The sequence below is a fragment of the Siniperca chuatsi genome, linkage group LG15 (assembly GCF_020085105.1).
Source record: "Siniperca chuatsi isolate FFG_IHB_CAS linkage group LG15, ASM2008510v1, whole genome shotgun sequence".
Taxonomy (NCBI): Eukaryota; Metazoa; Chordata; class Actinopteri; order Centrarchiformes; family Sinipercidae; genus Siniperca; species Siniperca chuatsi.
In genome coordinates this window covers 20,975,507-21,034,341 of record NC_058056.1, presented here as the reverse complement: position 1 = coordinate 21,034,341, position 58,835 = coordinate 20,975,507, and the positions used below count along the sequence as shown (strand labels likewise).

At 40.1% G+C, this 58,835-nt stretch overlaps 2 protein-coding genes across 3 annotated transcripts; both read left to right on the top strand.

Annotated features, from left to right (window-relative positions):
* The first annotated feature begins 303 nt into the window (after nucleotides 1–303).
* On the top strand, nucleotides 304–14,182 carry cdan1 (codanin 1). The gene is made up of 28 exons (XM_044166294.1): nucleotides 304–461; nucleotides 959–1,689; nucleotides 1,782–1,982; nucleotides 2,407–2,597; nucleotides 2,924–3,040; nucleotides 3,153–3,231; nucleotides 3,381–3,501; nucleotides 4,735–4,844; nucleotides 5,063–5,152; nucleotides 5,276–5,351; nucleotides 5,567–5,772; nucleotides 6,131–6,260; nucleotides 6,504–6,647; nucleotides 6,759–6,925; nucleotides 7,294–7,375; nucleotides 7,541–7,630; nucleotides 7,724–7,778; nucleotides 8,006–8,142; nucleotides 8,242–8,345; nucleotides 8,760–8,909; nucleotides 9,155–9,218; nucleotides 9,375–9,453; nucleotides 11,076–11,302; nucleotides 11,560–11,667; nucleotides 11,764–11,827; nucleotides 11,991–12,202; nucleotides 12,955–13,062; nucleotides 13,191–14,182. The coding sequence occupies exons 1-28, from the start codon at nucleotides 384–386 to the stop codon at nucleotides 13,311–13,313; spliced, it is 4,044 nt and encodes a 1,347-aa protein (XP_044022229.1). The 5' UTR covers nucleotides 304–383; the 3' UTR covers nucleotides 13,314–14,182.
* A 392-nt stretch (nucleotides 14,183–14,574) lies between these two features.
* stard9 (StAR-related lipid transfer (START) domain containing 9) lies at nucleotides 14,575–57,865 on the top strand. 2 transcript variants are annotated; one of them, XM_044167176.1, is made up of 32 exons: nucleotides 14,575–14,884; nucleotides 17,950–18,019; nucleotides 20,602–20,718; nucleotides 32,077–32,193; nucleotides 32,406–32,438; nucleotides 32,548–32,609; nucleotides 33,268–33,380; nucleotides 35,149–35,291; nucleotides 35,500–35,567; nucleotides 35,757–35,854; nucleotides 36,044–36,247; nucleotides 37,314–37,411; nucleotides 37,502–37,579; nucleotides 37,837–37,911; nucleotides 38,352–38,531; nucleotides 39,564–39,615; nucleotides 39,906–40,031; nucleotides 40,993–41,075; nucleotides 41,305–41,366; nucleotides 41,828–42,021; nucleotides 42,203–42,683; nucleotides 42,899–49,903; nucleotides 50,429–50,632; nucleotides 50,745–50,928; nucleotides 51,452–51,598; nucleotides 51,799–51,898; nucleotides 52,168–52,334; nucleotides 52,539–52,603; nucleotides 52,801–53,003; nucleotides 54,210–54,289; nucleotides 54,728–54,886; nucleotides 55,427–57,865. In XM_044167176.1, exons 1-32 carry the CDS (start codon nucleotides 14,838–14,840, stop codon nucleotides 55,526–55,528), a joined length of 10,917 nt encoding a protein of 3,638 aa, XP_044023111.1. In that variant the 5' UTR covers nucleotides 14,575–14,837; the 3' UTR covers nucleotides 55,529–57,865. The 2 variants fall into 2 exon arrangements, with proteins under 2 accessions (XP_044023111.1, XP_044023110.1); XM_044167175.1 differs by having other exon boundaries at nucleotides 37,834–37,911.
* Nucleotides 57,866–58,835: the final 970 nt, after the last annotated feature.

Here is a 58,835-nt window from a genome sequence, read left to right as displayed (position 1 = left end):
AACCATTCTTCAAGAATACAACCTCAGCAGCATTACTCTACTAAACATGCAAAGCAACATGACAAGTAAGAGGAAGTGGAGAGGGAAAGAAGATGTTGCTTCAGAGATAGATGGAATTTATTGCTGACAAAAAACAAGTATTATTTTTTTGTATTTTGTATTCAAGCGGTAGAACCACAGGAACCCCCGTGGGAGAGAGCAACCTGGCCAATGGAGCCCACATGTTTATGAGTTTGAGAGCCCTGCTCTAAATCTTTCAAAGCACTGTCCCCTTCTGTCATCTGCACACGTGGGTGGCATACGTCATACGCAATACGCGTCTACGTACAGGCTGACCCCGCCCCCCTCCCCTCAGTCCTTTAGCCGCGCAGCGCCTGACCAGAATGGCGGCTCTTTTGGAATCTCTTCTGTTGAAGAAAGCGGATATTAATACGGTCTTGGACTGGCTAAAGAATGTTGAGGTTGGTCCAAAATGATTAAGAGCCACATGAGTGAGACATCCTATATGCGCTTGCCCTTGTATAGCGTGTTTTACGAGATGACATAGCTCACAACTGATCGTAAACAAAACTTTTAGCTGGAGAGCTAGCGAACTAGATTAGCTGTAGCCCGGATGGGATGGACTCAGACTATGTTGTCAACTTTCCTACCAGTCCAGAGAAAATTTAGCGTTAAAACACATCATAACTTATCATAGCTGCTTGCATCTGTTATTATTAATATCTGAAGAGGGCTGAGCAGTTTAGTATATATTAGGCAGCGCATTGTTAGCTAGGTCAACTGGCTATTTTCTGCAGAAATATCCGGAAGTTGTCCAGCAAAACATTTACTGACTTAGTTACTCTCTATCTTGTGTTAATCATGGATTAAATAGCATTGATCATCTGTGCCACCAGCTTTATAAATGCTGTATTTGTCACAGTCCATTTTCCAACAGTTATGTGTCTCTCTTCAACAGGAGAGTGAGAGGCTGGCATTCAGTGAACCTGGGGTGACAGTTCACAAACAAGAATTTGTTCCATTTCTTTTAAACTTCCTGAGAGAGCACAGCAGTCAAGCACTAACCCATGGCCCTGCCACGCCGGCCAAGACCCCCAGCCACCCCAGACCTGCTGCACAGACGCAGGGCTTCACTGAGAGGAGGGGTAGTAGGTCTGCTGGTGGTGGAGCTGGTTCCAGGAGTGCCAGCCGGGTCCAGCTGTTTTCTCCTGCCTCCTCTGTGTCACCCGGAACTGAGTGGGATGCTTCTGGTCAGTCGGGGTCCCACTGTCTGAGTGGGGTCAATGCCTTCAGCAGTCCCTCCTTTACTACAGTATGGACCCCCGCCTCCCGGCCTTCAGGCTCTGAGCGCCGCTCTGGCCAGAGGATCAGTCTGGGGGACTACATCGTTTCTCCTCCTGACCTCCAGCACAGCCCCAACTTCCAGTCACAGAAGGGCCGCAGGAGAAGCGGAGGCAGCATGCCGGCGGGTGGACAGGGGAAACATGGAGGAGGGCGTGGAGGACATCAGAGTGATGAGATTGGACGGTGGGAGGGTGGGGGGAGGAGGTCAGGTAGAGGAGGAGGAGGAGGAGGAGGAGGAGGGCACAGTAGGATAAGCGAGCAGGTTTCACCTCCATCTGTGGTGCAACTCAATTTTAGCAACTTGGACGACTTCCCTCCTGTTGGGTCATCACGCACTTCACCTGTGTGAGTTCACACAACTCTCAAGTTTAGCAACAGTAAACACTGACTCCATCATTGATTTTCAGATTTGTCTAACAGTTTCCATTATCCTTCAGGGCATCCAAACCATCTAGAAGAATAAACCCAACACCAGTCGGTGCAGAGCGGCCACACTCCAAACCAAAGACCTGCTTCACCTCCACCCCATTCAGTAAACCTTCTACTCCCGCATTAGTTGTAGAGGCGCTTGAGGGGTCAGTGACAGTGGGAAGTCCTCTGAGCCTGCAGGAAGAGAGGGAGCTACTAAAAAGGGAAAAGTAAGTGCACATGCAGAATGATTCTACTTATTCTGACACAAAAATTGACCTTTTACTGTACCAGTGTGAAGAGTGGAAGAAAAGGTGACACAAATGCATTTGTTTATATTTTTGACCTTTGACATGCCTTCTACTGTTTGTTATTCTGCATTATAGGGATTTGTAGAAATGTAAACTAGACTTTGTGATTAATATTATCTACACCCATTATGATGCTAATATACTTTTACATTTTTCTGTGCATATGTCACAATATCTAATGTCTAATAAATAATATCTAATATAATAATATATAAATAATATCTAATATTTTCTCATTATTACTAATTATAGCCTCTACTGTTTTTGGCTCCACTGCAGAATCACTTGCTCTTCACCTCAGTTTATTTCTGCTGTTTCATAATCAGAAATGTCTTGTTTTTAGGACAAAGCGTGCCCAGCTGATGGGCTCTCCTTTGCCCTCTTCTCTGGACCCTTGCACCCCTACCAAGTCCGGGCTTAGGACAGGGTCTAAAGTTACACCAGATCTGCAGACACCCTGTCCTGAACCATCCAAAGTCACCTTCTCTTTGGAATTGGATCTCCTGGCAGAGCTGTACTGTACCTGCATTTCTGGTAAGTGATCACATGGTGGTGTTAATGTGCTGAAGTGAAGTGCAGAAACTGTGGAGGAAAAAAATGTAATGTATTTTTATATATCACTTCTTAAGATAATTAGTCATTTACAGAGCGTAAAACAGAAATAAATAAAGTAAAACAACTAATCAAGAAGTCAGACATGAAAATAAATCATTTTGGAGTTAACATGCTTTAGGAATAAATATGCAAATGTATTAAAAAAAATGAGATTATGAAAATACCTGCTAACAAAATCATTTCAAGAAGTGATTTTGAAGATGATTTAAAGAAAATGAGTTTGTTTGTGTTATCATGTCTTCCAGAAAACCTTGTGCCAAACATTTTCCTGGAGCTTTTCTTTGTGATGCAGTTGCTAACATCTCTGTCTCCTCACACTCATGATGACAATGAACAGGAAAGTTTGTGTGCAGTGAATTCAGGTGTGTAATTAGTTTTTATGTCCTTAAGTCCTATAACATCAAAATATTAAGATTTTTCAACTTTTTATTTGAATTGAACTTGAGTTTGAGCCCCTTTTTTTCACATTTTCAGATGTTCTGGAGAGATGTTACCTGAGACAAGTACACAATTGTGTGTATTTTGCGGTGAAAGTTCTGGAGAATCAGTTTCAGTGAGTTGTTTTATATCTTGTGTCACGGTTTTCCCAAGTTTTCTCCTTCTTCACTGACAGGAATATATCAGCATACAGCTTTTTCCTAATTAAGTGACACTGCTCCTCCAGGCTCTCTGAGTTGATTGCTAACCATGTATTCTTGTCAGGTTGATAGCTCATTTGGACAAGTGTACCTTGCGTCTGCTGGCAGAGAACGAAAGGGTGGCATCTTTCTCTCCGGATCTCAGGGACCGTCTGACTCAGGCCCAGGACAGAAGCACAGCTAAGGTAACACACTTGTACTGCATTGTACAGCTATAAGTCCTTATTATCCCCTGAGTGTTATTGAATATAATTAGATATTGGTCCCAATATATCATGTTGTTTTTAAGACGGTACCTACTCTAAAATATTTATATCTTTATTGGATTGTGTTATTAATGTTTAGGGCTGCAACGATTGACATTAAATTCCTCTGCAAATATTTTTAAGCAAAAATACCAAACATTTGACTGTTCCAGCTTCTCAAATGGGAGAATTGTACGACGGCATACAGAGGCCATTGTGGGTAAAAAAATATTTTTTTACAGAGCTGGGGGAGGGGGGTAATATTCCCAGAATTTCTGAGATTAAAGTGGTACATTTACAAGAAAAAACTTTAATATTCTGATATTATAAAGTCATAAATTTGAGAGAAAAAACTCAGAAATTCAAGCCGACAACCTATTTGAGTGAGTTTTCATTTGGCAGTGACCATAAAGATGGAAGTGTTTAGAAAATCAATTAGGTTTGAATGAGTTAGTTTGCATGCATGCATGTGTGAGATGTAGACTTTGACTGTTTACCCCTTAGGGAGGACCTGTGCACGCTTCTCATTTCTGATCTCACTCAATTAGTGTTGGTGATGTTATGACTGGCTGACTAGCACACACATACACACACATACTGGATTAGAAGACAGCAGTTTTGATAGTAACTTGCATGTCTTTTCAAAGTCCAGTTCTCTTTATAATCTCAGAGAATATCCAAGGTTTTTTTTTTTCTCGTAAAATTACGACTTTTTAAAATTCTGAGTTTTTTCTTGGAATATTACCTCCCTCCCCCAGCTCCGTAATTGTTTTTTTTTTTTTTTTTTTTTTTTTTTTTTTTACCTACAATGGCCCTAATATGCCATACTATAATTGGCTACTGTTCCTTGAGTTACATTATAGTTAGTTGGATATCTTTTGGGTTTTGGACTGCTGGTAGGACAAAACAAGACATTTAATTATGTCACCTTGAGCGCTACAAAATCTTTCACAAGCAATTTTTTTTGCAGTACATACATATAATACATTAATACATTAAGATGATAAAATAATCTTTAATTGCAGCCTTATTAACTTCCTTTAATTCTTTGAATCCTTGTTTTAATTAATCTCTAACAATTTTCATAAGCTGTCTATAATTTTCAGAGAATTTAAAACTGTTCTGCACTACTTGTTTAATTGATAGGTTTTTATTCCTCCTCATCTGTTTCAGCTTTCTCCTTCAGTTTCCACTTTCATCCACTCAGTCTCATTCCAGCCTGCTACAGACAACCGGTCCAACTTTGGTAGTGACAAGGCCTTCCATACCTTTAAAAAACAGAGGTATGTCACAATTGTCCCTTGCACTTTTTTAAAGCTGCCCTCTCGCTTTGGGTCCAGTAAAAACTACCTGTATAGCAGTTGAAGTTTGTAGCAGATCAGGTAAAACTTCTAGTCTTGGAGAGTTCATGATTACAAATTACAATTGCTTTAAAAAACTGCTGAATTGTAATTTATCATCAGTTACACTTTTGAATTTTATGTTTTTGTCCTTTTCTCAGAGATATTTTTTATGAGGTGTTACGAGAATGGGAGGACTTTCACAAGGAACCTGGGTGGCACTTTGACGCTGCTCTTGGGAGTAGGATAAGGCAAGTCCAATTAACTTTTTTTATTTTAGCTTATGGACCAGGTGTAATTTAAAAATTCAAAATTTTTTTCTATCTGATCTACTTTTCCTGTATGCATTTCATTGTTCCATCTTCTTTTTTTAGAGGAATGATGAGTCAACTGACCTCTGCAGGAAACCATTCCCATTTTGCCCGTTTGTTCCTGAAGCAGCTTGTTCAGGTAGACTGGCACCTCATTCACACTTACACTATAGATCTGACACAAATACTTATTATTTATGTCAAATGGACTGTTATTTACAGTGATAACATTTTGAGACAAAGACCTCAGCAAATTCCTGATTTTGTCTTCCTCTCCACAAGAAATTTGTCCTTTAAACAGAAGTGCGGCATATTGCACACAGTTGGCACAATAAATCTGCCAATTTTCTTTAGATGTGTAAAGGCCCCCGTGTGAACAGCTCTCCTGGGGATACTCCCGATGCTGACCTGCTTGGCATGCTGGGAGCCGACAGCCTGGGGCGTCTGAAGCGTCTTGAGGAGCGTCTCATTCAGCCTCATGGAGTCATTGGCCCCTGTCCTCCTCCATCCTTCCCTGGTCACCAGGAGTTCTTCAGGGACTTCCTGCAGGCAGCTAGCTGGTAAGACAATACGTGCAAGAAAATACCACCAATTACACTAAAATTGACACCTAGTATTAAAATATTTTAATTTATTTCAGAACTATGTAACCTGACAAGCCAGTTAGGGTCAAATCTCAGGTTTCATGAAAGGTTTGGCTATGTGTAAGATGTTTTGTATCCCCTAATTATCAATAATCCAAAATTGCATTCATAATAACTCATTATGTCTCTTTCCTAACAGTTGTTTTTCATTTGGCAAATGTCCCTTTTGTACCAAATTAAACATTTTCCTTGACAACTTGGCAAAATCTTTTAATGTTTATACAGTGTCTGTTGTCATTCTGTGATCTAACATGTCTTATATATTGTGTACCAGCTGCCAGCTGAACCAGCACTTGCAGGATAGCCTGTGTCAGCAGCTCCTCCAGCTGGATGAGGTGTCTATCCAGAGCCCTGCTTCCATCGGGGAGGCAGAGGAGGAGGGAGATGGGGACATGGAACAGCAGGTATATTATCAGAGTCAGATTATCAAAGTGATATTATTGAAATGTCAGTGTCACTGTTTTTTGCTTCAAGTGCCCTGTCAGTTTGGATCAAGCTAGTTTTACAACCATTTTTGTTTTTCAAACTGATTTCAGCATGGATAGTCTGTAAAATTACAAACATGCCAGATTCAGAAAAGACTAATCTGACCGACATGGTGTTGATTATATAAACCTTTTGTCTCTCCATTCCATCCACCTCATCAGGATGAGAAGCAGAGGTTCACCTCAGTGCTTCTCCTCGCTCGTCTTCTGGCTAAGTTTCTGGGATTCATTTGCTTTCTCCCTTACCAAACATCTGAGAGACCATCCAGGGAGATACAGGAGACTGCTATTGCCATGCGCAGCAAGGTGAGGGGGAATTTTTTTTTCCTCTTTTTAGTCCAGACCAGCAGTGGTACAGATATAAATGCATATTTCAAGCATTTATTATCCTAAAAAAAACAACTCTTGGTCCCTCAGTGTGTTCCAGTGCTGGATGTGTGTGCTGTGCTGAGTAACAGTATTAAAAAGAGGCGTACCATCCTGACTGTACCCTGGCTGGTGGAGTTCCTCTCCATGCTGGACTGTATTGGTCCTCTGCTGCTCTGCTATAGAACCGCACTGGGCACACTGCTCCTCCTGTACAGGTCTGTCTCCATTTCTGCACAAATATTCTATAAACATTTGTTATAGAAGGGACGGCCATTGTAAAATGTCAAATAAACATACTTTTGGTGGTATAACAATTAATTCTGATCCACTGATACTGTTCTTCGCTTTACTAGTATTTTGCCATAATCTTATAAGTTCTAGTTAAACAGCTGAGATTGTTTTTTAAAATATAAAAATATATATTAGAACTTTGACTTGCACACACTTGCACACTGAAAATAACTAACCTGAAAAACATTTCTAAAACTAATAAAAGTCAGAAACATGTCTATAGAACCTCATACCAACAAACACGTTTTTCTTTCTTTTTAAATAATATATGTTACATTTTGTATGCTTGTAGGAGAATGCTGCTGGGCAGATGTGGAGAAATGTGCTACCTGAACAAGCTACTAATGGTGTCTGTGTTGGGTTGGCTTTTCCAGGTGAGACACGACTTGTGGTTATTATGCGTTCTTATATATAGTTGTATATAGTGAGTAGTAGAGCAAAAAACCTACAGAGCTCACTTTTTGTGTTTTTCTGAAAGTCATATACATTTTTACATAACAGTTTTATGTAATTAAACTCAGTGTATTTAACTTGTGTAGATCCCAGTGATTCCTGAGGACATTTTCTTCACCAATGAGTTCACTGAGGTGGCCAAGCTGGAGGACAGCAGCACGACTGCTGCAGGGCTTGTAAGTGAAATATTCATTCAAGTAGCTTTTTGTCCATAAAATAACCACTGCTGGTTTTTCATTTATACTGCGGCTTTTCTTGTTATTTTGTAGGACTGCATTCCCCTGGTGGATCAGCAGCTTCTCTATACATGTTGTCCATTTCTTGGTGAGTTTAACGTGGAATAAGGGCACATTTTTGAATTTTTTTACTTGTATATTTTGTAGTAGTATAGTTACAGTCTTCTCTATGGAAGAGGTAAAAGGCTAATCAGGAGCCGGATAGCTTAGATCACGTTTGGTGTAAACTGTATATGTTCACCACAAATGGGTCACAAAGTAACATGCACTTGTTAAGCTGTGGATCGATGTTCTGCCTTGTTTTTATCGGTTCAGGTGAGTTCCGTAAGCTCCTAGCTGCTTTTGTGTCTGGAAGCACAGCCAAGAGTGGAGGAATTATCCGCAAGATCACTCCCACTTCTGCTGAGCTCAGGGATACGCCGACTGCCAACAGGTCGCAGCAGAAACTACAGGTGAGTCAACAGGAGAGGTAGTGAAGGGAAATGTGGAATGACATCACTGAATTTCCTGTGTGCCTTTGAGTATTTATACCAATCACTTAAATCTGACAGGTGGACCTTGAGCAAGCGTTCTTTCACAACCAGCCTCCGTCGCTGCGTCGCACTGTGGAGTTTGTAGCTGAGAGAGTTGGATCCAATGCTGTCAAGCATATGAAGTTAGTATCACAGAGCTGGGGAGTGGTTGGGTCTTAGAACTGCACATAAGCAGTCATGGATGTCTGCATTTCCAAGTCACAAATTTCTAAATCAACTATATCTTTCACATTTCTTTATTTGACTTTCACAAGCCCTCCACCAAATTACGTTTTAGAATTGAAAAGGACCTTCAGAATAGCAGTCAATCAGCCTGCAACTTTGGTTGGTTGCTTGCCTGCCTGCCTGCCTAAGAGGCTAGTGAATGTTCAACAGTCCAAATTTACAAACACTTAGGTGGTGGCTGTGTAGATGTTTTTTATTGATGTGTGTATTGAAGCTCTATTTTTAACATAATCAAAACTGAACTGTACTTTTATGTATGTGATTTTTGTTCGATGTTTGTGTGTTCACATCTCTTTGGGGATCCTCAAAAGGGCCACATTAGTGAGTGAGTTAGTGGAGCAAGGTGAGAAGATGCTGAGAGATGGACTGGAGTCGCCAAACTCAAATCCTTCAAAACTGAATGACTCCATCTGTGCTCAGCTGTGTGTCGCAGGATTGGAGGCCCTGGCAAGAGCCAATAGGTACAGCAGCTTTTTTTTTTTACAAGGAGCCAACAAAACTGTCTTCCTCTAAGTCCATAGATTTAACAGGATCTTGGTAATAGGTTCCTTTTTCAACAGCCGATATGCATGAGTGAATGGCTATTTCATTGCTTTATTTTGTGTTAAAAGAAACTTCCCCTTCTGCGTTCCTCATTACTCCATTAGCAGTTCACTTCTGTGTGGTAATGTCTTTCTGGTAATCTCTGTTTTATGTGGTTTTGTAGATTTTGCTGTGAGAAGAGTCCTGAGGCCATACGAATTCTGCTCCCTGATGAGACCTCCCCGGCTGTAAGTCCTGTAAAAACCATGCAAAAATGATGACATGATGTCATGTCAAAAATTATTCCCAAAGCACTTCTAACAAAGTTTGTCTGTGACTCTGTGTGTGGGTGTGGGTGTGTGTGTGTGTTGTTCTCATGTTATGTACTCGCTCTCTCTTTGCAGGTCCTGGCCACATCTGAAAATATCACCATACGTCTTGCAACAGAAAAAGCATGCAGCTGGCTCTCCGCCAACATCACAGGTAGCTAGTTAATGCACCATTCTTGTCTTTTTGCATGTTTCTACAGTGTTAAATACAAATCACGTACACTTTAAATTGATTTTTTCCATTTTCCAATGCAGGGCACAGTCTTTTCTATGTGTTTTTCTTACCTTAAGACGGTGTAGTCCCTCATTCGTCCAGGAATGTTCCATCGTAGAAAAGGTTTCAGTCGTAGTCATCTGGACACTGTTTTCAGAATCAAGACTTTGATTTCAAGTTTCGGCTCCCATCCGGAAGTCATTCTCAATTGTGAAAAATGGTCTGAGAACTCAGAAATTTAAGATAATCTGTGTTACTTAAGCCCTGCCCTCAGGAAGGAGTCTTCCTGAGTTTCTGCTGTTTAACCAGCCTAGTTTCACCTGAAACTGCCCTTCTTTTGTTTCCATGATGGCCCAGTAATCAGTAATCAGGCCTATTGTTTTCTGACTGCAATAGGCCTGATTACTGATTACTGGGCCATCAGGAAGGAGTCTTCCTGAGGGCAGGGCTTAAGTAACACAGATTAGTTTAAATTTCTGAGTTCTCAGACCATTTTTCACAATTGAGAATGACTTCCGGATGGGAGCCGAAATGTCTTGATTCTGAAAACAGCGTCCAGATGACTACGATTGAAACCTTTTCTACGATTTTTCTTACCTTCTACTTCTATTTAGCCATTTTCCTAATCCCTTTCAGTGTGATATAAAAAAAATGAAACTTGCTTGAGATGTGCAACCAATGAGACATTGTCCATGTTGTGTGTTATTTGTATTCTAATTATTTCCGCAAAAATACAGCGTATATTTGATATACTTGAATGATTTATTGCGATGAATTATGTCAAGCAACGTTAATGTAGGGAGGCACTGATCCACTGATTCTGATACGTCAACACAGAATATCTACATATCTATATACCAAGTAGTGATCTGATACCAGTGCTCCACTTTTCACAAATTTAATCTGAACTAATTTAGATGACAACATGAGGCCAGAGGTTGCTGTGATGCTAAAAATTTAGTTAGTGGCCCCCAGAAACACAGCATTTTATGACAACATTGTGAAAAACCCAACTGTATTTAATGTGAATCGGTTATTTCTTGGCTGATAGCAGATCTTAATAAGGTTGGTATTTGGTATTTGGGCCAATAACTATCTGGTGTATCAGATCAGATCCTTATTTTAATTGCTGCAAGTTGTTTTTCATGCCACAATGAATGGTAGCTTATGGCTTCCATGAAGGCAGGAAAAAGCATTCAGTTATCTAAAGTAAAACAATGTTACATGCCTCTGTACCAACATGAAATTTACCAATATTAATTTTTGTTGAGACTGTAGTTTTTATTTTTGCAGGCCTATTGTACTTGACTGATTCAATTGTGCAAGGACTTATATTTTTCTGCTTAATAAAACTATGTAGGAGACATGATTCTGTATGTAGTGAACATAATAAAACATGCAAAAACACTAGTATGATCCTTTTTAAAGGACTGAAGCTTAAAGCTCATGTTCGTGTTACAGAACATCATTGCCACTGTAGATGAAAAGAAAAAAGAAAGCAGTGCTGTGATTTAAGGTTCCCTGAGGACATCCATCTTTTCTTTGTGTTTCCTCACCATCAGCCCTGATAAGACGAGAGTGGAAGAGCAGGTATGATCGTGTGATGAAAGCTGTAGGTAGCCCAGTGGCTCCAGACTCTGGGGATGTGGAGGGGGCTGTGGTTGAGCTGGTCACCCAGGAGCAGTCGACCACTCCCAAGAGGAAACAAGGAAGTGAGAGAGTGACATCCTGCCCTCCACACTGCAACCACAGTGCTTCACAGCCCTCTGACATCCTCATTGAGATGAAGGTATGCCTGCATGAGAGGAAATGTAGCTACTACAAATACATGTAGGGGAATTGCACAGAACTTCACTGTTAAGTTGTTCCGCAAAAATAGCCCTTTTGGTAAAATTTATGAATTTTGGGGTTGAATTTTCCTTTATCTTGACATTGTGGAAAGGAAATTTAAGAATGATAACATTCGTCTTTAAAGATGAAACCTTACTGAAGTAAAAGTGAAAGATGTCTGTCTGAACTTCTACTTGAATTTAACATTTAACGCAGGAGTTGCTGAGCATTGCAGTGGGCCCCAGGACTGACGAGGAGCTGCTGACTGGCTCTCAGATCAAAACGCTGCTGCAGAGAGTGGGAGACACAGTGGCCTGCAGAAAGGTGAGACAAAAAAGTGCAACAAAACAACACCTGTGGTGAATGTTCTGAATTTTGCCACTATTCATCACACTCTGTACTTCTTATCTTTTCACTTAGTTCTCAACTGTGGTGTCAGAGCAGATGCTACTGAACTCTACTGTCCTACTGGCCTGCAAACTGGGTAAGAGAGTCCAGGCTGAGAATTATAGAAACTATGTCATTATGACATGCAGTGTGTTTAACTGTAAACTGGTTAATTCCCATAAGTGCCACTGCTTCATAAATTGCCCTGTGCTGCTGAAATAGACCTGATCGCTTGTTTGTGTATCTGTGTATCTGCTCAGTGTCTGCAGAGCTGCCAGTCCTGTCTCTGCCAGGGTGCAGTAAAGGTGATGGGGTTGTTGTGGGTCCTGGTTCAGGGTCAGAACCTCCTGTCAGAGCGCTGCTGGAACAGCTTGCTGAGCTGTGGGAAGGGGACTGCTGTTCCTCCGCCCCCCTCCACCTGCTCTTCACCCCACTCACCGTCACTGCTGTGCTGAAGGCCAGCGACACTGAGGTATGTCTACTCCTGCTGCTATGACACTTACATGATTCAGAAGTATTAATGATGCTGCTACAGCTACTTCTACCGTTTTATATGTTTAGAGGATATTCCCCTCAAAAACTTCACCACTGTATGGAGAGCCATGCACGATACTGTATGTGCATGCCTCTCCATAGACCCTGTAAGCATTATAGATCAAGGATTTAAAGCAATGTAGAAACTTGAATGCTTTTACACAGATATTTGGCACAGTTTAAAAAAGTGATCTGACATAGTTATGGCATGTTTGGATTTAATTTATAGGGGGAGGTTTTCTCCTGAAACTATATAGGTACCTGTCTGTTTTTTGTTGATTTATGATTATGATTGAAGTGTTTTTCTGTAGATCATCAGATGGCGCTCAAAATAAGCTTTTTGGTCACTTTTTGATTGTTGAGATGAGTTATTTCCTCTTTTCTTTTATATTTTTAGTTTATTTCCAACTGCAGATATTTTACATTCTTTATAATGAAAACAAAAAAAACAACAACAACATTTTTAGCATTTTTTGCCTCAATTGGACAGCAGATAGTATAGAGACAGACAGGAAAGGAGAAATGAAAGGGAGGAGTAGGACCTGCAACAAATCTCCCTGGCCTGAATTGAACCATTTGGCCACCAGCATGCTCCAATATTTCACATTATTTTTTGTTTTTATAACATTTTTTATTAATTTCTTTAAAAGTTTTTTGACTCTTTTGTAATGCATTTCTTTGTCTTTTTAGCGGAACAACTACCTGTTCTTGGTTAGAAAGGTGGTTGACAGAGGACTCTTGAGTGAGGAAGAGGTCCTATCTCATTGGAAGAAGCTAACAAACTTGGCCTTGCCAGCGGTGAGGGTTTACTACGTTCTTGTCATCATGTATTCCTTGGGATTTATTTCTTTTTATAGTGATTTGACCTATTTTGACTCCTCTCTCTTTCTTGCTCACTTTGTTTTCTTATTTCTGTGTCATTTCAGGAGCTGATAGAGAATTTTCTGCTGCAGACTCAAAGTATTAAACCCCCTTTGCCTCTTGCTCAGTTGCAAAGCCGCATGGACATGGTGCAGGTCTCACAACAGACAGTAGAGGGCGCTACATGACAACAATAATACCACCCAGTATCCCACATTATCTTTTGGGGATTACCACTGTTTTATATCACATCTGTCAGTGTGTTGTTCAAGAAAGACACATTTCTGGGTGTCTTCATGTTGTTGACCATTTTTCGAGGTGCCACTGCACAGCCCATCAAAGCTGTTCCACAGTCAGCCTCTGCACGGGCTTTGCAAGCTTTAGACTTTTGTTCTCCACCTGTGAAGTGACAGCAGCCTTTCATGAATCCCTCTGCTCTTTTGCTAAGGCGCCGGTGAGAACCAGAAAGCCCTGCCAGTCAGAAGTAGCAAGGGACCACATCATCTCACACCTGTTGAACCTTCCTGCAAGCTAACCTGATAGATGATTGTGTCCGAAGGGAAATACTAGTAGATCAAGCATTTCAAACAGTCAAGACCATAGCAAAGAATTAGTAAAGACAGAAGAAGGGTCAGCATCAAAATGGGCATTCATATGTTTTTTTGTAGCCGAGGACTCAAACTGAGTAACTTTAATGTCACCCTAAAGGCTCATTAAAACATATAATTATGGTCCCAATTTTTGAATTCATCAGACAAGCCATGGTTTGTCAAGAAACATTTGTTCAGACAGCTATTAAAAATGGACTGAAAATTAGATTTTGTTGTTGGTTTTTAGACCCATCAGAGAAAATAAATGTCTTAATTTTAATATAGCACTTTCACACACTGCCTTTGACCGCCGCTAGTGTTTATTTCATGAATGCGAGACTGTATTTGTGATTGCTTTTGTTCATGTTGAACGAGCGCTGTATTCCCTGCTGCTTTTAAACTGAAATATTTTTTTATGTCTCCACAAAGTTAAAATTACAAATCAATAAAGATGTATTCTGATTTAAGTGTTGTATTGTGTGCTGGTCATCATTGTTATAGAGCTTTTACAGTTTCATATTATCACATCGGCCTGTTGGAATCAAGGTATGACAAAGCCCAGGATTTCATGTGATTTATCACAAAAACAATCCAAGAATCACATTATTTTCAATTCAAAGGGCTTTATTGGCATGAAAGTTTCAAGAACAATGTTGCCAAAGCATCAAAATATAATTTGGACAGCACACAATAATATGAACATTAACAGCATTTATTAACATCAACATATCATCATAATAATGTAAGTATAATCCCCAGTTTAACACCATAAACAGTGGAGGGATTTAAATAATAACAGACATGCAAAAAATATTTGAATATGGTGTAGTAGGAGGAGTATCCAGGAGCATCTCCCCGCCCTCCCCGCCCCTCCCGTCCAGCAGGAAGTTTCAGTTGGGAGTTTGGGAGAGACGCAGCGGGCGGTTGAACCCGCGACCAGCAGGTAGAGATGACTTGAAGCAGCTGATGGCAGGACCGTTTACTCCCGTTTTATCGATAAGTTTTATCGGACTGAAATGCAAGAAGACTCAACATGCTCACACACGGGAAACGTTATTTTACACCAGCTCCGAGTTGGTCAACTGCTGAGCTGAGTTGTGTGTAAAATCTTCACAAGGCGTCATGGCAAACGTTAAAGTTGCCATTCGAGTCCGTCCTCTCAACACAAGGTAAGTTCGAATGTTAGCTTAGCGTTAATTGCCTCTGCTAGCTAATATATCGCTAATTAAACGACTTAATAAGTGGACATTATTAGAGCTACTTTATTGCAGTTGCCTCCGTGTCAAACTTCATGTTACAACTGTTGTTGCCAATGTTGCCAGCCGTGAGAGAGTTTGGCTGCTGCTTGATACTAGTAACATTCAAAACATTATGCTTCTCATGTTTCCGTTTGTATTAGCACTATTGTTCATTTTGCTTTATGACACGACCGAAGTCATAACAGAAACAAACGTTTTCTTAGCTAGCTAGTTAGCTAGCTAAGAAAACTTTGTGCAGTGGTGCACATGGTGAATAATGACAACTGTGGCTGTCAGTACTGTTGTCTGACAAAGCATCTTGTGTGCAGTACAAATATGTGTGTGTGTGTGTGTGTGTGTTACCGAGTAATGTACAAGAAAGTGGAGCTTGGTTTAAAGTATCTACCTGCAGTCAGTTATCTTTACACAAAGGCTAATGGGGCTATGTAATAAGAATTAAATTGTGATGTATTCAAAACACCTTTCCCGTCTCTTTATGTATGACTGCCCCTAGGGTGAACAAGTATTACATTAGTTACCAGAGCCTAAAGTTTTATCTCAAGATTTCAAGAAACCCAAAGTATTCGCCCTTTAACAATTTTCTTCTTGTGTTTTCCCATCAACGTTAAGGTTGAAAAAATAATTAGAGCTAACATGATTAGTTGATTAATCAATGTGTCAGTCAGCAGATAATTGATCAACCACAATTTTGATAGGCGATAAATTGCTTGAGTCATTTTTCAGGCATCAGTGTTAAACCTTTGTTGATGCCTTCTTATGATCTGTTGCTTTTCTTGCCTTATATGATAGTAAGCTGAATATCTTTGGGTGTTGTATGGTTTGTGTGACAAAACAAGCCATTTGACACCTCTGGACAAAATGTTAATCAATATTAAAAAAAATGTTAGTTGCAGCCCTACAATTGTCTTATTCCACATTGTCTTACAATGTCATATGCAGTATATTCTGTATCAGCTTGTTCCAGCTCTTCATTGAAGCTATACAATGTTTACACTCAGTAAAACATTCAACCCAAGGCTCCATGTTTTTTATGGCTGCACCTTTCTATTAAATGAAAATACTCTAGATGTCTTGTGCATCATTTTATACACATTTCTCCAAAATTAAACATGACATTGGTATCTTTGTTTTCCTGTACATAATAAGTTTGTAATGACTACAACTGGTGTTACACTGGTGTAACAGTGGGGTTTAAGAGGTTAATTTCATAACATGAAACAAAAGAAAGTCAATTAATGTTTTTTTAGGCCTTTAAGTACATGATATTTATTTCTGTTGTTTAAATAATCAACTTTTGTCAGCCCTATTTCTAAGTCAAAAAAAGTTTAATATACAGAACAGACTTAATTCTCATTTGCTCATTTTACTTTAAGCTATTTCCTTCGTTTAGTGAGAAGCATTTATGGAAAAAAGTTTTCCCCTTGTTTTACAGTGCTGTGAAATCATCTGTTGAAGTAGCAAAGTAACACAGGAAGGTTGTAAAGTTGCTTTGCTGCACTGGCTCACCCCTTTATATTAACAGGCAACATGCTAAATAACAGGTCTTCAGGGTCTGGGGATATAGTACTTATAAATTCTATAGTAGTACGTCGAATTACATAGGAGTCCTGCAGGATGTTTTGCAGGGGTGCTCAATCTGAAGGCCACTACAGTACCATAACAAAGGATTATTCAGGCTATGAAGGGCTGGACAATGATTCTTTCAGCCAGTCTTCCTGATATTTTGCATAACAAAAGATTTCTTATACATAAAGTTCACTGTCATGCAAATCTGTGCTTCCTGATTTCTGGTTCTGACAGTCTTTCTGTCTACCCTTTTTTCAATTTCTTTTAAGTGAAGGATGTATTTACTCATATATTTCAATAAAGTCCTGCTGTGTGACAGAGATAACATTAACACCAGCCTGGTCAGCTGCATTCCTCATTCGGCCGGGCATAGAAGTGTGTTGCGCTTTGTTTTTGTTAACCAATAGGATTCAATTGGCCCCCCTTAGATTGCAAGCAGCCTTTGACATGTGCAAAAAACATGTCAGCCCAATTGTGAAATTACTCGTCTTAGGTTTGTATCAAAACACATTTTTATGAGGTTTACTATTTTCCACCCCCAACCTCCTCTCCTTGGTGCTAGTTAGAGCCTGACATTGAAGGTTGGTGGTTTTGGGTTGGGCCACTGATGGGCTTTGCAAAATGAGTCCCACGTGGTGAAGCACAGGGAGAGCTGACGATTACAACAGCCTCCTCGTCTGCCCCTAACCCACCACAGAGTTTGCACTACAGGCAGCACTCGCCGTCATTATCGCTCCTGGAGATCGAAATTCTCTCAGCTCCATGTTGTGATTGCCTCCAGTTTCGCATGCGTTGCATCAGATGTGCTCGGTCCAGCTGCTGAAGCACACATGGCCGAGTTGACCTTGTTCTACACACATGCGAGGACACACACTGGTCTCGATTATACACACACAACACTTGTGCATGCTCTCAACTTTGTGGAAACAGCCCAAGCTGCCTCATCAGAGGAAGTCTCTGGAGTGTGTGAGGGTCTGTTTTCATTTGAATCTGAAACTGGTGGCAATTTCATGGATCTCTCTCACACACACACACACACACAGATTCATTGTGTTAACTGTCATGTGATGGCCTCAAGTCAAGTGGAACTAGCTTAAATTTATCTGGACACCCTCTCAATTATATCTGCATCAGCAAAAAGAGGATTTTAAACCTATTTAAATCTGTCCGTTGGGTGTTGAATCCAAAGTGAAACCTTTGTTAAACCTGTGCCCGGTTTGCATTTGGAGAGGGAGATACTGATCAATACTGATAGCGTCCCTTAGATCTTCTCTTCTCTTTTGGAAGTATGTGTTAATGTTTTTCACGATCTGATCTCTCTCCCTTCTCATAAACATTCATCCCATTTCTTTACACTTCCAAATATGAATGTTTACAGACTGAAGCAATCGTTCTCCGTTTGCTCACAGGGAGAGTGCGGATGGAGGAAGGCTAGCAGTTCAGGTGGAGGACAAGTTTGTGAAGATCCGAAATGTAAAGGTGAGTATTTTGGTGTGAAAACATCCCAACTGCTGCACAATTATATCCAGCATTGAGTCTAAACCCCCCCCCCCCAAAAAAAGACTGTGCAATGTTGTTTTATACTGTATGTTGAAGGCTAATTTTTGGACATTAGGAAATAATTATTATGCGAGCTTCACATTCTTAAGTAAGCTGATACTTTTTTAAGTAAGCTGATACTTTCACTAAGTTACCAATCTGCTGTGTCAGATGACTGAGCAGACTTGTCTGATTGGTTGAGCTGCATTGCCTGCAGACAGCCTGGTGCTGTTTCAACTGTGGAACATATTACACTATGATTTTCATTGTGAATGTTTGCATTAGCTATTATTGAGATTAAACTTTGTGTATTTGAAGGGTATAGCTTGTAGATGCAAAAGCCTTGTTGAGGATCATATACCAAAATTTTCATTTCCAATGTGTACAAATGATACAAACATACAAAAAGATTCGGCTAGAACTAATTTTAAAACTCACATTTAGCTACAACCTAGTCACACGTATACAAAGACCTTTGTTGATCAAATTGGTAGTTACAGAATTGCTTCTTTTGTGTACATTTGGACTTTTAAATGTTGAAGTATAGAGAGAAGTTGGGTGGGGGAGGAGAGAATCTGTTACAAATGATGTGACGGAGAGAAACCACATATGGCCTCCCTCTGCCATGAAAAAGGATCAAGACTCCAAGGCTCTTGCGGGTCTCATGGGAATAATTATTTATGGAAAGTGGGACAGTTTTGGAGGATCTGTGACAGAAAGAAAAAGGAGTGGATTTTAATAAATGTATGACTTACTAACAAACAGCAGGCAATACAAGCTATAAAGACCTACTGAACAAAAAGTGTCAAATAAGAAAAAGATGCATAATGTTTTACAACCCGTCAGTTTTCCCTAACTTGATTAGTTATAAAACATGAGCCTTCATCAGAGGTTGGAGCTCTGTTGGCCAGGGGAGTTGCTTGTGGTCAATGTTGCTCTTGGCTAATCCCTTACACTACAAGGCCATTGTTGAATTACTTAAATTTGCTGAGGGGTTAAACAGTCATGCTTTCAGGCAAGCCAATTGCGGTGAACAAAATTGATACTCAGAGCTTAGTGTTGCCTAATGCTGCAGTTAGAGAAAGCAAAGGCTATTTGCATAGATGTTTGAGTGGATTCATCTTTTGGATAATGATTTGGATAATTGACTGCTTGGTCTGAAGTACAACAGTGACTAAAGGACCTTTTTCCCAACGCTCTCCTTGGCATGGCTCTACCACTGAAGTGTCCTTGAGCAAGACATTTAACCCTCACCACCTCCATCGATGCTGTTTTTTGCAACTGAACCTGAACTCACCAAATGTAAACATGATACACTAATGTCACCTGAAAAATTTTCCAGTGCAATTACAATGGAGTCTGAAATCTCATATGCCAAAAATCAATGGTAATTGTGAGTTTTTGGTGTCAGTCTTCAGGATTAAAGAGGGAGGGCTTAAGAGTAACTTAGGGGCACTATTAAACAAGAACTGATAATGATATAGAACATACACAGGTTAATCTAAATAAGTGGTGCACACAGATAATCATTTTTGATGTTTACCAATTTTCATTGAAAAAAAAAAAAATTAAAAGGAGCACATCATTACTTTAATTAAAATTAAAACTGTGTAACCTGGTTAAAACAGCCAAATAAATACAGAAAGTTGTAAATGCAGGTGCCACTCACATTTACCTAAATTGACCAAGATTCATTGCAGCGAAAATACATGTTGTGTTTAGAGTAAGGTGTTTCGCCACAATCATGCACATGTCCCAGTGCTCACAAACTTATTGTCTACCTAGAATGATTTCCTATATATGCAAATAGATGGAGTAAGTTTTAGGTAAAGTGGGTACACCTCAAGAGATTTACAACTCTGTATAAAAAACATTCCTGGAATACATTGAACGTCACAAATTGAAGCGTAACTATCAGAGGGCATGTTTGTCCTCAGTCAGTTGCTCTCAGTGAGAACAATATGGTTCTCCAGGTTGAATGCAGTGATTTTAGAAGAAATGTTTACATGCTGTGCTGTGTTTTCCAGTGCAACTGTTAAGTCCAAATGCTGCTGTGCTGTCTTTCCTCAGTTCAGGATTCACTCACAGTAAGCAGAAAGGTGTTTAGTGTTGATGCAGTGAGGCGATTAAAGAACTGGAGGAGGAGTGAATGCTTCGCTAATGAATGGAAACAGCTTGCTTGCAGTTCCACAAACAAAAGCTATAGTACCTGGCTTTTATCACTGAGAATTTTTTATATAGCTCCCATTTATTTTTGCTCAACTTTTTATGTTATTAAATGTAAGCACGTGTTGTCTTCATACTTTAAATTTCAGCATGCAATGTAATACTATATTTATTGTTAATAAAGTACTGTAAGATGAATTCCTGTTTGTTTATTTATTGTACTTACCAAATTAAGTAATTATACTGTACTTCTTGCCTTATCATTATATGATGTTGATTGTTATTGGTTCATATCAAATTAAAAAAGGGAGTGTAAAAAATCATCCTTATGTGCTCTTCTGTTTTCCTCCCTGAAGCTGGATGGACGTACAGATGGTGCTGTAGATTCGAGGGAGAAGCTTCTGGAGTTTTGTTTTGATTACTGCTACTGGTCGGTGGACCCTGCAGACCCTCACTGCGCCTCGCAGGAGGAGGTAACTGACTTTGTTTGTATTAACTGAAATGTCCAGCTGTTGTCCTTACTCTAAATAAGGCATTATTCCAATGTTAGGTTTTAAAATGGGTTGCTAACTGAACTATTACAATATTCCCATCATTTTCCCATTTTCATGTTATTTCGGCATATCGCGAATTATGACTGAAGAGGCCCCTCCACAGTACGTTACAACATCAGAGTTTACATCCAGTAATCAGCCTCAAACCCAATTTTTCTCTGATGTTGTTACTGTGGTTCATCCTTGTGTTATCTTAGTGGAAATATTGCAAAATAAACAGTGCTTTGACAGATTCTCTTACAGATGTACACAATAGTAGATTCTGAACATAGAACCAGCACAAAGAGGGAAGAAAATCACTATATTTTTGTTATGTTTCAATGGCAATTTCTTAATCCGTGTGTAGCCATGTAACCATTTGTGCAGCACTACCTGAAATTTTTCTTGTTTTCATGCCATGTTATATGCCCTCTTGTGGGTGGAGACCAAGTGCGTGCCGATCCAGACTTTAGCCACAAGTTGACACTGGGCAAACACAAGCTCTGTACCAAGAAAGGAGCCCAGAGGAAACGGTGTCCGTGTAGACAAACCACAACAAGAGGGGTGTGTATGTTGTGTTGTATGTCTTTACACAGATGGCCACTCTGGGGATATGATATCAGCTCCATCTGTTACCCAGAAGTCTCTTTGCCTCAGAGATGGCATGGCTAGAGTCGGCTTGCTTTTCATGTCCTGGCTTTGATTGGGCGATTAGATATCTTTGTTTTGCTTTGATTGGAGGGTGTTGCTGGAACCTGACATGGGATCCAGATCATGAGGAGGTGGTGCCTAATTCCATTACAGGAAATCTCTCCAAAACCTATTCATATATTTTTTTTTTTTTTTTTTTTTTTTTTTAAGATGTCATGTTATTAATTTGTATTTCCATCCATTCCAAGTTTTCATTGTTCAGCACAATAGATGCACCCTTAGTTTTACAGTCACTTTTTTCTAGCCTTTTTCGACGTGGGTTTTCTCCTCTGCCACTCCCTCACTGCTTGTCTCTCCTCTTGTCAGAGCTGCCTTTGTATGTGTTTGAGAAAGACAAGGCTGTGATGACGGCCTACACACTACGCAGAGCAACAGACAACACAGTACTTCTTCCCCTCTCCTTTTTTGTTCCTCTCTCTGGCTCTGGCTTTGGCTGCCGCTATCCTCAGCAGAATTGTGTCCAGTCACAGTGGCCTGGTTGCCACAAGACATTCCTCTGTTGACCCGGGTGGGTGAAAGGACACCAGTGAAGGACGGAGCCACTGGATTTAAATCTGACCTCTTTTCCTGCACCAGAGTCCAGAGAATTGTCTCTTTAACAAAGAATATCATAGATGACCATGTCAGCCGTTTACTGATCACATCACAGTTGAAATTATTTTAATTGGGCTTTTTTCTGTCGGATCTAAAGATATAGTGCCTTACGTAAAAAGCAGAAAATAGTGTGTGTTGTAGGGCAGCAAGCCAAATTAATGGAGCACAGTGGCAGGTGGACTCTATAATGGAAGAGCCACTCTAACTATTTTACCAGACAAATTGCTTTTTAGAAGAGTGAAGAGCCTGTCTAAGTGGCCGGATGAGTAGGCAGATTTGTTATCCACAACCAAAATTTTACAACAATGTTGGGACTGTTGTGTCGCCTCATTTCACTTAGTGGCATTACATTTAGGTAATTGCTCTCAAGTGAGGGTATGTATTCAGTTTCTCTCTTCTCTGGCATCCAGCCACATATATTTTTGACACATTGAGTTGATGCTGTTTTTGCCAGCACTTGATTTTCTCATGGTTTCTCTTCAAAATATATTTTGGCATGCTTTTCTTTTTTCAGAGCAGGAAGAGGGACTTGCTCTGAATTTGTCTTGCACTGTAGTTCCCATGAGACTGAGACAGGCTGAGCCTGTGGTGGAATGAGACAAGGGGAAAGTGGATCTAAACTCCTGCTTTTCCAGTCCAGCACTATCCCACCACACCCAGGGCCCCTCAGAGACTGGCCGCCCATCTACAGTACATGTCCATGCATCACTGATAGTTTACACCAGATACTTGTGAGGGTTTCTGTCCTCATACACTGTTACAGCGGAGAGAGTAGACAGATATGTGGCATCTTAAACTACATGTAGGGGTGCAGACGTGGTTGCATTCTTGTCCCTGAGGGCTGTCCACAAGAAAAAAGCTTGTCTTTCAAGTTGTATCTTTGGGCGAAAAAGTTTCTACAAGAAGGTTTAACAGAGAGGAGTGAGTAGGGCTCTGCCAGGTGAGAAGAAGCAGGTTTTTGAAACAGAACCATAATCCATAATGGGAGCCAGCTGTTGAGTTAATGCAGGAGAGAACTGGGACTATTTGTCTAAATGCTGCCTTTGTTTTAGGCCTAGATATTGAGCTAATAAATAGCTTTTTCCACTATTTAATAACACAAACCCCTCAGCTTGTTTATTGCTTCTGATAGTAAGAAATATGGGAGAGGAAAGTGAAAAAGAAGCAGAGGATTGTGACAGGGAACTGATTAGAGACGAAGAGTAAGTCGGAATGTGAATTCCTCGGGTAGAGGAGGAGCAGTAGGAGGGGAGGACAGGAGGGGAAATGGGCAGGGGGTCCACTGTGCCTCTGCAGCCCCCAGCTCTCGCCTGCCAAACTCACAGCTGCCTCACTAAGTAATTTTTCACAGTTAAATTTCAGGGCAAAGACGTCACTGCTGAGGATTCGTCTCAGAGCACAATGCTGTTTTTTATTGCCAAAAGGAGTCGGCTTGCTGAGGTTTTTCCCTCTCCTCCTCTTCTTCTCTCTCTGTGCCTCTGTCGATGCAGTTTGTGATTTGATTATGCTCGCAGTGTTTCTAGGTCTGTGTGTCAGTGGTGCTGCAGACTGGGGAAAGAATAGCTTCTCTGTGTATGAGAAGAACCCTCTACACACATGAGCATTTACTCCCCCTCAACACAGTCCAGTCCAGTTCAGCCTGGTTTGAATTAACCACAAACAGGACACCAAATAAACCACATGCTGTCAACAAAGAAACATGACATCTACGCCATATGTATACAGGAACAGCACCTTTTGATTTATGTGTAGACTTACTGCTTTCTGTCAGTGAAGGCAGAAGATAAGAGGAGTTGTAACAAGACTAAAAGTGGTTAGATAGATGTAGGCTTACATCAAAGGTGCAGCTAACTCTTAGAAAGAAGAGTAGAGCTTGCACATTATAACTCTAACTGCACACTCTCAATTGGCAATCTGGGTGCCAAAGTTGGATCTTTTGTTAACTGACTGATGAAGATCCAATTATCTAGGTAGAAAGGTTTCTTCCTAGATTAGTCGATTATATAGAGATATGGTGTGTTATTGGAGTCAGTGCTTGTGCTCGTAAAGTAGTCAGGTGTGCTGTAGTTTACAGTAGCGTATGAGTATCCAGTGCACAAATCAAACCTTGGTTGAACGATATAAGCAAATCATTCTTAGTCTTTTCTTTAAATTTTCATTGTATGATTGTAAAATGTATTTCCACAATGAACACCTTGCTAGGGCTGCAACTAACAATTGTTTTCATTATAGATTTCATTATCTGCCAATTATTTCCTCAATTAAATAATTTTGTCTGTGTCAGAAAAAAGTGAGTCATCAGTGATAAGAAACCACCTTTCTGTGATGTCCAATTTGTGTTTTGTTCCTATATTTTTATTTTAATACAGCATGTAATACAATACAGGTGTTGCCCATGACTTATCTCTACACTAAAAGATGACTTTTAGAGGTGAATTGACTCTGTGTCAAAAATGGGCTAGGCTATAGGCTAACCAATGCTAATGATCATGCCTGGACCTTTTTGTTTTTTCATTTTTTACCTCCACCAAGAATGTTGTGTTTTTGGCCCTGTTTGTTTGTCTTTTAGTTAGCATAATATCTAAAAAACTTGCTTTTGCTGCAGATCTGGAATCAGCTATATATCCTGGAATTTTTTTCAAGGATTTCTAATCATTGGGGCATTTTTAAACACTTTAAACATTTTATTTTTTCCCTCATAGCTGCACATACTTCTGGTATGTGTATCTCATCATTATCCATTTGATGCACATGCAGAAGCAATATTCTTTTTTTTTTTATTGTTAAAATAACTAATTTAAAGGATTTTGCAGGTGCTCTCTGAGTTGTGCCATCATCTGGCAATGGAAGTAGAAACGTGTGTCAATAACGCAAAATTGAAACACAGAATATGTGTTCACAATTGGAGCCCTATAGGACAGAAATGAACAGTTGGCTAAGACATTGTTTAATCACATCTGATATAATCATTGCAATATCAAGCATGTGTATTAAACATCACATGTTTTATCCATATCATTCAGCCCTAGTTTTAATATTTATGTACTAACAAATGGGTGTGGCTTCTCAAATGATATCAAATAGTGTAACAATAGAATTTATTCCCAAGTGAAGGAGCCTATACTCTACCACTGTATCTTAAGAATATCACACAAGGCTCCTATCAGTGTGAAGGCTGTCATTTCCAGCCTGCCATTAAGAGTGTGACATGCAGCTCCATTCTACAGTGTTGTGCTTTGGCCCCTTTAACAGGGATTGGGGGAGGAGCAGCAAATTCAAGCTTTCCAGATATGGTTTTATTTATTTGTTTTAAGTCTGGCCTTGGTCCTAGTGTCAGTTGCAACAAGAGATGTATACCGAAAAATGGAATGCACCACCAAAGTGCCTGCCTACCCTGCCTTCATTTTTTTCCCTTGCTTGTCCTCTTTTTTTTTTTCCCCCACTGTCCTTCATTCCCATGTGTAGGGAGGCCTGAGTAATGAAGTGCAGCCTATCTGCTTGGCCTGCACATCTCTGTCTCTCCCTCCTCCCTCTCTGCCCTTCCATACTAATTTGGCCTACAAATTCTGTCCAAGTGTGACAAACGAGAGTGTTGTTGAACTCCGGCCAAACAGCTTCCTCTGTCTCTTCTTGCTGTGTGTGATTTTGTCTCCCTGTCCTTGTCCTCCCTCCCTCCCTCCCTCTCTTACTGTGGTCCTCTCTTCACATTTCTCCCTATTTCACCTCTGATTCTCTAACTCATATTCCAAGCAGGAAGTCAGGAAAAGGATCAACAGTGACGTGTTTTTTCCTGTGTCTAAACAAAAGCATTTAGCTTTTGCTCAGGGCCCAGCTGTTGTGTTTGAGAAACCCAGTTGGAAAGCGTGGGACAGGAACTGAGGGACCCTCATCTCCTCCACAGCTATCCAGTCCTGGACATGGAGAGTTTGGGAGAAAGTTGCATATCCTTTTGCACTTAGTTTTTCGCTTTCAGTCTCATGTCTTTGCATTGAGCCCAGAGACGTCCTCCCAGTGCGAGTGGTTGTGGAGGGAAAATTAATCTTGGTCCTCTTGGTTGCGTCAAACCTGGCAAAAGCAATGAGAAGCTCAAGTTTTTAAATGTGGCAAAGTACTTCATTTTGCTTGTCTGGCCTTTTGCCATCACCCTTGACGACATCTTACACACATTTACACAAACACACATATGCACGCTACACATAAATACTTCTCCAGGGTCTAGTGTAGAGCAGGCCACATAAATCCAGACCAGCAATTGGCATTTTCCACAGCCAGTGATTATAGGACTTAGCTCATTACAGAGGCATTACACCAATACGTTTTCACTCTTGTCAGCCTGTCTTTATCACTCTGTCATTCTCTTTCTCAACATTTCTCACCCACTTCGCTGTCTTCCTCCACTTTTTTTCTGTTACCAGGCCACAAACTAGGCTGCCTCTTTGGAAAAAAAAGTGTTTCCCATGTTTTAAAACCAACATGAAACAGTTTTTTATTCATGGTGCAGATCTCTGGCATGAAACCCAGCTGGTTTTTCAGGAGACCTAATTTTCCTCAGAGAGGTCTGGTCCAACTTTAGTTAGATACACGTGACATTTCAACTTTCCTTTTGAGATCTGTTGCCAAAATTGGATTTTACAAGATAACATCTCTCTGTACGTCACCACTTGAAAGTGGTCGTCATGCATATCATGTAGTGGTATTTATTTAAAGCTGTGTGTACGCTAACCTGCTCTCTTTTTCCATCTCCCGGCTTTGCAGCGCTTTAAATTTGAATCTTAGTGTGAGCTTGGTAAGGCATTTTATTTGGAGATAGTGGTGTGCTGTGATTGTGGTGTTTGCAGATGAGAGTATTGTGCTGCCAAATACATCAGCATAACTGGATGATAAAAAATTTAATTTAAAGATACTGTAAATATAGCAGTAGCCTGTAATATGCAATAAAGTGACACCTCTTTTTTTTCTCTGAAGGCTGTTTTTCTACCTTTTCTACTTAATTATATAATTTGTAAGGAGATAGGCAAAGATGGGATTAAGTGGGTGACGATGTTTTGGATTATGACCTGCAATTCACAGCAGTATATGTAATTCATCTTAGCCTAAGCAGACCCTCCTTTTCTTTGCCTTCTGATATATCTGGAGCTCTTTTGCCACCTTTTCTAACCCCAAAGCCTTGTTTTATTCTTCCTTCCTAACTCTCTGTTTTGACCTGATGAATTTGGCCTGCATTTTCTATACAAGAATGAAATCTATATTTTGCTTTTCCTCTTTCATTGTTAGATTGTTTGTACATTTTTTTTTCTCAGAGAGGGAAGCATACTCTGACTGGTTTAGAGGAAACTGCATCTACAACAAGGACAAAAGCCTCAGAGAGACACACACATGCACATACACACATGCATGTACAGCGGCCTGCTGATGACAACCGCCTTCCTCTTAATGGAGGTGTTTAGTCTGTCCCCTGTGTGTTTTGAGGTGACCAACCAGCCTGAATGCTTACTGTGGATCTGGCCCAGTCACTTTATCTCCAGGCTGTTTTGCTCCTGTTTCATTTGATCCTGGAGTACATTTCCATTCCCACAATGCAACCTGCCTCTTACCTCAACTACTTTGTTTGGCCAGAAATACCTCCCAATGCTGCAGGGTGCTGCAAACTGGGAAAGTAGGTTGTGGCAGAGGGCCATTATGCCTATTTAAACAGCCAGAGTACAATGGCACAACAATCATACTGACTTAATTTGGGTTGACAGTAATGACAAACAACAGGATTGTTTTAATGTTGCCTACCATGGCCGGTCTAGACAAACTCATATACAATGTTCTAATTCTCTCAAGAGGTTGAAATAAGTTTATGCTTCCTCTTGTGGTTTTGTTCAGAGGTCATTTAAAGTATTATGCAGACTTTTAATAAAAACAGTTCAGAGATGAAGCGCACAGTTGAAGTGAAGTTTCTGCTCTTTGCGCCAAGCCTGGAGGGACCCTCAGCCTTGTCTTAGCCCCCATAGAGTGAATTTAATAGGGTCAACTTTAACAAGGGCTGTATTGATTCTCTGTGTTGAGGGAGGAGAGGGTGTCTGTGTCTGTTTTTGAATAGGTGGATGAGGACAAGACAGGGGTGGCGCTGTTTTTTGTCTTCATGTGTAAAACTCCATTCAGCTAAGAGGCAGGGGGCAACACTTGGTGGTCTGGACTCAAGGGTTCTGCATGCTTTGACATTTGTTGTCATGTTTCTATTTATTTGGCAACAGTTACATAAGGAACTCACAGTTTCAATTTTCTTTTTAACATAAAATAAAAAAAATAGATTCTACTAATAAAATAATAAAATTCAGGTGTTTTTTTTTCTCGGTTCAGGTTTATGTACAGTATATTGCTTAAATTTCTGTCACAAATGCTGCTTTTTTAGCAAGGTCCTTGGCAATTTTTAAGGCTTAGATCTCTAAGCAGTTAGTCTATTGATCAATTAGTCGATTTACAGAAAATTTATTGGCAACTATTTTGATTTCATTTTTCAAGAAAATAGACGAAACATTCTCTGTTTGCATGTTCTGAAATTTGAGGATTTTATGCTTTTCTTTGTCATGCATGATAATAAACTGAATATCTTTGGGTTTTGAACTGTTGGTCTGATAAAATAAGTCATTTGACATTGTTTTAAACAATTAACCGATATAATCAATAAAATAATCTGCATATTAATCCATATAACCCTTATAATTGTTAGTTGCAGCCCTAGTTCGACTCACAAGTGTTAAATAGATTCCTCTGCATAGGAATAATGATGTTAGATGTCTCTACCACAGTGCCTGTTGGGTGATTTATAAGGTCAATGAGTAAGACAGCTGTTGTGGCAGCACTTTTACTAGTTGCACATGGCTGTTGGCTGCACATGGTTGGCTAAATTACAGAGTAATACTTTAAAATGAAAAATGGTGTTTGTGGGGTTTAGGCCTGAAGCTAACAGTTTTTTCTTTATTGATTAATCTGTATAGGTCTTTTTTGATACTAAGTTTAGTCTGAAAGTTTCCAGAGCCCAAACTGCATCTTCACGTCTTGTTTTATCTAGCCAACAGTCCAAAAGACAGACATTCAATTTACAATGATATAAAACAGAGACAAGCTGAAAATCCTCACATTTGAGAAGCTGGAACCACATAATGTTTTGTATTTTTACATGATATATGACTTAAATCCTAAATCTACTATCAAAATTCTTGTTAATTTTCTATTAACTGAATCATGGGCTTTTCAGCACTAGTAAGCTTGTGAAGGAACAGATGAAATGTAAAATAATTCCAGTAATCTGAATGCAAAAAATGTAACTAATACTTTGCATCTCAGTTAAAAGAAGGGTTACATAGTTGTACTTTTATGGTCTGTAAATGGACTAGAGCTGAAAGAATTAGTTGATAATTCAATTGACAGAAAATTAATCAGTAAAGATTTTAATAATCACTGGTTCAAAAATCACCAAGAAAATCACTGGTTCCAGCTTGTAAATTGTGAATATTCACTGATTATCTTAGTCTTCTGTGATAGTAAATTGAATATCTTTGGGTTTTGGACTGTTGGCCGGACAAAATTGTTGTGGACATTTTTCAGTATTCTGACATTTTTATAGATTAAACAACAAATCGATAAATCGAAAACATTATCTGCAGATTAATCAATAGTTAAAATGATAGTTGTAGCCCTAAAATAGACAAACTGTTGTTTCAACTGCATATTCTGTTGCTCTTGAAAGCAAAGTAACTGAAAACTATCATCTTTACTAAATTCCAGTGACTTATGGTGCTGATTAACATTTCAAGCGGGTAATCAGTATTCTATATTACATTTTAAAACATCTCTGTCTTAACCTTGGATGTTGGTTTACTCACTGGTTTGTGCTTTATCAGTTGGTCACTGTGGTTAGATAAGACGTTGGTCACTGTGTGAGCTTCACTCCACCATATCAGTGTTGTACATTTTACTTTTCTCAGAGAAAACTCAAGGCTGTTGAATATTAACACACAGGGATTCACACACCCCTAAGAACAACCAGATGACCATTGAATCCTTTCAGGGTGCTTTTACAAGGCCTAGGCCTTTCTCAAGCGCTTTCAACCAAGTCCAACCTAAACCTATTCGCACCCTTTTGTAAGCCTAGAGTATACATAGGCTTAGCTCAAGGTTCTCGCTTTGTGGTTGGTAGTCTCACACACGCACGCACGCAAACACGCGCACCAAACACGCGCGCACACACACGCACACACGGGAGGAATGTTGAAATGATTCCTGTGTTTGATCCTTGGAGATCGAGGTAGCTTTGAGAGCATTGCTCCTCTCTCCTCTGTGTACTTACCCACCAGTCCAGGGCTGAGCCCAGGGGCCAGGGGAGGGGACCCCTCACTGATCTCCAGGGTGTGTTATGGTTCTGGGGGGGAATGTGCTGTGTCTCAGGTCTGGTCTAGATCAGGTTGCTAAACCCCCCCCCCAAGGCATGTGTTGCCTTTGGACTGAGCTTTTGGATTGCCGATGAGGCCACATCGAACTCCATCTGATAAAGTTTCCTTTTGCTTTAGTAATGAACAAAGGAAAGATAACAATAGAGAAGACTGATCATTTGTCCATTTGCCCTACCTCTAACCGGTAACACTTGCACACACAGAGTACTATAGGCGCTGCTAACCTATAATAAATGATATTAAATGGAAAACACCCACATTGCTCACCATTCACAATGTGTCGTGTGCAGCAAGGTGTTAAATTAATTATCCGTTCTTATCACAATGCAAGATATTTGACTTTGACACCCATACAAAGATAAGTATCTGCAAATTCTATGCCTCTGTGATGCCATGGAAAAGCAGGTTTGCTGCCACTTTTACACAAGGAATTTAATTTGCTGCTGGCCGTTTGTCAGCTCTGAAAGTGAATAAGGTCTATATTTCTCCACTGGCACAAGTTTTTCCCTCCAGTGTAAGTGGACTATGATTGGTTCTTAGATGTGGTATACTGTTTGACGCTGGTGCCACATAGCTGAAATGATTAGTCGATTAATTGATTGAAAGAAAAATAATAATAATCCTGATAATGTTTACATTTTAAAGATATACATATGCTGTATTGCATTATATTGAGAATTGTTTTCTAATATTCTGTCCACCTGTTCATTCTTAAGCTATTGCAGTTATTATGACAACCTTCAGGAGTGCTCACAACAACCATGCCTGTATTAAAGGTGATGGGTTGATTTGCTGTAATTACTTATTTGTTACTGAAAACATAAAACATATGCACACAAATTTCATGCACTGTCCAGAATGTGTTTCGTAGTAGTTAAACTTCTCATATAAAAATAAGTGGTTGTGATTTAACCTCGTGCTAATAATCTCCAGACTCTCAGATGCAGACACAGAGAGAAGGAAAACAAGAGGCCTAAGTTGATTGTTTTGAGTGGGACTCTCCCGTCTCACCACCGCGCTTTTAGGCAAGGTTTATTTTTCTGATCCAGTCACTTTTCAAAGTCTTTTTACCCTCACATTTGTTTCTCTCACATACACATTTTAAAAGGTTGTTTACCCAGAGTATTAGCTGACCTCCCTGCTTCTTACCCAAACACCTCAGCAGGAAGCAACATTACCTCCCCACCACTGACTCGGTGCCACAGCATTGTGATTGTGAAACCATGGTGTAAATCTACACTCATGTAAAAACATAATGCGATTAAGATCAAGGACATCAGCTTACACTGTAAACACCTCATCAGCCCACAAGAGCACCTACTTTTTTTTAATAAAACATGCTTTCAGATGTGTTTGCTTCCATCGTTAACTTGTATATTTGAACTGATTTTCTTCCTGAATCAGCACCCTTCTTAATTATATAGACATTTTGAAGAAATACGGAGGGAAATCCATGTGTCTGACTCCACCCAGTTATTTATAGACATCTCTTAGTCAGTCTTTCTTTGTGTATTTGTGATTTAGAGTGTGTGTGTGTGTTAATGTTCCTCAGGTGTTCCAGGACCTGGGTGTGTCGGTGCTGTCCGGAGCTTCTGAAGGCTACAATGTGTGTCTGTTTGCTTACGGGCAAACAGGATCTGGGAAGACGTACACCATGATGGGGACACCGGTGAGGAGGACACTGAAATCACTGTGTGGCATTATATACATTTCTGATCTCACCCAGTACATTGGAGGCAATGCAGCTGTTACAAAGTATAAACCCAAACCATGCTGCAATTTGGTCTAAAAAAACATTTTGTTGTGACCCAATTCCTCATGGCAACTGTCAAAATAATGCTACTGTATCCTCACTCTCTGTTTTCTTCTGTGTGATGTCAGGACTCAATTGGCTTGACCCCTCGGATCTGTCAGGTACATCAGTGGATTGTAAATTTCATAGAAGGGAGCACACTGATAATTCAGCCACTTGAGTATCCGGTGTTGTGGTGTAAAGTAAATAGCAGCTCTCCTTTTTTTGCAGGGTCTCTTCAGGTCTGAAGACACTTTTCCTGATGGGCAAAACTCAAGCAGAGTGGAGATCAGGTACTGTTATTGTCTGACTCTGTGTGATTGTCTTTCCCTTTTTAAACAAATTTGCAATTAGGCCTTATCCTTTGAAATTCAAATTAGGTGAACTGTACTTATGGAACAAATATGCTGCAAAGCTGCAGGCAATACAATGCAAATCACAATCTGGATTTTCTTGTCTGTGTTGGAGGCATCCTCAACGTCCACAACTTGTTGAAGGTGATGTTAATTTAACAAAGAAGATGTGGAAAAATGTAGTGTTTTTACGATTCGAAGAATATAATTTGCATAGTGTAGACTGTGTTTCTGGGTCGTTTGGTTGTACCAGCAGTCTGAATCACAGACTATGTAACCATGACTACGACCCGGGTTCAAATAAGCCATTGCCACATGTCATCCCCCTCCTTTGTCTTGCTGTACTGTCAACTTTCCAATAAAGGCAAAATGCCAGAAAGGTAAACTTGGTTGATGAAGATTGGTTATTTCTCACATATTGAGGTAAATGCAGATGATGAACTCACATAAAACAACTCACATGTGTAATAGCACTGTATGTAGGCCTGTGGTATGCATCTCAGTGATGGTATGGATAAAACATAAGACATTAAAGATCTAGTTCTGACATTATCTCAAGTGTGCGTCTTCATAGCAGGATGTTGTCTTATCCGTGCAGCTTCCTGGAGATCTATAACGAGCGTGTGCGAGACCTGCTGAGAGGAGGGGAGCAGAAGAAGAGAGCCTCCCTGAGAGTTAGAGAACACCCTGAGAAAGGACCCTATGTACAAGGTGAGTGTTTGGGCAGCTGCATCTATACTTTGTAAAGAAGTAGACAGCAAAGACATATACTGTATAGTACCTAAGGCTAAACTCAGTTTCAATTTGAAAAGCACCCTTGCTTTGCCATTTCAGTGAGAATCTGTTACATAGGATGCCAATTCTCAACTCTTGGATTTTGCTGCATTTAACACCAAGTGATGTTTTATGTATTTTTATTTACTTTATTAGTTTGCAGTGTAAAAGCGAGACAATTATATATAAAAGCGAGACAATTATATATATATATATATATATATATATATATATATATATATATATATATATATACACACACACATACATGTTCAACAACGTATACGCACATAGACATAATAACCTGTGCAGAAAATCCTAAAATGCAATATTCAAACATGACCCCACAGTTCCAGGTGTAATTTCATGTGTAGATCATTTCTTCTTTTTGTCTTTTTCTGTCTGTTTTACTGATTAAATACTTAACTAGAGGTCTAGAGTCTGCAAATTCTCTAATATTAAAATCTTTGCACAGAAAAAACATTCTTTTAAAAATCTTTCAGCAACCTGATGTTTATTGCATATTTAAATTGTATGGTCTTATGATTAGGTGCTTTCACAGGCTTTAAGCTCTAAGAAAAGTCCAGTGACTATTTCTAAGATGTATACAAACACTCAGCAGTGGATGATATACTAAAAGAATCTGTCTGAAACACTTTGTATTAAGAGAGTGAAGATGAGAGTGGATACCAACGGTTAAATCTTCTGCCTCTACACTCTTGTGCACACTCAGACACATAATTGTGTCAAATTATGGACTTGGATGTGTAACATGGTCTGCAGTATTTTGAGAAATGCTCGTGTCTTGTAAGTTTATTTTATAAGTCACTGTGGTCAGTGGTGGAATTTTATTCCGTTGTGAAGCTTTTGATCTGGTCCGTCCTGGCTCTAATCCAGACTCCTCTTCTAGCTTGTTTTATCTCTCTCTCTCTCTCTCTCTCTCTCTCTCTCTCTCTCTCTCTCTCCTTCTCCTTGTCCTTTCCGCCTCTTTCTTTCTCTCCCTCTCATCCGCCCGCCTCTCTGTGTTTAAAGCCCCACATCCACTCATTGTCTGTATCAGGAGAAATCCCAGTTGACCAGAGGAAGTGAAGTCATTTCCTCGTGGTTCCAAGTAAAACGCTTCACCACACACACAGAGTACATTTAGTACTCCCAGCTTTTACTTCTTCTCCATCAACACGTGTCCATCAAAAAGTGTTTCACTGTCACTCTTATTCTTTTATATATACAATATTTGTATTAAATGTTCATATTAAAACAAGGAATAAGTAACCACATGTTACCATGATGCTCTGTGGAGTCATTTTGGTTGCTAAATGCTGTAGGAAAATGTTACGGATCAAACGTGTTTGATGAGTATTGATGAGACATTTCCTGTTTGTGTCTTCTTCAGATCTCTATCCCTCTGCTTGTTTTCCTCACACAACCCTAACCTTAAAATGCGAATCTATATCCTTCTTACTTTTGATCTCATTCATTTACATGTGTTTTTTGGAGTATTCTATAAAATTAAGTATGTTTTTTCATTTCCAATCAATCATAAAATGTGGATCTTGATACCCAACAATAGACTGCACCACAGCTGCTTCACATGAATTACTTTCCTCTCTCCACAATTAATAAACATTTTGAGGTTCATGTAAAACTTACACTCTCTGTGTATTTGCTCAGCATTTAGTTTCTCTGTTTGTTTCTCTCTAATCAGACCTGTCACAGCATGTGGTCTCAGACTGCAAGCAGGCCATCGACCTTTTGGAGGAAGGAATTGCCAACCGAATCACAGCAGCAACCCACAACCATGATGCCAGCAGCAGATCCCACGCCATCTTCACCATCCAGTACACACAGGTCATCATTTCAGCCTTCCAACCAGCTTATATACAGCTACACTCATCTGTTAATGAGTCAATCTGCTAATAATCATCTTTCAAATTTTTGCCAATTATTGCTCCTTGGATTCTAATGTGCAGTTAATGTTAGTAGTATCTATTTTCAGGTGGAACGTTTATCATTATTTGCAGATTCCAGTCTAATTACTCTTGTCTTTTCTCCACAGGCAATCCTAGAAAATAACCTTCCTTCAGAAACTGTCAGCAAGATTAACCTGGTGGACTTGGCTGGGAGGTAACTTCTGTTGTGTGTTTTCTCAACATATTTTGAGTCAAAGTCGTTGACAGAACTGCCCCCTAGTGGATATTAGTTACTGCCCTGAGAATTTCTAAATTCTCTATTCCACATTTTTTATTGGATAATCTGTGTCTTTTAATCATTGTGAATGACATGAACCTCATGTGTTTATGTTGTGTGTGACAGTGAGCGGGCAGACCCCCACTACTGCAGGGATAGATTGACAGAGGGCTCTAACATCAACAAGTCGCTGGTCACTTTGGGCATCGTCATATCTGCTCTTGGTAAATGTAGATGATTCAATTTGAAGTTCAAGTGATGATGAAGTTATTTTAAATTATATCTAGCATGTACTGCAAATTCCTGTTTTTCCTTCCACAATTCCTCTATCCTTACAGTATTCCCTACTGACTGTAACACTCTCTCCATAGCTCCCTCAACCTTTGTACCTCTTCTTCCCACTGCCTCCACAGCCCAGAACTCCCAGATGTCCAGCAGCTGTCAGAGTATCAACAGCATGGCCTCTGAGGGCGACGGCAGCACGGTGGGTAGCCACAGCAGCTCCCTATCTGGAGGAGGTGGGAGGAGGCACTGCTTCATCCCCTATAGAGACTCCGTTCTAACCTGGCTGCTGAAAGACAGCCTGGGCGGCAACTCTAAGACCATCATGATTGCAAGTAAGTGTAAGAGATGGCAGTATTGTGAAAGGATCAAACTGCTTATATAAACTTTAACCAACAGTTTTGAGTTGGTTGCTGAATGGCATTGCAGTCATGAGCTGTTTTATATCAACATCAAACCCTAAAGGCAAACATGGGAAAAGAATGAGAGAAGAATGAAAGGAATAATTGATAGTAAAAAATAAAAATTTTGGTAGGTTTTTTTTTGTTTTGTTTGTTTTTGATTTGGCCAGAATTTTAATTTATAACATTAAATGAACTAACCTTATCAACAGAATGTGAAGAAGTAACAGTTCTGACGTCAATTTAAAGACGGCTATGTATTGTGTTGCAGAGATATCTACTGAAATTAGCATGCTAATCATCTAGTCTCGGCCCCTCCTGTGTTGTAATATCAATAATCATATGTGATATGTGACATGCTGCCCCCTATTTATTTGGAGTATGAATTCGACAGGTGTAGAGTAGTCTCATTTCTTACATATTGTCCCTTTGTTAGGTCTCTGTAAATAATATAAAGAATACAGTCTAGACCTGCTCTATAGGAAAAGTGCAATGAGATAACATCTGTTATGAATTGGCTCTATCTAAATAAAATTTAATTGAAATGAATTAATGGCAGCCAGCTCTCAAGTTTCTGTTGTTAGTTTCTTGCAAGCATTTGAACTCACCAGTATTGAAGACTTTTCAAAACAGACTGCTCATCTTAGCTGCTGCGTTGTCATAACAAGATAATGTAACTTTGATTAAAAAATAAATATATGTACATTGGTTTCTGAATGTTTGAGAATACCCACTTTATCCCAAGCAAGTCTAGTTAGTTAGTTTTGTTTTTTTGGGTTTTTTTTTGTAATGTACTAAAACGAACCTAATGGCTGGTTGGAAGGTTGGAAAATACATTTAAAAAATAATGGTTCTGCTTTGGAAAATGGTGTGCAGTAATGTGACCACACTGGCAAAACCACTGGTAAGTCTCACTCTTATAATGTACATACTTTTTTCTTGTGATTTGAGTGCTAACATGTGTCGTTGCTTGTGTGTTTTTTGTGTGTTTGTGTTGCAGCGGTCTCACCCTCCGCTAACAGTTACAACGAGACCCTCAGCACCCTGCGCTATGCTGCCCATGCCAGAAATATTGTCAACAAGCCTCGGGTTAATGAGGTCAGTGGCTGTTTTAGAGTTTAGTGACAAGATTTAATGTTTGATCTAAATGTTTTTAGTAGGTTAATGTGTGCTTTGATTTCTGTGCAGGATGCCAATGTTCGGCTGATCAGGGAACTGAGAGAGGAGATTGACAGGCTGAAGAGCATGCTGCTCAGCTTTGAAATGGTATGGTGACCTTTTATCGTTAGAACATGGCGCTATCTCTCCACCCTGCTGAGTTTACCCCCTCTTAGTACTGGAAGGCTTTGAATAAAAGAAATTCCCACATTACACGTTTTTGTAGCAAAGGCTTAATACAGGGCTTTGTGTTTTTTGGTGACAATTTTTATCTGCTGGGTGGTAAAGATTGAATTGCATTGTAATAATTTTCCTTTTGCACAGTATGTTGACTGATCATTTTTTACCCTCTTGACTGACAGCAGCGTAATCCCAGTCCATCCCTGAGCGATGAGAGGGATGGAAATCTTTCTGACATCGTGCTACAGAACGAACTAAAGGTAACACAGGGTCAACACAGATGGTTACATCTGCCTGACAGATACAGTAGTCCTTGGCACATCAAGCCAGTGTGCTTGAATGTTTTTTCCAATGTTTTTCATAAGTTTGACAAAAATTTCACTATTAAGAAATACATGACAACATATAATCAGAAGGCTGGAGACTTTGCGCCCCATAAAGCCTCACAAAAACTTCTCCCTTTAACATCTTTAACCTCACTGATCTATTGATGGATCCATCATCACAAATGTGTGTTGTCCGGCCAAGCATTATTCAAACTGACAGGTCTTGCATTTTAAACTCTAGTGAAGTCACAAGGTTTTAGAATAGGTAGAAAGATAGTGGCAGCTATTGGTATCATCATTATCTCCCTGAACACAGATATTTACCACTCTGGTTTCAACCATCTGTCTTAATTACCTTCCTTCGTCATCTTCAGGTGGAGCAGCTGACGAAGGACTGGTCGGAGAGCTGGAGAGACAAGAAGGAGCTTCTGGAGCAGTACAGTGTGGACATCAACAGGGACCGGGCCGGATTCCTCATCAACTCGGTCCAACCACACCTGGTTACTCTCGATAGAGATGTTCTCAGCACCGGGGTCATCTTCTATCACCTCCGGGTATGATGATAAAAAGGCAAATGGAAGTGTTGTGTCCATAAACAGTGATGATGTTGCATTTTGGAATTATTTAATTGTCCTCCTTGATAAGGTCTTTTTTTTATGAATTTTGTGTAGTGTAAATATTAGAATACATGTTAGTTAGGTATCAGAATTACTAGTATAAGTGTAGGAGTTAATATTAATAATAATAATACATGCTAGTTGTATTGGATGGTATTAAGTGTGTACTTTCACTCTGTCTCTTACGTTTCTTTTGATCCCCAGACACATCACTCATGTGTACACATGCTGTTTCACTAAAAATATACATTTCCATGAACAACATGATGCAAATTCCCACAAACTGATATTCTCTGCATGTGCTCCACTTTTTCCAAATTCTCAAGTTACTGATTTGTCAGCTGTCTTGACTGAAACCATCTCTTTTTTTCTAGTAGATTCTTCCCCCTCCTCTTCCTACTTTTTCTCTCTGTTCTGCTAGAAAAACTCTTGAGAAAAGGTGCGTTTCTACTGTCTTTATTTTTCACGCTACCCTCCAACCGTCCTGTCGATCTCCCACCTTTGTGTGTGTGTGTGTGTGTGTGTGTGTGTGTGTGTCTTCCGCAATGCATAAAGCTCGGTTGGATAAGAGGCTCTTAGTTCTGAAGCTAGGACTCAGGGGACCTTAAGCTGTCCTGATTCTGACAATGGCAGGCATACCCTTAGGCCTGACAATTACACTGTTTCCTGCATGTGAAGAGCTGGGGCCACCTGGGAGCACATGTGGTCTTGACACCATATAAGAAAGCCTTTAATCCCATTAGATAAGACTTCAAAGTAAACAAATTATATTTTTTCTGTCAGCTAAGTGGAAGATTAAAAGTGAAAGGACAATAGTTCTCAGATCATTGTGTTCAATTCTTATATCTACTATTGCTTGTGTTTTTAGCACAACCAGCTAATGTCAAGTATGCACAATAGTTGTTTTGATGCTTTTGTTTATGTAGATTTTGAATATAGCTGCCATTACATAATGTTTTTTTCACACAGGAAGGAGTTACCCGCATTGGACCTCAGGAACAGTTTGAAGAACCACAAATAGGTATTATTTATTCATTTGGTTTCCTCATCCAGCTGCGAGAGCTTACAAGAGTGGAAATCCTCTGGCAGCTTTATACAAAACATGGAGCATAAAACATGGAACATGGCAGAAGATATACAAATAAACAGTACTATTACATGAGAATATATAGTAAAACATATCCTAAAATGGACTGTTCTCGCTTCTCATTAAATTCTGCATTGAGTGCTGAATATATTTAGCAGTACAGTAGCTGCATCAGCACAGCTTTCTAAATCAGTATGTGCGATTGTGTTTCTGCGTGTGTCTAGTTCTGCAGGGCAGTGCCAGCTGTGAGATTGAAAACCGCAGAGGTATGGTAACGCTCAGACCGCTGCCAGGCTGCGTCTGCCTGCTCAACGACAGAGAGGTCACTGAGCCCTGCAGACTGGCTCAAGGTCAGTTCCTGTCCTCAACAAAACAGTTTGTTCACGCTATCTTGTTCCCACTGCATTTTTTTTTTTTTTGCAACAGCCAAAAGAAAGTTGTAGCATGTTTTTAATATCTGATCCGAGCCTCATGGATATGCAAGCACTTAATGTCACTTTTATTTGACTAATAATAAATACTAATTCTTATTTTAATATCCTGAGGCAGCTATTGTCACTTTCATGAATTCAGAAGCTTAACTTAGGTACGACACTTGTGAGAGAGTAGAAAGAGAAAGTTATGATCCATAAGATTTGAGTTCTGGTTGATTTGGCAACACTTATTGTTTATTATTACTTGTTATTGTATTGTTAAGACACTAAGAACATCTTAATAATACAAGTCCAAGAGTTTTGTTCAAAATTACACGTTTATCAGTCACTTTGCGGCAATGGCGGACTCTGCCACTATTATATAGAGAGGTAACTAATGAGTGTAAATTAATTTGTTGCCTATAGCAGAATAAATACTATACATAAGTAGTATCAAAACTGCATACTGTAAACAGTTTGTGTTGTAAAAACACAGAAGAATAGATAAAAATGGCTGATGCTGTCAGAATAGAAATTAATAATAAACATTCAGTGATACATAAAATCAGACCTGAGCAGCACTTGACACTGAGCATTAAGGCCTGTCATATGATTGTTGCACTATGCTGGATATCACATATAGGCTAATGTACCATTATATACACATACACAAACTCACTTAAAGATGCACAGATAAGATTTGATAATGTTAACGTACAATTATATATGCACGCACAGATAGATTCTTGCCAAGGATAAACATATAGAAACACACTCACATACACCCTTCCCCACTCAAACACTGCAGCACATACACCTACTGTCTTCAGCTTACATCAACACAAAAGCTACAGGATGAGCACAGCTTGTGATGAAGGATATGTCTCTCTGTCCCCAGGGACGGTGATCACCTTGGGAGGAGTGCATAAGTTCCGCTTCAACCACCCAGCAGAGGCAGCTGTCCTCCGGGAACGCAGACGGGTGGGTGCTGCTCAGCTGAAAATGAAAATTAAGCTGTTGGTTATGATGGCAGTCATGATAATATTAATGATCAGCAGATGACTGGGATGCTGTAATGCTAGTGATACACAAAGTCATTTCTGATTATCATTTTCTACAGTATATCTGTTCTGAGAATAGTGATAGTTGTGATTGTTTATTTTTTTATTCTGGTAAATAGTAAAGTTGATCTTTTCTTTAATGTTCTCAGGCCAGTGAAGGTGGCATGACCTGCACCTACATTGACCTTTGTCCCTTGATGCCTGACCACAGGTAAATACTGCCTAAAAATAAATTCACAGAACAACATAATATTCATCACTCACTGTACAGAGAGCTTATTCTGCCAACTCACAGCATACATATTTGATAAGAGGTACATGTGTTGTACCAGTGTTCATGCTGTAGAAATAGGGCAATGCTTCATGCGTGTTTCATTTCAGTTGGTGGAGATGACGTGTTTCATCAGCCCCCACCCTTCTGAACAATCCCAGTTAGCTGTTTACAGGAAAGGCTTAGCTGTTGCTTGGTTACTGCTGAGACGCAGAACTAAAAACCAACAACAGTAGCTTTTACTTTAAACCTGCCACCACCGAACTACTAAATTCTAGACATGAAATTGTATCTAGGTAAGGTAAAGTGATTTATTTTACTTTTTCTGGTTGTCTCTTTGCTTTTTTTTCCATCACAGTTTCTCTGTTTTTTATCCCGGATCTATGTGTCTGTTTTTATAGTGTCGAAGAAGTGAAGCTCCAAGGGCAGCTGGGTGCCTGTCTCTCCCCCAGTGAGGAGCCTACTGCTAGGCAGCGTGTGGAGGTGCAGCAGCGCTACGTGGAGAGTTTGCGACAGGAGATTCAGGCTGAACAGAGACGGGCTGAGAGAGAGCTGGAGAGGGAGCAGGCCCACCTCCGACAGCAGCACAGTGAGAGTAGGTAGTCTTCCCACACACTCACATCGAGGGGGGAAAAAAAGTTTTTCCTCATGCAGATACCTGTCAATATTCAAAATCCTTTTATAGCAAAATGGATAACATCAAATATTGATAATTGTTGTGCAGGTGTAAGATATCCATCCCTTATGATTCCCTTCTGTAAATCTTTACCCAACAGTCCAGCAGTGGATTTTGCAGGAGAAACAGCGCCTAACAACTGTAGAGCAGAGAATCACCCAAGAGTCCGGAATTCAAACTGACCTTATCCCTGCACCCCTCCTGGAGCGTCTGACAAGTCAGGTGTCTGAGGATGAGGAAGGACAGACAGTGGATCGTCCGTCCCAGGTGGTAAGGGCCAGGAAGAAGGCGGTGCAGGAGGAGCTACTAAAGCATCACTCCCTTTGCCGTGCTGAGAGCCGCATCCATCGGAAGAGGTTGCACTACCAGCTGGAGAGAATCTCCCGCAAGCGGCATTTGTTGGAAGCTAAGAGGGAATTGCAGCGGCTAGAAAGGGCCCTGCCTCCAGGGGCAGACAGCCCCGAGTCTCCTGAGCTGGGGTCCAACTCAAAGCTCAGGGGAAGACCATTTGTTTCTCGTAGACACTCATTTTCGGCAGATCTTCTGTCCCGACTCTACCCACAGCACACCCCTATCTTCAGGTAAGCGCATAGAGTAGTAAAACCTGCAGAGTTAATTGCATGGAGGGCAGGAAGCAAACTTCTTTGCTTAACTAACAGGGCCTTTTACGGTCCAAAATCTTTCAGTGGTTTTACTTTTTTATTTGGCTGTTTTGTGGTTGCTTGTACCTCCTTTTATATAAATATTTTCCTAAATTTAGAACTTAAATTAGTCCTTCTTTTTCTCTCCTCAACAGACACTTTCTCAAGCGAAACAGATCCATAGAACTGACATCAAATTCCTCCACAACCTCTGATTCCATTGGGAGCAGGAAGTGGGTTTCGGATGAGTGTCTTCCTCGGGAAAGAACCCAGAGTTGTTCCGGTACGCTCTTCTCAGGACAAAGTCAGCACTGCCGGAGTAGAGCGAGAGTAAGCTCCTCTGAAAACATCAGACAAACTGCCAAAGAGGAGCCCCAAGCTCACCCCTGCCAGGAACGACCAGAAAGAAAACCTCTGCTGCCAAACCGAGACCTGTCTTTTAAGAACAGATCGGATCAGAACTCAACGGTTACTCTGAGGTCACCACTTGGAACTAATTGGCAGCCAGTCAGCAAAGAAAATATACAAGGACCCACAACACACAAACTCAGTTCTCAGATTGTTCCTTGCATGAATGAGATAACTCCACCCCACCCAGGTAACAACAGACTAGAAACCATCAGGAAGACGTTTTCTCGTTCTGTGGGGCCCAGGTTAAAAACAGCTCTGTCCAAAGTGTTAAAGAAGCCACCATCAGGTGCGAATGGAGGTCGAGGCCCCAAACCTCTGGGGAGGATAGCAAGCAAATTTCACTGGAGACAAAGAAGAGACAGGAGCATTAAAGATACTAAGATGAGCCAAAGCAAATGTGCTGTTAAAACAGCCGTCTCATGTGAGGAGCTTGACCAAAGGACTCTGTTTGAGGACATTAGACAGAGGCGGTGGCATAGTACTGAGGCTCTGGTGAACAAGACCAGCACATGGGTTGAGAGACAGCAGGGATTGATCGGATGGGATGAAGAGCAAGAAGACAGGGATGAAGGAACGTCAGACTGTGAGAGCCTTTTCTCTCTTGATTCCCTGTCCTCTGCTTATGCTACAGCCCTAGCAGAGCAGCTGAGAAACGAGGAAGCAGCTCAGAGTGACGCAGAGAGCGAAGACAGTCAGATGTCTAAAGATTCATTGGCTGTGGAGAGCAGTGGAAAATACTCAACAATGGAGAGGCTTAGTCAAACAGTGGTACCAACTTGCTCATTGGTGACAGATTGCTCCCATTCATTCATGCGTCACAGTAGAACAGGAGAAATCAGTTTAGACTGGGACAGCTATCAGAAACCCCAGGTAATTCCAGCAGAGGCATATTGGAGCCAGCAGGGCCCCCCAAAATCAAGACACAGTGGTGCAACAAGGAAGCCTCCTTCCCACAACACATTAGTAGCAGATTCCAGCAGCAGAGACACTGTACACAAATTGATTGAGGACTTTGGGAACATGCAAACCACTTCGACCAGCAGCCCACGCTCCCTGAGCAGCTGCAGTGTGAGGGAGCCAGAAAACATGCTGGCGCTCACCGATGCCTGGTCCTCCACCGAGGCAGCAGACAGTCCCAGGATTTACAGGGATTCTCTGCCTTTCCAAAGAAAAATTATGTTCAGAGGTGTAGAGAGCAGAAGCAGCAGCAGCAGTCCCAGTCCAAACAGTATGAACCTTTCAGGCTCTCAGAGCAGATCTAGAAGCTGTAGCTCAGTGTCCACCAGCACTGAAGGTGTAAATGTGACAGTGCAGGAACACAGTGTTGACATTTCAAGGGGCACATCAGAAACATTATATTTTCAAGACTCTCAGATTCTAACAACACCAGAAGAAGCCCTGAAGGATGTAGGATTTTGTCTAGAGCGACAAATAGAGAATGCAGGGAAGGCAGTTATAGATACTTCAGACTACAGCAGCAACAAAAGTCCAGCATCCTTACCAACCTTAGATCAAACCGCTTGTGAGTCACCCACTGAGATCCACCACACTGAACAACAAGCATCACAAGTAAAATTGCTTCAGGTGTTCACAGATGTACCTGTCATGGTGGCCGCTGACGTTACGATGTCTTCTGCCACTGAAATGTGTACATCAGGTTGTCAGTCAGTAATGCATTTCTCTACAAGTTCTACTAACCAAGGTCAAGTATTGAATCAGATGTCTGACGCTGCAAGTGCCTTCAAACCGTCCGAAGATGAAGTACTATGCGATCTAGATGGTTCAACAGAAAAGTTGAAAAATATACAGAAATATGAGTTTGGGAATACCAAATCTTTTACAAGGGACAAAACATCAGAAGAGGTTGAAACCAAAGGCACTGAGCAGTACATTGCACTACAGCAGGAGCTTGTTAAATCAGCTTGTAAAAATTCCAGGAAGAGAAACAAAGACCAACAGGATGCTTTCATGGGCAGCCTGAAAATTCTAAAAAGGAGTAACAGCAGAGAGTTGGTAACTTTGTGCTCTGTACCAGTTGGCAGCCAGGAAGATATTTGGCCAGATGACAATAATAACACTAGTGACTCAAAAGGGGAACAGTCCTCTGTGGAAGCTGACAGCCCCGGGTTTGATTCTGTTTGTGTTGATGGCAGCATTACACAAGACACAGTGGCTTCAGTGGCATTGCCAGTTTCTGATCCCATGAGCAGGAAACTTGGACAGAGTTGTCAGATCTTTGAGGACTCTGAATGTGGTGACAGTGGTTCTCAGAGTGGTACCTCTGTGGGAGAGAGGAAAGTAGTTGAAAAGGGAGATGTAACAATAAAGAAACTAGCTACAGAAACAAAAGTGAGGGAATCCCAAATTGATAACCCCAGGAAACATCAAGAAAGTAGAAAACACATATGCAAGTCAGATGCTATTTGTAGCGCCATTGACCTGAGAATCTCAGAAGTGGTGAAAGAGCACATGAGATTGTCATTGATTGGCAGCGATGATGACAGGAAGAGCAGGAGTCAAAGCCTGAATGTCTTGTCATCATCTGCATGTCATTTTGGCTGTTATAGTGATGACAATAGATGGACTGAAAGAGAGCTGAGAGGTGAAATGAGTGATCAGGTGAAAGAAGGAGCAATCTTGGGTGAACACATTTCACTGGAAAGGATAACAAGTGAAAACACAGTGGACAAAAGTGAGCACCTGGCATTAGATATGCCAGCTGAATTGAGGACTAGCCATGAGAGCAACATGCTTAAATCTACTGAAGTAACACAGAAGATTGACCATGCTCATAACTTTTCTGATGTGACATCAAACAAGTCAGTAATTGATCATTGTGAGTTCCAAAACTCCTCTGCCAAAAACAACAACATCCAATCAAATCAGACACTTAACAGCCATGGGGAGTCTGAGCACTTTGGCAGACTGACTTTGCAACCGATTAGTTTGTCCTCAGTGAGTGATTCCTCTTCAGCAAGAAAGTGTATTGAGTCTCAAGGAAACCCTGTGGAGAAAGATGCTTTATTTCAAGAAATGCATGATTCAGGTAAACAAATAGTAACATCTCATCTTAATCCTATCATGAGTGATGCATGCTTGAATGAAGTGGACACACGGAGCTGTTTGGATGCCCCAGCTGTGAATCCCGATTTCCCAGAATTTCCCCAAATACCCCATGAAACACCTTCCACCATGGGTGATGCAAAAGAAAACTGTGGCTGTAATCGCGTAAAGGATGTCAGTATGGAAGCCACATCCAGTGTTGAAGGTAAAGGCGGTTATTTGTGCTTGCAACAAAGCTCGCCAAGGACGCTTCAACAACATTTCCAAGATAGTCCTGACACATCTGGAGCATTAAAATTAGTATCTGATGGAGGATGTATTCAATTCGAACTGCACGGACATCACAGCAACCAGAACACACCCACTGATGAGAATGCCTCTATGAAAGGGTTTGCTGTTACTCCTGGCTGTGATGGAAATGGTGAAACAGACAAAACAGGAGATAAACCTTGTATCTCAGCACAGGACCAGTTCAGCTGTCCACAGACTAATTCAAATAACGTGCCTCAGACTTGTGTGGTCAATATGAATTACTACAACAAATGTCAGAATGTATCAAATTCACTGTGTAAATTTGATAAAGATACTCAAATTGCCAGCAAACAAGACTGTGTAATGAAAAATGACAAAGGGACAATGACCCACCAATCTGAAGCGCACGTTTCAAAGTCAAAATATGGAGCAAGTATTTCTAGTTCTATGCAGCCACAACACGAAATAATACATGGAAATGCCATCAGAAATACAAGTTGCTATGGATCTGGGATGTCCAAACAGGGTGAGCTAAACACATCTGGTGATAAAGAGGATAATTCTGCTGTTATGTCTAAAAAGGCCAAGTCTAAGAGGTTCAGAAGGTCTGAGATCCAGACTCATCCTACCTCTACCTCTGAGTCCTCTCTTAAGTCATCAGATGAGGATGAGGAGGATGACAAAACTACTAGAGTGCATCACACCCAGCTCTCTTCTAAATGGGTAAAGCGTAGCACTCAGAGTAATGACAAACAAGAAGTCAGACAGGCTAGAAGTAACAATGCAGATATTTCTACCCCAGCAAGCAAATCTAAAATGAAGACTTGTTCTGCTGGAACTCCAGGTAAAAGTGAAGTTAAAGTTAGTAGAGATTACACCCAAAAAAGACACTCTTTACCCCCTCTAGCAATGTCGCAAAAGACAAATGTAGAAAAAATCAGCCCATATGACAAGAAAAGTGGACCTAAACATACACTGAAGTCTGAAGACTCTCCTATGCATTTTTCCTCAAGTGACATCAACCCTTTTGTTCACCAGTGGCAAGGCGATGACTCAAACCAACACTGTTATAAGAACCCAGCATTTGGAAGTGCTGCTGACCTGTCTTGTAAATCCCCACTTTTGAACAGCGTTGAGAAACGTATAATAAGATGCTGTAGTGTTGACAATGGTTTGAACAGGCAGAACTTGCCTTTCAGTTCCCATCTGAGTACTTATGCCACTAACAAGGGGCTCTCCAGTACGCTAAGTAGTATGGAGGATTATAAAGAACAAGTGAACAAAACATCTCAGCTTACGCCCTGTCAACAGGCATCTGTTGATATTCACAATAATTTTGCCAATCTGACAGTGACCGGCAGTTCTTCAAGTAACGATGTTCCTGGTGGTTTTGATAACAACTCTAGTCAGGTAGATGAAATTATGTTTGTGTACTCATCTGAGCAAGAGTCCCAGGCAAGCAAAACACGGGCCCAAAGAAGGAGGACATGTGAACATGGCACTCAAACTGAGCGTGGCCTTCAGACAGTAAATATTGGTAACAGCAGTAGTGCTCCAAAGAGGAAAGAGCGCCACAAAAGGAGTAACACTGATGTACCTGCAATGCAGAAAACCAAAGTGGACATTAAAGAATCTCCAACGTGGGCCAGTATGGAAAGCATGTCGGCTCACCTCTCAAAGCTGATCGACAGCACCTCAGATCTGCTGGGGGATGTCCAGGGAATGAGAGCAGGCGAAGCCCTAAAGTCCAGTCCGAGGAGGAGTGTCAACTTGTCAAATATCAACATCTCTTATAGTGAGTCTAATGACTGCATCAAGAGAGACTGCTCAACTCAAACAGCAGTAGATGTTGGGATCCAGACAGAAAGGCCTTCAACACCAGCAAAGAAGGAAGTCATTGTGCCCAGTGAAAGGTCCAAATCTCATGAAGTCAATGTGATAGTCAAAGTGATTGGATCTGAGGTTGTCAGTGTGTCTCAAGACAAGACTATGCACTGTGTGGTGAAGAGTAAAGCTAACACAGATGAAAAGATGCAGAGCATGCCTGACCTGAGGTTTAACACCTCTGCTGCAGCACAAAGGTCTGCCTCACAATCAGAGAATAGCCCTCTAAAAACATCCCCTTTAAAGACTGCAGATGAATGTCAAAGAAGTGTAAGATCTGCTTTTTCTAGAGGCTCAAAGCAAAGTACGCCCGAGGCACTGTGCCACAAAAGTGTTGCAAAATCTGAAATCACCTGCAGATCATCAAAAAATAGCTACCAAGAAAATCTCAGTCCCTCTTTAAGAAATGACCTGTCACTTTCTTTAAAAAAACAAGCTACATACACAGACCGTGCATCATCACCCATACTAACTGTGGGAGCAAGATTACGTATGAAGCAGAAAGGAAACAAATCAACATTATGTCCTCCAAAATATCAGGATAGAAATAAAGATCATAATTCTGAGAAAGACAGCCTTACTGCGCCTTCTAGCAAACAATCGGCATGCATAACTGTCTCAGAGGATGATCACATGCCCAGACAGGATTGTGATGTTTCCTCTTGTAATTCAGAATCCGTGTCACTTGAGAAGGTGAGTGAAATGAGTTGCTCAACCCCTAAAGGCTCTGATAAGTGCTCTATAAGCCTTAGTTCATCACTGAAAAGATATACAGACACTGACAGGAGAGATGTTCCCTGTAAAGACAAGGGTCCCAAATGGCAGGTGACCTCTCAGCAGTGGAGGACTTCAACAGAAGGTTTAACTATCCAGAACCACGTCTCTCCCATATTAAGACCGACTGATGTGCACAAACAGCAGGCTAAAGCTAGACATGAAAAAGCATCAAGCTACATAAGACCTGCAGTTGATTCAGTAGATTTTTGCGTTGATTCCTACAATCCATCCCCAGTCAGCAACGGGACTGTTCAACTTCAAGAGGACGACATGGTGTCACTGGCACCCAGTGAGTGCAACACAGACATCCTTGTGAACATTAAACCTGTCACCAGCGTGTCCCTGTGTCAAGACCACCATATAGTCCCAGAGGACCTGCCCATGCACAACAAGTTCACCAACTGGTCGGGCATCAGCCATCAGCAATCAAAATGCTCAAACAAACCGGCCACATTTCTTACCAAAGACCACGACAAGAGCAGAAACTGTGTTGAGTGGGGCGAGATGGAGAGTTACGGCTCAAACGTCGAGTCCACAGCGCAGAGCGACAGAAGGGCGAGAGAGATCGAGAGGCTGCGACAGGAGAGAGAGCAGGTGATGGCGACGGTCAACCTCAAAATGAACCCGACACCGCTGACTGTGGAGCTGACAGAGGCCAAGCTACATTACGGCCTTGGAGAGACGGATACACTGTTAAAGATGCTGTCCCCGAGGTCCAGAGAAGAGCTGGAGCCACCGACCCCTGTGCCTACCAAACTGCAGCTGTATGATAGGTAAGGATACAAATTACCCAAATACTCTTTATTTTGATATACAATAGTCTTGAACTGATTTAGGGCTAGGTTTAGTTTTAAAAATGCCAGTATAATACTTGAGTTTTTTCAAGAACTTTGTTTGAGAAATATGAATATGAAGTTTCTACAAACAATTTTTCTCAATGCATCAGTGTTTAATATTGTCTTAATACAAGCAGTTACACAAGAACTTTACCAATTTTATACTGCATTTTTTTGCAAGTTTCCTAATTTGGATCAGGTAATTATTTGATCAGACTAAGTTAACAAGACAAAAAATCTGACCACACATGATGCCAGACAGTTTTTGATAGTTGATAGTTACAACAGGTACTTTTGGGTTGTAAGTTTTAAAAAGTGAGGTCCATTGCTAAGCCCTGAAACTGATAACATGAGGTAACCTGACCTAAATTACCCAAATGTATTACAAAATTTCCTAACATCCTCTTTTTTGACCTTATTCGTGTTCTTGTATTTTTTATTTCTGTGAATCTTTCCTCTCAGACACCGCAGGAGTATTGAGGGTTTGAGGCAGGAGAGGGAGCAACGTCTCCAGACTTACCGGAGAGCTCGTAGTCTGAGTCCCAGCAAACATCCTCGCTCCTCTCCACAAGAGGCTGTTTCCTCCTCCAAAGTATCTGCCGCCATGCCCAGTCGGCGTAAGGAGTACCTACAACAGCTCAGCCAAGAGATGATAGACAGCACCAGGTAAGACACTACTGGTTCTCTCAAAAGAGCAAAACAAAATGCATTCTTGTCTTGAATTTAATACATAAATGTTTTCAGGTTTAGTGTTCTCACTGAATTATCTAAATGACAGAATACCAGAACCCCCACGAGGAGAGGGCCAGTATCCGTCTGACATTGAACAGCTGTTGCGTGACTACGGTCGAGCCCGGGAGGAGGCCAGGTCAGAGATTGCGAAGGCACGAGAACGACTGCGAGAAAGGACTGAGCAAGAGAAGAGGAGGCTTCAGCAGCAGGCCCTGTCTCAGGAAGTCAAGGTCAGTTTTTGTGGTATTGCAGCATCATAACAAATTTCCTTAAAGTATCACAACATGAAGTTTTAGATCAGGCCTGTGTCAGAAAGAACAAATAGTAACTCTCTGTGCTTATGTCAATTCGCTTAAAGCACCCGATAAGGGCTGCAACTAATGATTGTTTTCATTAATTGTTTGGTCTAAAAAATATCCGAAAATAGTGAAAAATGTCCATTGCAAGTTCCCAGAGCCCAGGGAGATTTTGTGAAATTGATTGTTTTGTCTGACCAACATTTAAAAACCCAGAGATTCAACTTAGTCATATGAAAGTGAGCAGAACAGCAAATTCTCGAACCAAATATTTGTAATTTTTACTTGATAAATGACTTAAAACGATTACTTAATTATCAAAATTAAGATTCCAACTCATTTGCCAATAAACAGGGTTAAAATAAATAAATATGTTTAATACATGATGTTATAAGTTGTTTTTAGGGACTCCACAGAATTGCAAATAATTTCACTCTCATCTTCCTGTGTGGGCCAGGATGACCTGAGGCATCGGACAAGAATCAGTAACAGCACCTTGTGCACAGGATCCAGCCTGAGCCTTTCTTCTGGACCAACGTCAGGGTACAACAGCGGCAACACTGCCCAGCTACAGCATGGCAACAGACCACTTCTGACTGGACAGGTTTGTACGCAAATGTTACACATTACAGTAGATTTGAATAACTGAGATTTAAGAAGTTATAGCTGAAAATCCAAGAATGTAAATAGGATGTTTTGGATTATTTTTATACTGCAAATAGCTAATCTTTATGTATTTGTTGTAATTTATCTTTTTGAATGTGCAACACAGAGGGTAATTGTATCATTACTGTTTTTGTTCAGATCGCAGGGTTCGAGGATGACGGGCTGAAGGTCAGGACACGTCCTCCTATATGTGGTCCTCAAAGTGTGAAGACACAGAGAGCCTGGCTGTCTGCCCATGGTAAGAACTGGACTGTAATTCACAAAACATAAACAGACATGGGCAAAGCAGTCGTCAAAAGTATGCTCAAATTTTCTTTGCTAAAAAACGTTCAAATACACAGAATCATTGACATCATTTTAAATTTACAAACTAATATACAGTATATGATTCCCAATAATAGTAGTTTACAAAGTAGTTTTGCTCATGTCTGTCACTGGTGTGGCACTTCACCCCCCTCTACATTCTCTGTATTGTAATTTCACATTAACATCCATGTGTTTTGCTAGATGTCCGCCTTGAGCCTCCTGTCACCGGGTTTGAGCCCCTGATGACTTCATCTCCATCACCCCCAACTTGTACACGTCAACGCACCGCCTCCTTTGGCTCCTCCTCATCCATATCCACAACCTATCAGGATATCACATCTAGTCTCCTCGGCCGAGCTCTGGCTGAGGTAACAACAGATCTGACTTTAGAGCTGGTTTAAAGAAAAACCTGAAAATTCCTTTGCTGCACAGTCTGCTTTTGTATTTCAGTAAAAAACATCCAGCCATTAAATGCCACTGTTATTGACTAAACATTATAACGATTGTCCCCGTTTTAATCTACTATTTTAGACATTTGTATCACGTTGAATTGTAAATTTCTTTCTCTACAGGTGCGACTAGCTTCTTCTGCAGATTTGAGCAACCTGCTGATCGGCAAGGCCACAGCTGGCTGGAGGTGAGCTCAGTCATTCTCTTTAATAAACTCATCCAAAAATCATCTACCTTCAAGTCAATCCCCTAGTATGGTCAGGACTTTTCTCTCTGTCTGCTCTTAGATTAGATCAATCAGGGGCAAACTGAAGGCTTAACTTCAGTCCCTCAAAATCGCAAATGTCATTAATTTGCTAATGTATTAAGTCTGTGTTTATTTAGGTACCAGGGAGAAGAACGAGGTATCCAGTCTTACTGCAAGCCCTCCTCCAGCCCATCTGTCCATGGTTTCCTGGGGGCTGGGGAGCTGGAAAGACCCCTGGACAGTCTGTGGAACATAATCAGCCAGCTGTCCAAGAGCCACATGTATAATCAGTCGGTCCGTTCTGTCTGGACCCGACCACTAGATGACAGCACTCAGCTGGGTGAGCTAACATGTCTGCTTAGTGTATATCCACACATGGTTTCTATACATTATATTACCAGTGGTGGAATGCAACAAAGTAAATTTAGTCAAGAGCTATGCTTAAGTGCTAATTTTAGGTAGAAGTAGTTTACTTAAGTATTTCTATTTTATGCCACTTTATACTTCTACTCCACTACAATTCAGTAATTCAGACTGTTAAAGTTACTTTCTAAATTAAGATTTTACGTAATAAATATAATGGATATTAATTCATATTAATTAATCAGTAATAATTCACAATATAATATATATAACAGTTTTCTGCGTTGTGCACTTTTACTGACTCAAGTACATTTTGCTGATTATACTTAGTTACTTTTTTACCTATGTAAAATTTAGCATGCAGTACCTTTACTTGTATTTTTACATTGTGGTATTACTACTTTTACTTAATAAAAGGATCTGAATACTTTCTGCACAACTGGTTAATACAGGGTTTCTCGAATTTGAGATGTTAAAAATTTTGTAAGCAAATTTTCTGAGATCCCAGTTGAGTATAGTATAGTCAGCTAACAGTTGACCTGAAACATTAAGATAAGATACTCATCAAGGGAAAGTAGCAGTTTATAAGATGCTGATAAATACTTGTTACTACTAGTAGTTCAGCATGAGCTTCATGTGATGAAAGAGTTTACCTTGCAAATAATATTTGTATTTTTGCAAGAATATAAATATAGAAAAATCTTTTGTCTTTGCTGCAAAACTATTTATATTTTTGCAAGGCATTTATGGATCCTGCAAATGTATTCGCTTCAAGTGATGCGTCTGCATCCATTAGCTATGTATAGTACAGTACAGTGCAGTCTCATTTATCACTGACTAGCTCATTGCATGACCAACTCCATTCTCACACCTGCAGTATGTTTCATTTAATACCTTTGTAACATCATTGGGCCTCTTACTTCATCTGCTCTGATCAAAAGTTTTATTTTGTCCTTTTGTGTCTACACACTGATGTAGAGTTTATTATAATAGATCATCATATCTTAATATAAACATGTTAAAGTTGTTTTTTTTTTTCCTGAAGGTTGGAAAATATATTGCTTTCCAACCTTGTTTTAAAGTTCTGTTCCATTGCCTTGTTTCTTTGATATTTTCTTCTATTTCCAGGTTTTCATTAACAATTTTTTCCTATCTAACATTTTATCTCTGTATTTCTGTTTAGTTTACATTCTAACAGATCCATCCACCTGCCACCTCAGCCAGCCGCGGGACTTCTGCTGCATTAGCACTGAGTCCAAACAGGTAAGCACAGCTGCAAAATCATCCAGCCGGTCCTGATGATTACTGCTAGTCGCCCTTGTATAAGGTCCACTGAGCACTTGCAGCATAGTTGTACACAAAATCACGCTTTAGTTTGAAGGAGAAAATTCCATTTGCTGTCATATTAGTGTGGCAGGAAACCACGATCGGACAGTGCTGTCTTTTGTAATTAAGACCAATTTATGATAAACGCCGTGGAGTTTTTCATCCACAAAATGTAGAATGTGCTATTTAGACACTACTCATGCTCACAGAAACAACACTGAGCGTAAACAACACTGACCCAGAGGCAGTGGGTGTGGAAGACACTGTGTCAGCTGTTGGTTATCACTGTCAGTGTACAGTTGCCTCTTGGTTAATCAAAAGGATGCACTGCCTGTTTTTTGATGATTTGTGTTTACTTTTTGCTCTCTGCCTCAGGCTGGCCTGTGCGTGCTGGCAATGCAGTCTGTGTTCGAGGAGTCTCTGCCTCGTCCCAGTGTGGATGCCGTCCGAGGGGAGATGATGCCCAGTTGCTGGGTCCTGCAGCCAGTTAGACGTAATGGACAGGAAGTCACCAGGGTCATCTACCTGCTACAGGTGAGATCTGGTTGCTATAAACTAATCCGCCGTCTGACATATGTATTGTCACTAGCAGCACCACCACATTTGAACTGCCAGTAAAAACATGAATGTTTAGTTTTATCACAGATGGCACTTGTTCCCTCTGACAGATAAAGGTAATCTGTGTCAATGTCTCAAAACACTTGTGTGAAACTGCTTCTGCACAGAGGCTTTCTCTTATTTTTTCCAAAGTTGAAGATAATTGTTGGAACAGCTCATAACAGCACAACCCAGCAGTTTGTGATTTGCAGGTTCAAGATGCAGTATTTTAGTTTCTTAGATTATAGTCTTTATTTTAATGGCATTTTCATGACTCTATTTTCAACATGTAACACGTTTTAAAGGATCTTCTGGATAAATGTTTTGTCAAAAGCGGTTCAAAATTAAAATCTTTTACATACATCACATTGTTACTGCGCAGGCTCACAAGTGAGATACCACCACAGTAATGGGGGTTTCTTTAATTCTGCCTTCAACATGGATTCGTCCATACAAATCCATTTTGTTCTTCTCCAGGTGGACCTAGGAACTCCATCCTTTCCTCACAGACTGTTGAACACTGTTGCCAGAAGACAGGCAGCTGTCATCGCTGACCTTGACGTTTTCCTCGCTTCGTAAATCCACAGGATGAAGACGCATTAGCAGTGAGCACTTACATTAAACTGTCTCCAGCACGGAGTTAGTCTGTCTTTTGAATTTGCACCTGAAATGTATTTACTTGACTTTTTTTTTATTCTAAGAGCACTGTTATATTGATTCCCTGTTACAAAGTTGAAGCAGCTTTTTTATGAAGGTATTTTTTTTATAAAATATATTGATACTGTATTTTTATATTTGTAATGTCCATGAATGCTTAAAACAATCATAATCCTATTTTACCAAAGATTGAGTAGAAATCTAAGGGAGAGACTTGTCATGACACATTTAGTGTATTGCATTTAGGTTTAGACAACTTGATAATTAATTATCCAAGGCAGCAAAACTACAAAGTTTTCCCACATAATCGATTCATTCATTTGATGAAGTAGGTTAATTATCCCGTTATAACCTGATAAGTATCAGCCATTTAGTTCCCTTAATGCCTGTTAGCAATATAGTGTCTATTGATTTCTACCATTTTATAATGTGAACAGCCAAATATGTTAAAGTTAACAACGTCAACGTCATAGCTAGAGAACCTTTTAAATTGCAACTTAAGAGTCGGTCAACAGATTATCCAAGGTGACACTGATCTGATGTCTATTTACTGCACAAGTGTGTTTTAACCAGTGTTTACTTTCTATCTCTCTATGATAGATAGATGCAGCCAGCTTTGTAGTTACAAAGAAATGTCGGTACACCTGAGATTAAGACCATATACAGAAGGCAGCATCACTTTGTGAAGCAGTTTTTGCAAATAATTATCTTTTAGCCTACTTAGGTAGATGATGAGGGGGCTCCAGGCTGGAACACTGATCGATATTGGCAAATCCGAATTTGTTACAGTACATACTGTATACATGTACTTATTTCCTCAGGCACTGCGTATTTTAACCACTCAAATACCTTGATTCTGCAGAAAATGAACTTCCAACGTCCTTCAACAGTTTTTCAGCAAAAAGGGGAAATGTAAATATATGTAAGGGACCGTATGATAATTATTTGGGGGGGGGTTCAGAAAAGGGGCAGGGTATTGTAATTTGGATTTTGGCTGAAGGTAGGCTAGGCTATGGGAGGGTCTTTTATTTTATTTTCTTGTCCTAAATTAATATTTTGTTTCAGCCTTCTTTTGCAATATAGTTAATAGTTACATAAATAGTTAAAATAAAAAGACAACTTTTTAAAGGTTTAAAGAAAATATTACTAACCCTGGGGAAAGCCTTGCTTTATTTACCAAGTGAAATATAAGTTTCAGCAATCCCCCACTCCCCCAATCATTTTCGTACAGTCCCTAAGCAATGTGTTGGATAGTAAGGTGTGGTATTGAAGGAATGCTAAGAATTATTTAGTTACTCTTTAGCCGTTATTTGTAATGTATGCGTTTGTCTGTGTAGGCACTGCAAATTTGAAACCACTCAGCAGCAAATTGTCCAAAAAGAGTTTTGTAGCAGAACTTTTTGGATATAACAAGTCAGAGGGCAAGTAGGCAGATACATTTTCAACCAAAGCTCTCCAGTTCAAACCTGTGTCAGCAAACATCTGGCCTGCTGAAGTGTCTTCGAGTAAAATACTGACGAACCCACCAGCTCCAGGGATGATCCTCTGCAGCTGACCCTGACCTCTGACCTCCCTTTATTTCATTTTTAAAGCAGCAGTAAGACATAGACACAAAATGGTACCCCGGTTTTAAGGCCTTTTGTTCACCTGTTTCTGAAGTCTGTTGTATTTATTTTGTTCCTGTTGCCTCCTGTTCGAAATGCTGTTGAATGTGTTTTATAGTTGTGATGAGTTTTTGTTTTTATGAGCAGAGCATGGTGCTGTGTTTACAGCGGCTTGCACAAAACTGTTAATGCATTTTAATGTCTCATATTAAAAAGTGATTTTTTTGTTTTGTTTGTACAGTGTTGAAACTATGCAGAAGCTGATCAAAGACTGTTCTCAGTCAAAGCTGCTTCAGCTGTATCCAGATATGAAGCCATATTATTTACAGTAGTTGAAGGTTCAGGACTGTTGTGGCGCTGCAGCGCTCAGTTTGTGACGTAAGATGTTCCCACGGGAACCAAAGAGAAAAAGACAAAAATACTGAAGACACAGAGTGAAGGAACATAGTGACACGCTTTTAAATTGATTTCTTTTTTATGTGTATCTATATATTTTTAAGTGCTCATTTCATTGTGTAAAAAGCATTGTTATTTATGTTTTGATATGTTGTAAATGTATTTTATTATAAACATCCTGCTTCCTGTTGCTAATAAGATGTTATTTGGTCTGTGTGTTTGGCCATTTTTTATGAATACAATACATATTTTAAGTGAATTGTTTCCATTTTTTTTATCATCTGTTCCCAAAATTATCCTGAAGTGTCAACAGTGAAGTGTCAATCAGAATCTTAAGTTCTGTTAAATCCATAATTTAATCATTTACCAGAGTTGTATCTGTGATTGAAATGTGTATGTAGCTCAGAGTGTCAAACAAGTACCAAAAGCTGACATTGAATGCTTTACCTATTTTAATGCTTTTGTTTTCCATATTTGAGAAGTTTTGTCTTCTTTTGTTAAATGGAAAAAAAACATGTTTATTTTCCTCACTGTGAAGTATAGAAAAAGTATCTTTTTACATTTTGGTATCAAAAATCAGGTATTGTATCAGCACTATTATCAGAAAATCTCAAACGATACCCCTTCCTTAGTCTAATTGGTCTACACCTTTAGAAAATATAAAATATAACCCCAACATGTTACTTTTTTTAATTCTAAAACTGTCTGTTTTGAAAACATACAGATTAAATAGATTCAGTCATTCTGCAAAGCATCTAGAAAACTCAAATGATAGAGAAATGTAACTGTTTCTTATCTTTTGCACTGCATTTGAATCAATGTAGTGCCTAATATTTAAAACAAAAAGACAATACAATGAATTTTAGTTGTTTCTAATCCAAATCATGTTTGATCATTTCTTTGAGACAGTCATTTAGTGATACCAGTGAAGTGACCTGCTTTAATTTGTCTTGTCCTATTGACACTTGTTTCTCAAACAAGTTGAAATAGTCTGTTTACAGTGTGGTCACATTATCTGACAGGCAGTGGTGGAAGAAGTACTCAGATCCTTTACTTAAGTAAAAGTATCAGTACAATTATGTAAAAATACTCAATTACAAGTAAAAGTAAGGCTTAAAAACTCCTATATAATACAGAAGTATTACTTTGCCTTTTTTGCGAAATATTGGATAATTTTAGCTCTTTGGGCCTGAACAATTATTTAAATTAAACCATCTGATGGGAAATCA

Coding starts and splice junctions, on each gene's coding strand:
- cdan1 (XM_044166294.1), top strand. CDS start 384: ATGGCGGCTCTTTTGGAATCTCTTCTGTTGAAGAAAGCGGATATTAAT. Junction 6,648..6,758: donor CTATTGCCATGCGCAGCAAG/GTGAGGGGGAAT, acceptor TTGGTCCCTCAG/TGTGTTCCAGTGCTGGATGT. Junction 11,303..11,559: donor ACATCCTCATTGAGATGAAG/GTATGCCTGCAT, acceptor CATTTAACGCAG/GAGTTGCTGAGCATTGCAGT.
- stard9 (XM_044167175.1), top strand. CDS start 14,838: ATGGCAAACGTTAAAGTTGCCATTCGAGTCCGTCCTCTCAACACAAG. Junction 51,599..51,798: donor GACCACTTCTGACTGGACAG/GTTTGTACGCAA, acceptor GTTTTTGTTCAG/ATCGCAGGGTTCGAGGATGA. Junction 51,899..52,167: donor AGCCTGGCTGTCTGCCCATG/GTAAGAACTGGA, acceptor GTGTTTTGCTAG/ATGTCCGCCTTGAGCCTCCT.